Below are 60,948 nucleotides of genomic sequence, written 5' to 3'. Positions count from 1 at the left end.
GCTTCAGCCATTGAAGCGTCCCACCCTGTTATTCATCCTTGCAGGGGAAACTTTAAACTGCGGCACGTCCCGTTGCCAGAAACTCGTCTTTCTGATGAGCGGCTTAACAATCAATGCAGGTTTTTTTTTTATTGCGGGGGGGGGGGCGTCACTGGATGGGACAGGTACATCAAGCAGAGCGAAGGGCGGGGCAGGCTCCTTGCCCAGGCCTGTCTTTATTTTAACTGCCTCCCTCAAATGAGGTCGAGTCAGGTGACCTGAGTAAACGGCACTAAACGAGACATCGTATTTCTGTATTTTAGAAATATTTCATTCGTTTGTACATTTGTTTCCTAGTGACTCATTCAGAGGCGGATCTTCAAGTAAAAGCACATGGATGTATTATACCTTTTGCAATTTTTTGGAAAGAGGCTCCTTAATAAAAAGGTTTTTTTAAAACATACATAAGAAACAGACAATAAAATAAATCTCGACATAAAATCCCTGCTGGCCTTGGTAAGACCCTAACTTCATACATCTCTTTGTTCTCGGTGACTGTGCCCTTGGCACGGATAGCAGCAAGGAGAGAAAATCCAGCGATCTTCTGGAAAACCGTTTCATGAGGTCCTGACTTAATAATAACACTCCTCTTAATCTCACCACATGAATTTCCTAACTTCGACATCTTCCTCAAACGTTTACCACAGGCCCGTTGCTTAAGGCTCTGCGGAAAGGCTCGTGGTTGAGACCCCGTGTGTGATTGTAAGGGTTAACGTTTCGTCGCGGATCTGGAGGCGATGGAGTATTCCTCATTATGCAGGTCCCCTGGCTGTTCCCTGTCCCACCAGCATGACCACATCCTTACCCCGATACCCTGAGGTGGAGGGCTGCATCCAGCATTCCTGCAGTGATTGATATCACTCCAGCCCAGACTGGGACGAGAGTGATGAGTTTTCCACGCAGGGAGTTATACCACAAACAGGCTGAAGCCAGTTTAGTGCAGGATGAAAGCCCATATGCTCTTCACGCAGTGCATGAAATGAAGGCGCTTACTCAAGCAATTTCGTACAAGGTGTGATGATCTGCCTTGACACGCTTAAAGTTAATTTGGTGATAAATGTGTTGGGTAATATGCAGAGCAATTTAATTTATTCAGTTAATACAAAAACAGCATAGTAAGGTTAGTATTGGATCTGAAGAGATGTGAATTTGAATTAAAGAAAATAAAGCAAAAATTATATATATATTACTTTTAATAAAAGGTACTTTTCTATTCTTTTGGCAGTCTATGGTACAGTGAGTGATATGATGACTTAGACAGGTTGACACACATGTGAAATGGACAAATGGTGATTGAGAGGCCTGTCCTGACCTTACATAGACATATGCAACCTCCTACCTTTCTACATAAACTATGAGACAGGGAAGATTTAATGGCATATGACGTGCCAGTGTGATGGAGGTGGGTTAATGGACGCTAAGGCAATCATGTGATCACAGTTGGGGCATTGCGGCCAGTCTTCTCTTGGAGCTGGGAGATCTTCAGAGCAATGTCCACGAGAGGGGCAAGCATAACCTGGCAAAAAAAATCATTACTGATTCAGTGAGGAGTATCAAGGCTGAATTAACATATTGTAATTTATGGATATTTATCACTTAATGTGCTACTGATATTTTGAAACCCCAAAATTCAAACCGAGGCCTCATAAAAGAACAGTTTTACAATAAACAAATCAATCGGAACTACACTATCAATTAAAAGTCTGGACTTTATGGGTCTTGCCTTTTTTACATCAAACATACTTCACTTTCTCCTGCTACAAAAACACTAAATAGGTTTCTTGCTTTGGATTCTTCAAAACCGGCCCATCTTAAGTCTCCATAACCACCACAGAGTAGGTGCGTCCAACAAAGATATGACAGCTACCTTAGCCTTTCCTTTAATTCTATATCTGCGGTATATTACCCTAGTACCAAAAAACAATCGCTATGCTGTACACAGGGCTTTTTGCACAAAGGCCTCAGTCTACCCCAGCACAACTCTATTTTTCTCCTCTATGCTCATTTCCTTTCTTGGCCCTGGTATTGCATGCAAAATCACACAACATTTAGATGGCCCCAAAAACCTAAGTCTAGTGGGTAGATTGGCCCTGTTTCTGAGCATTCTGAAAATCTGGAGGCCTTCTGAGTGTGATTAGGTCAGACCGCATGGCGACACTTCATCCTGTTGAGCGGAACATTTCTACACACACTGAGACATCTGGATCGTCCAGCAGATTGACTTTGGTGTGTGTAACATTGCCCAGTCAAACCTAATCAACACAAGGCCATGGCTGATTCCTCACCTGTGGGTCCTGGTAGATCTTCTGAGGGTCTTTCTCATAACTGTCAATGTAGAGCCTAATGGTTGCCCCGGCACTGCCTGTCCCACTGAGGCGGAAGATGATGCGTGAACCATCAGAGAAGATGATTCTCAGACCCTGAAATTCACAAACAAAAGTGAGGAATCTTTAAAAAAAGAGGCAACATGAAAACTGAGATATCCCTCCAAACAGTGACATATAGGTCAATCCTGATATCTGGGACTGTGTCCCAGAACACAGCAGCTGCAGGAAGTGCATATTTAAAAGCAGCATTGAATGGCGTTTTCTATTTACCTGTATTGGGTTCATTTAATCACAAAGCAAGCTGTGTAAATACTGTATACATATGATTTTCCCCCCTTCAAGCTGAGTTCTTCATGCAGCTCGATTCTAAGTTCTCATGAGGACAGCAAGGCCCTAGGATACAATATTACCTGACCCTTTATAATTACGCTCCATTCCCTGCACTGCATAACTGAATACCCATTTAATGTCATAAAAGGTCATATCTCTCTATATTATACATATATAGTTATGAATTATAATTACTAGGTTTACCCAATACTTCATCTACTGTACTTTCTTGCATTTAGAGGAACAAAAACATTTCCATATATCAGTCCATCTCTAAAAGGTTTTATATATTTCAATCCAGGCTGAAGCTTATATAATTGCAGACACAAGTCAGGACTTTCCCATCAGAGCACTCATCTAATTAGACAGGCATGACTTTTATCTCAATTCATCCGACTAACAGAAAAATTGGCTTGTAAAACACCCCCAGGACTTCAGAAGGGCGCCATTTTTTGGGAAAATGTAGGCAGTATTTTATTATTAATTAACAAAAATTCACGTTTAAGTAAGTTAATCAAAGTGTAGTTGGCACGGTGACTAAAATAAAAAACAATACAAAAGTTCACAGAATGATTATAAATTAATGATAAATGATTATAAGAATATTAAAACCATACGGAATTTATTAAAACATTCTATGTAATATTTGTAGGATTAAAAGTCACTGATTACCAGTATTCACCTGATTTTTTGACACACTGCTGTCCACCGGGTCTGTGTACATGAAGTTATCAGCCTTCTCCACCTGATACGTTTTATCTCCAGAGGTAAATGTCTGCCCGACGAAGTCTTTATCAAACATGCGTGTCTCCAAATCTTTAATCATTTTGTTAGCAGCATCTGCATCAACTTCCTCATAATCATACCTGTAAGGTGATGATATGGTCATTATTATATAATGCCAGTAGAGGGCAGTATTGGCATACAAATGTCAGGAAAAAAGGTCTTAAAACAATTAAAATGGAAAGTGAAGTGATTGTCATTGTGAAACACTGCAGCACACAGTGACAAAATGAAATGTGTCCTCTGCATATTACCATCACCTTTGGTGAGCAGTGGGCCACCATGACAGGCGCCCGGGGAGCAGTGTGTGGGGACGGTGCTTTGGTCAGTGGCACCTCAGTGGCACCTCAGTGGCACCTCGGCGGATCAGGAATTGAACTGGCAACCTTCTGATTACAGGGCCAATTCCTTAACTGCTAGGCCACCACTGCCCCAAGAACACAGGCTCCGTTTCCTGGCTGTTCTTTGATATTTTCCATAATTGCATTACTTAAAGAAAAACATCAAAGAATAATTGCATGAGGTTGTTTACCTCGTGAAGAAATTCCTTCCAAATTTCTGCCAATGGTCTTTCATTATATCCTCCACACTCTGCTTGCGGGCTGCTAAGATTGATAGCCAGGCGAGCACCGCCCAGAGTCCATCCTTCTCACGGATATGATCAGAACCTGCAACCACACCATGCAAGACATTATCTGTTAAGCAACAAACAGTTTTTAATGTACATGGAAGGCGCCCAACTTTTAAATCACATCAATTTGTCTTAAACATGGAGATTCCGCATGAACAATGCACAGCAATGCATGACAAATAAAGCCTTACCTGTGCCAAAGCTCTCTTCTCCACACAGGGAGAGCTTCCCAGCATCCATCAGGTTCCCAAAGAACTTCCAGCCTGTGGGTGTCTCATACAGCTGCATTTTCAAAGCCTTGGCCACACTAAAACACACACACAGATACGTCCACAAAAACAAATAGTCTATACCCTTAAATTTAGTAGCAGTTAACATTAAATAGCGATGAGTGCTGACTGGATTCTTGACTTCTCCACATGTTTCCCACAAAGCTGCTAATAAAAGAGCTCAGTGTTCCCTGCACAACTTGAAGGTCAGTCTCACTTATCCAGAGCTCCACTGGTGGGCATGCTGCGCGCCAGGCCCTTCACACCAGTCTTCTGAAAGTAAGGGATACTGGTGATGTTGGCACCAATCACGGCCACAGAGTCTGAGGGGTTCACAAAGAATCCGTGTTTGCCCAGCACCATGTTCCGATCCTGAATGGAGCCGAGCAAACAGAAGAAAAGAAATAATCAGTTGTCAAAAAAAAAAAAAAATGCATTCACAAATTTTGGATTTAATTTAAATTTTTTTCTTACACCATCACCATCAAAGGCAGCTCCAAAGTCATACTCGCCGCCCTTCATGGCGCTAACCAAGTCAGCTGCATAGGTCAGGTTTGGGTCGGGGTGGTGACCACCGAAATCCTCTTTAGGTTCACAGTTGACAGCAGAGCTGGCAGGAGACCCTAGTTCCTCGCAGACAATTTTCTTAACGTAAGGCCCCACCACTGCACGATGACAAGAAAAAAACAGGAGTCACTCTGGACGAATCCAGGGAAAAGCCCTAATCTTCCCCAATACGAGACAGAACCCCAAAAAGCTATCCATGTAATGAGTTGTGAAATTATTCTGCAATGTCTGGAGATACTAAACTAAAAATGAGCTATTTTCCTGGAGCTTTTTAATGGCAGGAGCACCATAAGAAGACAGACTAAATTAAGTTGAGGACCAAATGAAGGGTTTCTCTGACATGCACGACGTATTTTCGGACTTACCTCCATGCATTGCATCTAATCGGACGTGGATGCAATTAGGACCAGACAGAAGCTCCTTCAATGCAGCAAAGTCAAAGATACCCCTCAGCATTTCAGCATACGAATCCACTGAATCCACAATTTCCACTGTGACAGAGAGCTCAAGGTGAAATCATATTACATACAGCTCAAGCATACGGGTCACAAATTGTATAAGGATATTATTAAAATGTCCTGGCATTATCTGTACCTGTGAAAGGCTTGAAAGTGTCCACATCAAAGGTCTGCGTTCCAAGTTTGGAAAGGTCCACCTTAAGATCGGGGCAAATGTGGTACTCCTCGATAGATTTGCTGATCTGGAAGATTTTGTCTGTGATGCCCTCAGGGGCAGGGCCTAGGGTAAAAGGCCATAAGTAGTTACTACCATATAAAGCTGGTACGCTGCTGCCTAGACCGGTAAATTTCCCACTTGTGTGACTAAGAAGGATCATCTTATCTTATCTTAGACACCAAACCAATAGCTTCTTTGTCACTCAATGCCTGATGGGACATATCTGTCTGATTGTTATGGAATTAGGAATTTAAAAGATAATGGTCATGATAAAATATGCAGCCAATGATCTTTAATTAATGATTAAGTGCATTTCTCACCTCCACTGGAGATGTTGAACTTAATGCCAAAATCTCCATTGGGGCCACCAGGGTTGTGGCTGGCAGTTAGAATGATGCCCCCAATTGCTTTGATCTTGCGGATCACACAGGAGACTGCAGGGGTGGACATAATCCCATTCTGACCAATGACTAGCCTACCAATCTATGGAAAGGACAATTAAGAGCATTTTTTAAAGATCAATTCATGACTTAGTTCAAGTTCGAGTGAGTTTTATTGTCATTTGTTAGCCAGTAAATAGTCAAACGGAACAACGTTCCTCCATTTAAACAATGTTACTGACAAAGTGGGCTACAAAAAGTGCAAACATGGGACAAGGGCAGTGCAAGAATAAAATTAAGGCCATGTAGACAACAAGATTTGCATGTAGACTGAGCAAGGATGTATGTATGGGTGGTAGCCAAGTAGGCCGCCTATGAACCAGAAGACCCAGGTTCAAATCCCAATCTTGTCAGTCTGGTGGATGGAGCATTTTTTTCCAAGGACGAACTATTGCATGAATAAACCCATTTAGTTACGAGGTGTGTGTTTTTTTTTTTTAATGTTTGTCACCATTAATACATTTATAGCATTTACCAGACGCCCTTATCCAGAGCGACTTACAATCAGTAGTTGCAGGGACAGTCCCCCCTGGAGACACTCAGGGTTAAGTGTCTTGCTCAGGGACACAATGGTAGTAAGTGGGATTTGAATCTGGGTCTTATGGTTCGTAGGCGAGTGTGTTACCCACTAGGCTACTACCATCCAAAAATACAATAAATGAAGGTGAAAGTTAAAGGTGGGGGATACACATGATGAAGACTGAGGTTTAAAAAAAAAAAAGTAGCTTCCAACTAACTAATGTTGGCTTCATTATGCTAACCTGTTCTCTGTCTGTTTGTAATATTACGATGAAGACAGAGCAACTAATTATACAGTATTGGTCAATAATCCTCATATTGATATATTTTTTTAATATGCGACAATTAGTTTCTGTGCGACGACATCGTTCCCTTCACGTCCTGTTCAAAACACGCCGGTTCCGTCTCGAGCTGCAAAAGAGGGCGTGTCTGCTTCACCGTGCGCTTCAGCAGCTACGTCATGGCGCTACATTGTTGCCAAGTCCGCTTTATATAAGCGGCTTTGAAAGGTCCAAAACAACAATAATATCGTCTTTGCTAAGTTTCTAAAGTAAAGTGATTGCCATTGTGAAACACTGCAACACAGTGTGCACACAACGAAATGTGTCCTCTGCTTTTAACCATCGCCCTTGGTGAGCAGTGGGCAGCCATGACGGGCGCCCGGGGAGCAGCGTGTGGGGACGGTGCTTTGCTCAGTGGCACCTTGGCGGCTTGGGATTCGAACCGGCAACCTCCTGATTACAGGGCCGCTTCCTTAACCGCTAGGCCACCAGTGCCCCTTGCAATGACATGCTAGACTCCAGCCTCCGCACAGCAACTCAACGTGAGTCGCCCAGAATATTCTATAGCACGACATAACATTTAGTTCAATCAATAACGGCTTAGTCAAGTTGAAAATTTATTTTGCCCTTGTATTGGACAGTCGAGTCAAACATACATCTCCGAGATTTTGGGCGAAGTATCAGAAACCTGCTTGCCTTCTGGCAGGATCTGGCAACACGGACCACACAGACTGGACAGAATCACGCAACGCTTCTGCCGATTCACATCTTCTGCAGCGCAAAGTTCCGTCTTTCCGAAGCACAAGGCGCTCAGAACGGCCACGGAGTCTGAAACTCTGCCGAGCCGTCACGGCCTGCACCCCGCTCCGTCCTGCCTCTGACGCAGAGGTGTCAAAGGTCCCGGGGCGCACGGAACCTCTCCGGTGCGTCGGACCAAAGGAGCGCAGAGGTCACCTGGCAGGGCTGAGGGAATGGCATGAAGCGTCACTAATTTACTAATAAGAGTTTTTTTTTAATTGACATTTAATGTCTCGAGGTAATAAACCCGTTTGCTGCGTTCAATAAGAGGATGAAGGCAATTTTCACGACATTGGCTCGTTCCCCATCGGCCTCCGGAAAGCGGACAAGCGGACACGCCGTACTGACCCCGTTAGCCGCCGCGATTTGCACGATCAGCTGGATCGCGTCCTTCATGAAGAACCTGCCGTCTCCTCCCACCACCAGCGCGCCGTCCTGCCTGGCCGCGGGCTCCACGGCGGAGATAATGCTCTGGATGAAATTCTCGGCGTAGTTCTGGTTCTGCTGGAACACGATCACCCGCTTCCGCAGGCCGCTGGTTCCCGGCTTTTGGTCGGTGTACGCCTTGGTTTTGACCACGTTGATGTTCACCATTTTTTCGCCACGAGTGTTGTCCGGCGAGATGCGTGCACCCGAGAGGAGTCCTGACCGCGAAACTCACCCCACGTACGCCGCCGTGTCCCCGCCCACGTGGACACGCCCCCTCCACATTTAAAGGGAACGTACACTGTTTTCTAGGGCTCCAGCGTAGTAGCAAGCAACACGACCACTCTCGGTTTTCAGGCTAAAATTATTATGTATTTGTTAAATTGGTTGCTCGTAGTACAGAGATGATGTTTCACGCAGAGGGCCAAGTAGACAGGGGTCAGGATCTGTTTGATTATTGCATCATTGCATGGCTTGTTTGAACAGTATGTGAACCAGTGCAAAGGTTACGGGAAGACTATAGGCGAATCTGTATTCCAGTACTTTCATGCATGTAGCAAAAAAACAAATGGAAAAAAGCAATGCATTTGCTATGGAATCGAGCGAAGGAACAGCACCAAACTCGTGATTCAGGGCGGAAGAGTAAGCTTGTCTACTAAATCCCACCTAACTCACCATGTGACCTTTCAGGGCCTGTTCTACAGTTACATTAGAGAAAGTCAGAGGGCAAAATAATGGCCTGAATGGTATAAATAGAAGGTCAGGACTGGATTTGGCACTAAAGGCCACGGCCGAATAAAGTTCAGGCCTGTATGAAGCCACAGGAATGTGTCTTGAGTGCCAGTGGTACTTTACAGTCAACCAAGTTACAGAGTTTAATCAAACTAGTACAGTGGCTGTCTCCATGCATGTCTTTTAATAACAAATAAATGTGCAAGTATTCAATTTTAGAGGGCAACACATGTTCAAGAAATATAATTTACAGAATTTATTCTATCATTATTTTAACTGGATCAGAATACATTGTAGTAATACTCCTATGTGCACTAATGACATTTTTGTACAATGTTACAAATAAAATACATAACCTATTATATCCACAAAGTTCTAATGAAAATCAGATTAGATTAACAGATATATAAAACAGTACAAAAGTACAATAGAAAACAACAAATTGGCACATAATATGATTCCTGATGCAATTTTATGTCATTCATTGCTTAGGCCAAACACTGCTGTGCTTATGAACTGTGATCATGGGAGGACACTTTCAACACAGCTGTAGACCCACTCCTGTTTCTCATTCACAGGCATTACATGCTGGCACACCTGGAACGCAAAGACAGATGTTATATTTGCACTGTAATGGTACCATGCAGGTTTGTACCAATGTCATGGGTACAAATTTACTTACCAGCCTTACAGCACTGACAGGTGTAGTGTATACTGAAAAAACATTTTTTGTATGTGTTTGGAAAGCGAGGGTCTCACCATTTTGGTTCTGGCAGGAACCTCCACTGCAAATACACACATTCCCCTGCTGCTTTTACAGTTCTTACTCTGCTCATTGTTGACATGCACGGTGACCTTCTGGTTAGACTGCAAAGCAAGATACACATTTCAAATGTATGTTCCACTTGAAATAAACACACATAATGAGACAAAAATGCACCTTCAAATGTTTATAATGGCTAGGGACTGATTGATTAGGGTAAATGCTAATTATTCGGAACCAAACGCTCAGAAGAGGAGTGTGGGTGTTGCCATGTGGATGAGAACAACTGCAGAATTACAATTAAGATCAGCTATAGTAACGCAGGTTAACTGAAGACTATTTCTTATCTTTATACCATACTGGTCGAAAGTTGATTTGTGTTATTTTACCCAACTTGCACTAGCCATCCACTGCACAGCAATAGCTGGACTTTTTTTTTCTAAACAAATTTCATGTGAATTTCACTTTCAGACAGACCTTGTTAGCAATCACAGACGATATCCTTGACTCCCCTCTATAAGTGTACACAGTGACGCTGTCGTGGTTCTTCAGGTTTCGGGCCTCTGCTTTGCTGGTGATGGTGCGCAGCAGCGCAGCGTTAAGCATCCTGGGGCCAGATTCCAGATTCACTGCCTGAAGGATGGGCTTCACATCTTCACAGTACACATCAATCACAAAAGGACAGGCCTGTGTGACACGACATGAACCATCAAACTGGGTCTCATATTCACATTCATATTATTCCATTTGCATTTGAATCATAAACTAACAGTGTGTTACTTGAAACTAATTATTATTTTCTGATTAGACATTTTAGATATAAGACATACGACAAGACATTGGATAAAACAAGGAACAATTTTGACTTTCATCTGCTGATAGAATGAGACTGAGGGTTAAAATGACAATATTACACTGCACCTCCACCATCTCCAGAGCACGGTTGAATCCCATGGCCTCCATGGTAATCCACAGGTCCCTAGGGTCTCCCTCTCGGTCATTGGCCTCCATTAGGTTGAGCTCCATGAAACCCTCTCTGGTCAGCTCATTCTTCTTGGTGTCAAAGTTCTCTGCAGAACCAAATATTGGAATAGTGGATAACCTGATAACCCTACGATTTGATCAAGTATGACTTTATATAAATGTCTTTGTATACATTTCATTAAACAAATAATGTCAGATTAAAATATACAATTAATAAATCATTCAAAAAACCCATTTCAGATTAGAGTCCAGGTTACATATATTTTTTTTTTACCCAAGACTCACCTTTGCAGATGGCCCATGCATCCTCATCACACTTCTCCCCACTTGTTCTCTGCTCAAAGAAGTTGTATTCCTCTAGACTCAGCAAGCCATTCCCATCCAGATCAACCACTTCAAAGATGTCAGACAGCGCCACCCTGAGGCATTATGTTTTAGCATTGTTTAGCATAACTGAAATAATGTGCTCCCCAAAAAACTAATTAATTCTATATGTATTATGTGCTTAAACATATTTACAAAATTACACATTTATACTGTGCAGCTGTACAGTAAAATTATATTTTTAGAATTGTCTGAATGTTGCCTAGGACTACTCCTCCCTGGAGCAAGACTCTGTAATATGATTTATGCAGAAAAAGGTCTTTTACAGGGAGTTTAGTGAAAAATGAACTGCAGAGAGTACTACATAATTTACATTAAAAAAATCATTCTTCTAACCTTAAATAATCCATATTACTACTGAAAAAGGACTGCTGGCAGTTATGAAAAAAACATTGGATTCCAGTACTACCCCTAGGCCTCACCTGAATTCCCTGGTGAGCCCAAGCTCTCCAGAGTCCATTCTGTGGACGAGCTGCATGGGCTTAGAAACAACCTTCTGGCTCTTCACCAGCCTGCAGCCAGTGCTGAAGGGCAGAAGGTAGTAGGTGCCAGCGCTCAGCTCCCCCGTCCAACCGAATTTCTATCAATTATTTTCACACGAACACCAGTGTTAACCACTAGAGAGCAGCAGAATCCTTTCTCCATACACAGTATGAGATTATATGCACTGTAATATAAACTGAAGTAAATACCATGACGGTCTAACCTCTTTGTCTCGCAGCTCTGTGAAACACACAAAGTTATCATCTTCTTTTACATGATTTCCTGACACAATAAACAGAGACGTGTCCACTGACATCGAAGAGGAGGGTTTCTCTGAAAGAAAATAACAGAAAATCGGCTTTAAAATCTCTCTCTCTCTCACACACACACACACACACACACACACACACACACACACACACACACAGAGTAAAAAGCATATTTTTAAAAATTGGATCAAAAACAATTTCATAGATCATTTCTGATTCACACTCTACCCTTTCCATGCATACCTTTCGTTTGACTGAGGTTAATAGGTTGAATAGTCAGATACACATTGGTGGTCTGTGGTATATGAAGGCGGTACTGCAGAGACACTATTGCACTGTCATCCTCCAGAAAGAAAGATCCTTTCATCTTTACATGGTGCCATGCCTGCTCAAGAGATCAGAAAATTTGTCAAAAAGAAATATTAAAAATTCTTTTGTGTTTAACTACTTAATGTAACAGAATGAAAAAGACTCAACCTCAACCGTGTTTAGGAAAAGGTTTTCAGGCATAACAGATGCTGCCACAAGAGGGCGCTATGGATAGCCACATTGAAAGTGAAAGTGAAGTGATTGTCATCGTGAAGCACAGCATGCACAGCAAACGGTGGCACAACGAAATGTGTACTGTGCATTTAACCATCACCATTAGTGAGTAGTGGCGCCCGGCGAGCAGTGTGTGAGGATGGTACTTTGCTCAGTGGCACCTCGGTGACTCGGGATTCGAACCCTTTTTTGGGGGCAGTGGTAAATAAAATGGGAATGAAATGGGAAAACGATTTTTGAAATTCATAAATGAATCATATTTTGTAATGTGTTAACAAGAGTGTTGTTCTGTAATTGTCTCAGGCAGCAATCTGGTCTTTAACGCACCCTTTACAGACTCATTCTTTGTTGGGAAAGGCAATGGAGTCCTTGAGTTGCCGTATATATCATCTGAAGAGCGCCCACTAAATCACTCTCTTAAACAAAGACCCCAAACTAAATGTGTAATTCTGCAATGACACTTCTTCAACAAAAAGCCATTTCCTGCCGCTATTTATGTTGGCTTGTGAAATGCGCACGGGATCAAACCATAACACTTCAGCGGTTTGTCCACCCCGAATCAAAATGGAGCGTAGCGCCCCATGGCATGTGTCCACTCTCCCCGCTCTGATGGCGCGTCCCTGGGTGACGGGTCAGTCAGCCGGGGCTAATACACCGTGTCGCCTCTGCTGGCCTTCTCCGTGATTTACAGGGAGGCCGGCCGACCTCCGATCACACCGGCGGCTCGTCCCCGGTTATTAGCCCAAGGCCTGGGCAGTATTGCTAACTGGACTTTCAGGCCGAAATCTCACAGCGCCCATTCTTCATCACAGCGGCACGGCGCGGCAAGGCCTTTTTCCAATCAGGCTGCTTTTGACGAGCACGGCCATTACATTTTTGGCAGTAAAGAACACCACAGGGGGTAAAGTCAAAAGGAGTGCAAACAATGAGATGGAGCTCGATACACACACTCTGCTCTTATCGACCAGGTGTAAATTTGCCACCAGGAAGGGCCGAAACAACAACAAGCACCAACATGGCACTGCGAACACTGCCGCACAGTAAAACAGCCAGCGCTTACTCGTCATTCGTTCAATTAAAAATATGCTGGTCAAAAAAAAAACAAAAAAACGAAAGAGATTTCTGAGCACAACATAACTGCGCAATTTCCTTTGTCGGTTGACGTCGGTACCTGCAGGTTTCTAGGCTCGGCCAGATTGCCACCCTTGCTGTTTGTTCCCATGTTGATGCACGTGGACAGTGAGGAACGGCGACTCCTGGCTGAAGACGGCCGAGAGGCAGAGCGGCTGTCTGTTGGGACACAAGCACGGCCTCTGGTATTCAGGAGAAGGTTTAAATAACTATAGCGGGCTTACAGTTTAAAAGTAGCGTTTCAACTTCACGATGCAGTTTTATCCCAATATGCAGAGAAATTATGCAATTAATTTAGATTAAGTTCAAATAATAAACACAAAAAAATTAACAGGCTTAAATAAAATAAAATCTGTTTAAGTAAATACACTAAGTGTTGTGTGTGTAGCTGTATCGACATGGGGTTTTGGCGAAAGAAGTGCACAACTCGCCTGATGCCACCCAACTGGCTTGTGTGTGTCTAGGTTTACTGTGTGGGTAAAACACCCAGCATGGGGCCAGTCCGGCTTCCCTCACCGCATCTTTTGAGCACTGTGCATTTGGTTTTTGCACCGCTGTGACTAAGAAATCAGCTGCATCCCATTCCACACATTCCCAAGTGCGGCATTTGATTTTCGATGTAAAAAATGTATCCCAGTTTTATCTCAAATGGTTTTAATCTTCATGCATTTATATAAATTTTAGCCGATTCACAGTACATTGTTACATCCCTATTAGTTTGCCATCTGATTAATGTTGGCTGAATCGTATTAATCAGGCCTGAATGGATGGTGTACAGAGATATGGTTGCATGTCCCATATATTCAGTAAAAAAAAAAATATTATAACATATATATAATAATTTTTTTTACTGAATATATGGGACATGCAGCCATATCTCTGTACACCATCCATGAATATAATTGGTTTTTACTTTTCTTTATTTTTTAAAAATATATATATAAATTAAAAAAAAACAGCAACCAAAAAATTGGCATCAAATCGTTATTTATCTCACATCCTAGGTTGGAGGCTCTCTCCCAGAAATGATCTTCAAATCCCTTCATCCCCTCGGGCCAAGGAGGACTCAACCAATCAATATGAACTACACCACTCCGGCCCGCACTACACGGCTGTGGTCTCACATCCAGTCATCCACTCTGCTCCCCACGGCCTCAGTCTAGATCTTTACACAGAATATTATTACACTGGACTATACTGCCCTAATCATGCTACTTTAAGGTGTCTGCAAAACTCATTTCTCAGGGATTATGACATACAGACAGACTGTAAATTAACCGATTTGTCACTTTCTTTGAAAACTGATCAACAGCAAATCCCATGGCTGTTTTGTTACTGTGCACCAGGGTGCATTCAAACCAAATGAACTGTGGAGCTTTGTATGTGTGCAGACAAGAGAATTTGTCAGAAATATCCTCGCACGCAGGGCTGCAGCACAAAACTCCGGGCCAACGCCTGAGCAGTCTCTTTGGGCTCCATTCATCACAATCCAGCCTTCGCTGCTGGCCTCAAAGGCTCTACCCGCCATTCTTATGTAATGCATGTTGTCCCCCTTCTCAAGAATCAGTGGAACGATATAAAAAAAAAATTATAATAATGAAGCTTCACACAGCACCATTTCATAGAACCTGACAGCAGGATTACCTTTCCTCTGCGCGGCACCTGGCTCACTTTTCTGCAGTGGCTCTGGGAGGGTGGAGGCAACGAGAGAATCTGGACTTTTGGGAGAGCCGTCCGTTCGGCTGCCAAAATTCTGCCTCTTCAAGTTAGTGTCCGCCTGAAGCTTCTCCAATGCTCCCGTCTGGCACTGCTCCACAGTAGATGCCATCAGTCCGCAGAACTAAAACGTGGAGATAATTTATCAAGATGCATATTAGGAGCTACAGGAATGACAACAGGCTGTTAGATATATATTTAAAAAAAAAAAAAAAAAGGTTGATTTCTTCTTGATCTGTCCGGTCCAGTTCCAGGGCGAAACTAAACACAGTACAAATCAGTTAAGCACACCCGTACTGAGACATCAGGTCAAATACGGTTAGAATGAATATTACCTTTGTTGAAGTTCAAGTTTAAATGATTATTAGTGAACTACAGAGGCCAGCCATGGTGCGTTTCTGGACGGTCAGGAAGGGCGGCCTTTTGCCGTGCCAACAGTCCAGAGAGCCAGACCGGAGGCAGGAGGAGAATTTTTATTTCATCCGTCACAGTACAGGATGGGTGGTCACCCAGGGCAGGGCACACAGACAAATCTATGGATAAATCCACCAAGCGTACATGCCATCGGAGGACACCCACATTAACACGTGGAGAACATGCAAACTCCTCACACAAGGTCCGAGCTGGGATTCAAACCAACCACCTTGGAGATGTGACCACTGCCAACTAATAATTATGATGACCTAGATCTCAAAGACCGGGCAATGTCTGTGTGTGGATCTGACACTTCCAACATATGGTACGATTAGATTTTCTGATGGGCTCACCGCAACATAGTCCAATCTTCCATCTTTGTTGGTGTCAGCCAATGAAAAGATCTCATTCACTTCCTCAGCAGTCATCTTTTCACCGGTCTAGGGGGGGAGGGAAGGTTAAATATTAATCCTTCGAAGCCTAGATTTGCAACTCGGTTTAATTTCACCCGAGCAGGATGTTCATGATTTATCGCTTACTGAAGTGAGGACTTTGTGCAGTTCACCGTGCGAGATGTATCCGTCCCCACCAGCGTCCATCTTCCTGAAGACCCGCAGCAGCTCACCCTGCTCCGCAGGCTTCTCCTGCTTCAGAATCTCACAGAAGTCGTCGAAGTTCAGTCGTTTGGTGCGTGGGGTCCAGTGTCTGTCCAGGGTCTTTCGAGAAGGATTGCGACCCGCCTGCTGGAGCACTGCGCAAAGTCGCCATTTAATTAGCGCACCTCTTCCACGCAGACGGGCGAGTGCTCGGCTTACCCAGACACAGCTGTTCCTTGGACGTGACGTTCGCCAAGCTGCTTTTGAACACGGCCAGGTAGGCCGCCCGGCAGCCCGTATAAAACGCCTCCTCGTCGGCGCGAACCGCTCGCTGCATCCCGGAGAGTTGTCGTCGTTCCGCGCCGCTGAAACCCTCCTACGGTCCGGCCAGTTGCTGCCACCGACACGCAGCCATCGGATATTATCCGGCTACGTTGTGCGACGAATCGTTTTATTATTATTATTATTACTGATTTAGTTTTTTTTTTTGGCTACACGGTTTAACGAAAGTAAATCTGCGCGGCCGGGATGCTGTTGCCACACAACGGTGTTCACTTGAAAGGGGCCCGGAGAGAAACACGGACCTGAAAGTTCCTACCGTGGTAGGAATAAAATGGGATAATAATCGGTTTGGGATTTACGATTAACTCCTGTTGCGTGAATTCAGTAGTGGCGTATCGAGTTTTTGCTCAGCGCCGCTGGTTTAGTTGCGTTCTGGATTTTCACTCCTTCTCACCCACATTTATCTTCTGAGTTGGTTTTTTTTTTTTGGAGCGTGGCACATGACCTCATGCCTGGTTCAACCTTCCCAAATTCTCCCACACCGCCCCCCTGCTACGGTCCCTCCACTGGCTCCCAGTAGCTGCACGCATCAGATTCAGAATACTGATGCTGGCCTACAAAGCCAAACATGGAGTAGCACCATCCTACCTCACAGCCCTTATTACACCCCGCACTGCACCTCGTATACTCCGAGCCTCCAGTACTGCTCGCCTGGTCCCTCCATCTCTGAAGGTACGAGGAAGACACTCATCTAGACTCTTCTCTGTCTTGGCCCCTCGGTGGTGGAATGAACTTCCCCTCGAGGTCAGAACAGCTCAGTCACTGAGCACCTTCAAACGGCAGCTCAAGGCCTTCCTCTACAGAGAATATTTAGATCAACTTTTAACCTTCTTCTTGTCTGACTTATGTATAGAAATTACCACCGAGTGAATAAAAAGATTGTATTCATAGTTGGGGGTCCTAGTGAACCAGAAATGATCACTTCATCAATGGTAACTTAAAAGCACGTTGTAAGTCGCTCTGGATAAGGGCATCTGCCAAATGCCTTAAATGGAAATGTAGTTGCCAAAACCCCCTGCTTTACACAACCCGGACGTGCTGACAGACACACCGGCACATTTTTACCACAATTTTGGTTTTAATTCATGTGCAATAAGGCTTCTACCTCACCCTTTCATTTAAATATTTTATTACATCATATTTTGTATTATATTAGTACATTTGTATTATTAGCCTTTTTTTTCTTTTTTTTTTTTTTACACACAGTATTTAAGATACCTCTCCGCCTCGGGGACTGCACCTAATTCCGTTGTACTTGTTTCAATGACAATAAAGATATTCTGATTCTGATTCTTGTACCAGGCCATTGGACCTCACACAGATGCTGCGAGATGCTGGGTACCTTCATGCATTTCATTACTTTTTTAATTTGTGATTTGCGTTAAATACATGAAACAACACAAAAACACTCCCTTTAACCTCAAATAGCATCTAATTATATGTCTGTCATAAATCCAGCCCTGTGCTTCATAAAACATTCAGGCTGCGGCCATTTGCTATTTATTTATGCTCAACGTAAATCTTTTGCCATCGTGCATGACTTCGGAGTTGAGGAGAGTCGTTAGAAGACCAAGCTTGTCTAATGGTCATTATGACTGATCAGAATTTAATGACAGGACATTGTTGGAAAGGTATTCATCACCAGGCCAATATTCAGTGATTTACATAGCACCAAAAATAGTTGGATTAGGGTGCTTCCAGAAAAGGTCCATTTCCTCCATAAAGCATATCAGCTTGGTGTTCATATGATCCATCAAGACAAGCATTAGTTTTGAATTTTATAGTGCAGTAGTTGAAGAGGAAGCTCTTTGAAAATATATACACTCCACATTTCAATCTTAAAGCTGCAGTACGTAATTTTAAGGCAATTGTATTCCTGATTATGAGTTAATTACTTTTTAACTAGGTAATCTGGTTTGACCTTTGCATGTCCATGCTACATAACAGAGGGAAGATAATTATTATAACATAGTGAGAAAGTAACATCTTACCACCTGAAATATATGGATCTGCATTGTTTACATGGCATGGTGCATGAATATAAATGGATTGGATATCTAAAAAGATATATATTGTAAATTTTAATTGTAAGAACACTTCTTCATCTACATATGAAACTTCGCGGGGACTGTTTCTGTCCTGTACTCCTAGTTTGGTCCTCTAGGATCCACTGAAGCACGTTTCACGTGTAATGATTTGCTCTCTGATGATTTAAATAAAGACCAGTAAGTAGTAACAGGCAACTCATTCAATGCATTCATTTTGCAGGTCCTTGTTACTACTGTGCATCACTGAACTACGTGCTGTGTCCATTATGGCTTCATGGACTACCAGTAGAGAGCAGCATTGAGCTGAGAATTTCATCAGAGCTCTGCTAGACTCCTTAGGCCAACACGACCTTGCACAGGTCCCGTCTATGACAGATTGCCTCATATGTATGCATACTATTATCCGTACATCCTCCCCGTATTGCACATGTACACCATGTGTAGATTGTTGTTGTCTGTTGTCAGCTGTGAATCATACTTTGTAGTGGTTGGGCTTTCATCCGGAATGGGATCTGGATGCCATTATACCTTTATACCTTTAGGTGAATGGCATTATAATGGCATCTCATAATTTTGATGAATTCTTAATAGATTTAAAAGTGGATTAAGAAAAGGCATTGTTGTTAATATGTTAATGATTAAGATGGGGCAGTGGTGGCCTAGTGGTTAAGGAAGCGACCCTGTAATCAGGAGGTTGCTGGTTCGAATCCCGATCTGTCAAGGTACCACTGAGGTGCCACTGAGCAAAGCACCGTCCCCACACACTGCTCCCCGGGCGCCTGTCATGGCTGCCCACTGCTCACTCAGGGTGATGGGTTAAATGCAGAGGACAAATTTCACTATGTTCACCGTGTGCTGTGCTGCTGTGTATCACATGTGACAATCACTTCACTTTACTTTACTTTACATGAATCATAATGAACCTTTTTCATAATTGTACCAGCAAAATTGAGACTGCTTTTTTCGCAGTGATTACAAAAATGTATTTATTTTTAGACTATTTACTTTTGATTTACAGCTTCTTAAAATCAGCGTTTGCTATTATGCAGATGAAATGTATATTATAGATAATAGTGTTAATGTGTTACATTAAAAACTTTTGTACCTTATTACATTTATTTCCATTTGAATGTGCACAACTAAAAGAAAGTTTAGTATTAAAAGTATTACTTAATAGAAAACATTAATTACGCAGTAGTTTTTATAGAGTTATTTATGGAAGATGTTTGATGTCAACCTCCTGAGGTTGTCTTATGTCATGCAGGCATGAGGAGCACTGACTGAAGATCATCTGTTTGGCCTGATTTCACCATGTCCAGCCCTTCGCAGTCTGAAAGAGACCATTTTCATTTTTCCCTGAGAAAAACAACATTTAGTTTTCCCTATAAAAACAGCTAAGTGCTCTAGGCCTGTAGTACAGAATTAATTTGATTATTTGAGGCGCGCACATTATGCCCTCAACAAGGTTCCACTTGTGATTTGATCACATAATGATGATTTGTGGAAACTGAATGAGCGCATTGTTTATTTCCCCCCACAGTTCTTAAGATAAGGTCATCTCAAATTGTTTTAACTTGTCACACCGAACAACCATACCGTATATGTTGCTTGTAGCTCTGCACAGAAGGAATGTCACATTTTTAATCACATGGTGGAGCATGAAATTTATTGCCTTGGCATGAAACCCCTTACAACAACAGACCACAGAATGTTTTCAAGTCAATTGTGCTGGAGAGAATCGGCCTTTTGTGGCAGACATACATTCAGAGTAAACAAATTGCGATTCGAGTTTACACAGTAGCACAGTTCGGCTAATGTCAGCGTGCAAAATCTGGACAGATTATCTTGTCTGGTTTTGCCCAGATATCTTTTTGGTTCAGTGTTTGTTTATCAGTGCTGGTGTGGCTTCCAGACCATCCCTCGCTGTGTATAAAAGGAAAATGGATGCATTACTGATGCTCATCAAGAAGCCAGCGTGTCCTGCTGTAAATATTTTACTATCAATAACAGTAATAGTGAGCAATATTATGTGTAGATGTGCTGCTTTGACCCGTTTCTTGCTGGATGTAAAATGTGTACGGCGAATCAGTCTGAGGGATGCAGGGTGTCCGTTGATGTGATAACCTGGGGACCGTCAGACGTTACATTTTTTTTTTTTTATGCGAGATATGAGCCAGATGATCACTTGACAGGCTTTTAATATAATGTTGAGTTGTGGAATTTATTAGAAACCCTGAACCATTAAAGAGAAGAACATTATCCTGACTTTGCTAAGCTTTGTAATACTTTTACTCCAACATGACAATTTTCCTTCAATGCCGTTGATGATGAATCGCTATAACATATACATTAAATATGTTATAATATTTATTGATGCAGAGTCTGATTAAATGGCTCTTTGTACAGGGAATGTTTCACCAGTTTGGGGTATGAAATCAAGAAAGTGTCTCAGGGGCAACATTCCCAGGGCGCCCAGAAGCGCTTACATCCCGACAAAAGTTTTTTCTGCAGCAGTCCCTTTTCCTGAGCAGTTGGGAACCTGGTTGGCCATAAATTCCCCAGGTCGTCCAGACATTACAAATCCCCTGGATCCCCTCTATGTGCTGATGAGCACAAAATGGGGGAGAAAGGCCACAATATTTCTGCGGCAAGTTTTCTCCCAGCAGAAGGTATTGATTATTTGTGTGTGGCGAGAGATTTGGAAAATTCAATTAAACGAGTTGAGCAAAGGATTCATAAATCCCGACTCGGCCCACGACCTGTACAGAGACATTGTTATGTTCTAAATCAATGTTGCACTTCACTATATATTTTCTTAGGAGCATGGAAAATAAATAATATTTAAACAGTTCTGCTTACCACAGAAACAAATTTTATCCTCTCACAAGCATTTAGTCCCGGGCAGCACCCATCCCCACAGCTGTCGACCTGGGCTGTTACACACTTTTATGACAGGTTTTCCATAAGAAAATCCCATACAATATGAATTTTGAGGTGACAATGAGAAGCAAGGGGTTGTATCAGCAGTATAAAAATTGATCAGGCCGCGGTCGCTGCGCATGGGGAGAGATTTGTATGGCAGCCTTAATAGACTGTATTAAGGAGAGATTCCTTAAAATGTAATAAAAGCGATGGGATTTTTGGTGCTTGGCCGCACATAGGTCGCAGACCTCCGGCTGCCAACACATCAATCCTCAGCCGGTGAAGGACAAATGGTGGTCGTTTGGGGGAAATTTTATGCTTTTTGATTAAGAACACAGTTGCAATTAAAGAGGTGCTGTATATTTGAGGCTGGTTTTGGCACTCAGGGGCGTGCACAACTTTTCGCTGGTGGTGAGCAACTCAGTGATGATTCCGAAAACGAATGCACCGGAATTCACTTTCAATTTTCTTTTTGCGACAATTCTAATCTTCACACATGCATACTCCAGGTTAGGGCTGGATGGTTGTGGTAACCTTATTACATTTGTCACATTATTTATTACACTGTAACGAATGATACAGATATATGGCACAAGTGCACATTTCTATAAGGTAGATGTTCCATATGTCTGATGTTCCATATGTCGTGTGTTAACAAAGCTTTCCACTGACACATTAATATTTTCACTGTATGTACTGCCTACCTTAGCTTTGCACTACAAACAAATCACACTGGACTGTATTTCCCTCTGAGGGTGTTGCATTAATTTTTATATGATATCAATAGTTTTCTAAAATGGTTAGAAATGGGTCAGGAATCTTAGTCGTTAAGCAAAAAAAAAAAAAAAAAGGAAATATTGCGATAATGGTGACATTTGTGGATACAGCAACCTCTGCGATGGAGTGATGAAATTATCTGGTCGACAAATCTTTTCCAAATAAGTTTCTTTTTATTTGTGTCGTCACACAAGTTCATTCCTTTTTGTTTTAGCATCCACACTGGGTCACTAATAGTCTAGTTTTGTGGACGAAGGTGACGTTTGAAGGCTTAACAGCCATTTAAGCTGCAAGTGTTTGTACTTAAATAGAATTGCGTCTGTTCTCCAGAGACCAGACAGGAAACGGGGAAACGCAAAATACATACTAATGTTTACCTGGTCACTGCGCTGCTTCTGGCATTTCCTTTGTAAAGCTCAGTGTGGCAGGTCATTACAATGTTCCCATTTCTGTTTGGACATCTCAGGTGTGCATGCACACACACACACACGCACACAAGGGGTGTGTAATTCACTCTGTTTTCATATTGAATTCAGCTGAAGTACAAAATCACAGTGATGCAATATTGTAGAGTGTCAAAAGAATTGCTGGAATGCTTTCCCATCTTATTACCTAGTTGTGTGTGTGTGTGTGTGTGTGTGTGTGTGTGGCACAGCCCTCTGTGGCAAATGGAATATTTTTGCCTCTCGATAGCAAGGCCGCATTTAATGAATACAGAATGCAGCTGTCAGTGGCGAGGCAGAGAGATGTCTGGGAGGCTGCCAGTCATTTCTGTCCATGTCAGAACAGGAGCAGGCCGGAGACACGCTCACCCAGCGTTTCCAGACACATTTACATTCGCCGTCTCTCGCCGGAATAGGCCTCCCTCTCGGCTGACAAAATGTTGATTCTACAATAAATGGCATGTTGCACCTCTGCAAAAATAATGTTCTTTGGGCTGGCACCCCGTCCCATCGGGCCTGATGCAGAGTGAAATCCTCGGAGCCTCCGTATCGCTTTGTGTTTCACACTAAAACTGCTGCGCAAACCGATATTTGCGTTGCAAAAGCTGACTTCCTCGGCCATGACCGCCACTGCCGACAGCTGGTGCAAACAGAAACCTTTTCCTATTTCTGCACAGGCTGGATCGGGTGGCTCTCACTTTATCACCCCTGGAGGCCGCATGAAGGACGGAGTGTCCGCTCGCGCATTAACAAAGCTAATGTTTTTTCTCACACGCCACCTCTGGACAGGAAAAGAAGGCAAAGCCTGGCAACCAGCTCTCACGCCTGCTTTACTTGACCCTGGACACCAAAGCCCAAGGAAAGTAGACACATGTGACAGAGGACCTGTATTAGTGTCCCTGGCAGATGTTCTCGAGCACATTTCCTTCCTCCAAGTTTTGGAAAAACGGCCTCCAATACATATTTAAGAACCACTGCTTTCCTCATCTAAACAGAAGATAAAGAAGGCGTTTTATGGGTCTATTATTCCTTAACATCATGTGAGACCATGGGTGTTTATACTCAGATGAACAGGTCCTCTACACGCTCCTTTATTCTGTGTGCGTGTAGCCTGCAGGGTCTGTACAGGCAGAACCACCCTGGCCCCTTTGTGACCTGATAACATTTATAGTTGTAATGGATTTTTTTAATGTCTGTCATTAAGTTCCAAGCGGAGTGGGGAAAGAGATTGCTTGTCCCTTTTTTCCGTGGTATTTCAACTTTATGGAATTTTGTTCTCATATGTCGACTTCCATCATTTTTGTTTTTATGGCTGGTACCTACGTGGGTTTTTGTTTAAATGTGTAGCCTCTGCGTAGAGTCCTTAATACAATGATAACTGCAGTAACCGTTTTATGGTATTAAATTAGGAAATTCAGACTTGAGAAATGTCTTGTTTAATTACCACCATCTTCAAGATTAAACGTAAGAGGTGATTAGCTGATGCACCGACTTACAGATGTGCAGATGAGACATTTACAAGGACTTTACAGGATACATTCCCCATAATCTAAACTAGCATAGAAAATCATAAAGAGGAAAAATGTTTCAGTAAAAAACATATTTTTATTAATTATGTCCATCAATGTTTTAATCGCAACAAAAAATTTTTTTACATTTTAACCCTAAAAAAAATTTGGGAGACACCCCCCCAAAGACCCCCAAGAGCAAAGGCCCCAATTTTCCCCTCATGTCCAGAGACTGGAACAACCTTCTTCATTTTGTTTTCTTATTATTCTTCTTGCCGGCCGCCTCTGTCAGTTGCACCAGGTTGAAATACAGCAGCAGCCCCAGGAACTGCAGGAATGAGAAGACGGAGACCAGCACCGGAAACAAATCAGGCAGCCTCGCCGGCGGCTCCATCACTGCGCTTGCGAAGCTCAGGCCACCCATGGCCACCAGAGAGAAAGCAAACTGTAAATGACAAAAAGAAAGAGAGGACCTTTCTTTCCCATGCAGAATGAGACATCACAAGATCTGCCCTCATAACTCGTAAAATATTTCCACTCCAACATGTCTATTTAAGAGCAGACGAGCACGAGATCTGACAAGAGCCCCTGTGTAAGCTGCGTCTGTAGCGGTGTCAAGCCTGTGAAACCTAATGCCCGCTGCCAGGCCCCCTTATTTATGCCTCTTGAGTAAATAAATATCTAGGCAACCCAGTGTTAATGACACTCACTATATAAAGAACACCTCGTTCCTGTCTCTGAGGACAGCTAGAAGCTCTGTGGCTCTAACGGTGTCCTGCACCGCTTATAAGAACATCGGTGGGCAGTCTTTTTTCTTTTCTTTAAAAAAACAAAGGCTAAAATGTTTCATAACAGATTTAATACACGAGAAATATTTACCACATGCGAATGTCATTATAACACAGATCAGCCACAACATTAAAACCACCTGCCTAATACTGTGATGCCTCCACCCCCCCCCTCGATGCTAAAATAGGCATGGACTCCACAAGACAAGGTATCTGGAAGGTTGTCGCCTCGTTTTCCTGCTTCCAACACATCCCAGCCCTAACTGTTCACTTGCTGTCTAATTGACAGGTAGCAGTGAAACCAGTTAATCGTGCTATACACTGAGTCAGTAATTTAATGTTATGGCTAATCATTGTAAATTTAATGGTTGATTTAATCGGATTTAGTTTGTTAGTGATTTTTGATAAACGCTAATGTCTAATGTCTGTTTTGGTAGAGGAATGTTAAAAATAAATAAATAAAAAAATAAAAATTAACTGTATTAGCTGAATTAACTGTACTGTGGCAATATCATCTTTAAGAAGTATGAAATATGGCACCACAATAAATTCACAACCTTCAGGGCAACCCTGTAAAAGTGATGACAAAGCAAAGGGAAAGCTCGTCGGGGAGGCTAAAGACAGCCCAATGTTGACCTTAAAGGAGCTGTGGAAATTTATGGCCACAGCTGCCCATTCCCTGCACATTACAATTTGTGTCTTCTCCAAAACCCTGAGCAAGGTGCTGATTGCATGACATTACACGCCTGCTCTTGTTAACACAGAGGTGAAGTTTCGAAACCATTTTTTATTAAAATAATAATAATAAATTTCAATGCAAACTAAAACAGCAGACAACTGTTAACCAAAGAAGAGTGACTGCAAGAAATTCTGCAAATTCCAGTTTTGCACGATTTCTAGGAATAAATACCTTACCAAATAAACTCCACTCTTCTGATGGTAATGTAGCTGTCATTAAGAAAGTCAGGGCTGTCAGTTACCTTCCACTTGAGAATGCACGAGAAGCTCAGGGAGGGCAGGCAGGGCGGGATCAGAGTATGCAGGGGCTGCAGGCGGAGCTGCTCGTCCGTGCTGCGCTCCAGAGCTGACAGCAGGTATACGCTGTAGTATACAAAGGCCACTGATGTGACCACGTATGGCAGGAGCAGCCCGTCCTTCAGAAGAAGGGGTAGCATGCTGCAAAACAAATGTTCCTCTGATTTAGGGTACATGGTGAAGACACCAGGAATAACCCCAAGAGAGGTTATTTGTCATTACAACAGTATACACAGTATACAGTGTCTTATACATGCTGTTTCACAAAGACCCCCCATAGTGCGATTACAAAAATGTATATATAGAGTACAGGCCAAAAGTTTGGATGCACCTTCTCATTCAATATGTTTCCTTTATTTTCATGGGCATTTACATTGGCCAACTATGAATGAACACATGTGGAGTTATGTACTTAACAAAAAGTGAAGACCTGGCCTCCACAATCACCGGACCTGAACCCAATCCAGATGGTTTGGGGTGAGCTGGACCGCAGAGTGAAGGCAAAAGGGGCCAACAAGTGCTAAACACCTCTGGGAACTCCTTCAAGACTGTTGGAAACCCATTTCAGGTGACGACCTCTTGAAGCTCATCGAGAGAATGCCAAGAGTGTGTAAAGCAGTAATTGGAGCAAAGGGTGGATATTTTGAAGAAACTAGAATATAAAACATGTTTTCAGTTATTTCACCTTTTTTCGTTAAGTACATAACTCCACATGTGTTCATTCATAGTTTTGATGCCTTCGGTGAGAATCTACCAATGTAAATGGTCATGAAAATAAAGAAAACACTGAATGAGAAGGTGTGTCCAAACTTTTAGACTGTACTGTACATATAAAACGATTACACATAATATGAATTTTAAATACTGCACTGAAATTAAACTGAACTTAAATACCTAGAAAGACTAAAAACTAGAAAGAAATTCTGTACACTAAACAAGGACAGCAACATATAAGTTGCTTCAAAGTGGTTGTGCATTGTGCAATGGACTGGTTCAAATACATAGGACATTTCAAACGAGACACACAAGACAAGACATACAAAAGCAAAATGTCAATGTGCAAAATGGGTAGATTTTGTGTGATTGGTCAAAAAGATGCAATCGGTTGAAAGTGTGGTGTTGTTGAGTTTAATACCTCTGACTGCTTATGGGAAGAAGCAATCATGCAAGTACTGGGATACAATTATCCTGTATATGGATTCACAGTGCTGTCCTAAATATGACAAACCACACCACCGAATGAAGCTTCTCTGATAAATATCTAGGTAAGTTAATGGGTAAACGCTTAATTATTAAAGTTGGGATGGCTCGTCTGTATTCAGTTTCATTTACGGAAGCACCACTAGATAGTGAACATGCCAGTGAGTTCTCACTATACTTTAGAGCAAACACATTACATGTCTAGTTTTTAGCACAGAACACACACCAATGGGGCAGTGTTGCCCTAGCATGTCGGACCCGTAATCAGAAGTTGCCAGTTTGAATCCCTCATTGTGTGCACCGTGTGCTGTGCTTCAAAATGACAATCACTTCACTTTCAATGCCATAACACACCACCTAATATTCTGAGGCCTTTCTATAAGAAAAAATAATGAATATTTTCAGCAATTTAAGCTACAGTAGCTATTCTATCGGATCAAACAAAGTTAGGCAGGTATTTAAGCAGAACATGATGGCATTTACTGGAATAAGGCTTTTAGGGCTTTTCCTGGAAAAAGACCCTGTGAGTTGATTTGGTTAATAAAAAAAAAAAAGTTGCATCCATTGTTTTCACGGCAAGCAAAAGCTTCTGCTGATGCACGACACTTAAGGCTCAATAATGGCTCAACAATAATCTTCATAGTTATACAAATACTGTCATACAAAAACTGTGGCTCATAAAGTAATTTTATTATGGGTCGCAACAGAAGAGTCTCTGTCTAAGAAGGGCACAACTGAAAATAATGTTGCCAGCAATGCAACTAAACTGTAGACAAACTAATGGCAAAAAAATGAATCTGCATAGAGCCCTGTTGTCCCAGAACAAAACGCGCTTAGTGATGGTGGTATGTGCGCTATTTGTCCCAATGTCCATCAGGTTCATTGGCCTATATCCTGTATAGCACAGCAATATTGCTTAGATTGAGTTGGAAAAGCTGTTGGGAAAATCACTGGATGAAGTCAGTACATTTTTTTCATGGTTTTTAAGATATTTTGTCAATCACACAAAGCTGTAATTAACACAAACACAAGCACAAGCCCAAATAAGACTGTCTTGTTTGTGTCTGTGTGTGAAGTTGAAGTAGACTATTGTCATTTCAGCTATATACGTGCTAGACAGTACATAGTGAAACGAAATAACGTTTCTCCGGAACCTGGTGCTACATTTAACATTTGAACGATTAGACAAAGTTCCATACTGACATAAAGTGCACATGTGTGACAAACAAACTGGGCTACATAAAGAATAACATTTGACAAAAACATGTAGACAACAAGACAGACGGTGCTAAACAGGTGAAATGTAAAACAGTGCAAATTCTGCTGTGAGGCTGAGATGACAATCGCATCTTTGTTTCTGCCAGTCTCACTGCCACTAAAACACAGGTTGTGGTCAGCTATAAGTTCTTTAGCAGCCACCAAAGAGCTTACCTGAAGGTAGAAGCTTGCAGAAACCAGATGGCCATCAAGGGCAGGTCATTAAGCAGAAGGCAAACTGGCCTGAAGAAAGCATTACCAACAATAACTATTTCTCACCGTTTGGCTGCATTGCACAATGTTACACACATAAACCAGACTTGTAGCCCCATCTTGCACAATGTTCAGAAGGTCACACTGCTCGGCTGATACTCGCTTCCCCCCGTGAAGGCCATGTTATTCCTCAGAGCCTGGGTGAGAGAGGTGAGCTTCACACAATAATGCTATGCTAATAGGAGGCCCAGGCACTGAGCTGATCATGACAGGGCCTGCCGCGGCGATCCGGTTACTGCCATTCTCCCTCTGCACTCATACCTGATCCTCAGCAAACACCACCCTCTGCCTCCGGCCCCGATCACCTCTAATCCCAGAGCAAGCATTACTGATTGATTCGGGTGGCAGGTGCAAGATAAAACTTAACAGTTAATAAAGCAACAATCTGGATAATCTAGATTAATAGATCAAGGAAATCTGTAACCAAATCCATGCGGTAATAGCCAGGGCCTGTGCAGCTGCCCATGCTTTCGTATATGCTTTGGAATAATATTAAGGACGTCTCTGTAATTGCATGTCAAAATTCTTTTTATTAGGGTGGCAATGTACCTGAAACCATACATACCTTCCAGAGGTCTAAATGAGTATTGTGTTCTTAACTTTGCTGAGAGTAGCATGTACAACACAATAAGAAGAGATGGGCGAATTCTCATTAAAAAATGGGGTTGCACTAACACACACAGACAAAAAAAAAAGAACTCAATATGAATATTTGATATGGTTATGGCAATATGCAACTCCCTTAAAAATTTGGAAGAGTCTAGACCTTCAGTCTCTGTACAGACCTGAAGTGACATTCAGACAAATCTTTTAACACATTCACACCATACCCCTCCCACTGCAGGTTAGAATGAATAATGGATTAACGAATGATGAATAACAGGAGTGGGGAGGACTGAAGTAATGATAAAAACTCACAAAGCTGGCAGCAAGATTGACTTCTCATGAACTTGGAAGGAGAAGAGGAAGAAGGCCAGAGAGGAGTTCACCTGCAGGGTTACCAACAAACAGGCCTAAGCGGTGTTTGTACCGGCAAATTTGTATCAGAAATCCACTCAGATATATATTCAGCGGTGACCTTTTTAATGTGCCATAACCGCCAGTACTCACCAAAGCGAGCTTGAACTGCCACAGCGTTGGCCTGGTGAACAGTTTTATTGATGACGGCAAGACGGCCAGCAGGGTGAGCACAAGACTGAAAATAAGATGAACCTACTTCATAAGTCCATTCATCACCACTGAAGGATTTACTATGCATACAAACAGGTCATAAGAAACATGATCGACAGCCATGTTGCCAAACCCCAGTAATTTAAGCCAGGGTGTGAAACTAGAGCTCACGGCTGCTCATTCTTTTTATACACTGCTGCGCTAGACCAGTAAGACCCCAGCTATGTAGGAAACGCAGCAAATACAAGCCCCTTCCTGACAGACCCTCCAAATTAGTTTAACCCCTGAACTGTCACTCTCTTGGGAAGCCTTAAAGGTGCTGAACAAGGGGAGCAGAATGGGGAGGTGAAGGAACGGCCATATTAGGATCTCGGCAAGAGCAGCACTGCCAACTGGGGACAGGTGTTTAATGCTGCCCTTCACACTTGTGAAATAAGATTCGTTCTTCTCCTTTTCCCCTGTAAAAGGAAGAGGATTACTGTTAAATCCTCACGCTCTTTAATGTTAGCACCCCCCCACATGATCCTGAAAAACTAACATTAGTAATTTTTATTTTAACATGCAGTGGTTAGCAGTGCCGGCCAAATCCGTGGTATTAACGGCTTTAAATAACATTTCTATTGTGATGCCATAAATATACCCCAACTGGCCATTTAAGTGCAGACGTCCAAGATGGAGCCTTTGGACCATGTCAATGCCGCTGAGTGTGGAAGTCATTCAATGACAATATTCGCTGCAGACAAAGATTTCCCCCCTTGGACACACAACACGTTTCATTCTGAAGGTGGGACACACGCATTACGGCTGGTTTAAAAAAGCGCAGCAGCTACTCACAGGAAACATTAGATCATGATCACATTACAGCAACTGTGGGCAATAAAGCAACCCCCCACCCAAAAAAAAAAAAAAAAAAACACAATATCAGGAGTGTTTTACATGAATTTTACATTAAATAACTATAGTAATCTGTAAATAATTTTTAGTAATCAACATGATAATAACAGTAATTTTGTGATTCTCTATAATCATGCAACATATTTCAAATAAGTTACATTTCTAAATGCATTAAATTATACTACTAAGTGAATATATTGCTGCTAAAAGTAATGATTATTGTGTTGCAATACTGTGATCATAGTGTTCATATAAAAAAAAAAAAAAAAGAACGCTGACAGAGATAGGAACCACATCATTTTTAATTTAGAAAGTTGTCAACAATAATAGCAAGAGACTGACACAGACAGGAGGGATTACCTCAGAGAGAGCTGGGTCTCAGTAGACAGCAGGGTCTTGATCTTTATCAGCACGTTCAGGCTGCACCATGCGTTGGCCACTTTATCCTGTCAACACATAGAAGCATACACAGAAGACACACAGTAAGATTAATAATAAGGTAAAACTAAACTAAAAATTGAACTAAACGAACAAAAAAAACACATTTTTTATATTAAATAAAAAAGCAATAAAAAAGTACTCACGGTAATGTTATAAAATATTTATTGAAAATGATCAATAACAACAAAATAACACAATCCATGAGAAAAAAAGTGGATAATCTCATGTTGCAATAATTGAAACATGTGCAACAGGACAACACAGAATGTATTAATATGGCAAGCTGCTTTAAAAAGCTTTGGGGAGAAAGCAAATAGTTGGAATGACTCCAAGTAATCATCTCCCAACCAAAACAGCAATAAAAATTCCTCCGACATTCCCTGCAGCATTTGTACAGGAGGGCATGGGCAGGCATTTCTCGGCCCACAAACCTGCCCTTCATAAATATAAGACGTTGAGATAGAAGGGGAAATGCGAAGCACAAGGTCAGTCATTCAAGTATTAAATGACTGGTAACCTTATAAGACATTAATAGAAAGTGAAAGGAAGAAAAAAAAAAAAAAAAAAAAAAGACTTGAGCCGAATGAGTGGCACCGGTTAGGAAAGAATTATTTTTCGTTGCCCAAGCAGAGATTATGTTGGCTATAAAAATGGCAGCCCTGCTTCCCAACAGACTGTGCTGTGTGACACTGCACACTTCCAACAAACACAGCTGTTCAGCCTCGCAGCTGTGTGTTTGTGGACTTTAGAGCTGAGAGTTCACCCATCAGACGTCCCACTGAGTGTGTGAATCTCGTTTAGTGGCACTTATACACTGTGAATTATATACAGTGCTGTTGTAAAAAAAAAATATATATATATTTATATATATTGTAATTGTATATGGATTTGAGTGGACACACCTCAAACAAGCCACGAGCCACGGGGAACAGGCGGTGCACCACCTGCAGAAGCTGCCCAGGGTCTGACAGGAAGGGCAGCCAGCAGAGGGCAAAGGTCACCAACACTGTCACTGAGATCTTCAGCAACTGCATCAACCTGGTGGGGAAAGTTCAACCAGCAAGAAGTAAGTTGGCTATTTCCAGCAAAGGCCTGGTTAAAATCAAAACATGCTTGACTTCATTGGTTTAGGAATTGTTTTTTAATTACTGTAAGTACTATTAAGTACTATTATTTGTTATATTTCATATATTCATGAAGGCAAGGGATGATCATTTTAATGAAACTCATGCACATACGTTTAATTCTTTTGCACAATACTAAAACCACCAGTCGGTTACGTTGGATTTTAAGTACTTCTAATGTCTTCGTATAATACAGTTTGGAAAGATATCACCCTATCTTTTTTTTCCCTCTTTTTAATCCATGGGTGGGACAAAAAATGTTGACATGTAGTGTACCATTCCCTTAATAATCCCTTAAAAAAATCACAGACAAACAGAACAGAGTCTCCCCCTTTTACACTGTGCCACTGTCACAGAGTGTGACCGAACGGTGCAGCTCTCACTTTACAGTTACTGGGATTAGCGATGAAGTTAAGTTACAGTGCATGTGACAGGCTCACAGGGCATCTGCCCGTGCCCCGGAATCTTCTCAAAATTCTTCCATTGGCTAAAAAGTGTGGTGTTGCCTTTCAGTAGCCGAGTGCAGTGGTAGAAGTGCACACACAGACATAGCAGGGGCCGTTTGGCATCGCAGCGGTGTCATCTGTGCATTGCTGCTCCCTGGCCATCTAATCCAGTGATACATTTGCCACCAAATGCCCTTGGTACATTGTTACTAAATCAACAACAGCAAGAACTCAAGAGAGCTGGGTTCAGTTCTATGGCGCTAAAGTCTCCTTGGTAACGTCACACTCTGCTAAGACGTTACCATTTTTTAAGCATGGAAGAATGAGGGAAGGAACTTTAGTCCAATTATTTAAAGCATCAATGAGAGGCTTTTGTAATTATGCAATGGTTATATGTGGCTGCATATCAAATTCATTGCACATTCATGCTCAAAGAACAAATGCTGTGTTACTTGGCACCAACGTGCTTCACTAATTGACAGAAGAATTTTTCTTATTGGTTATGATCATAACAACCTATATTATACGTTATTTATACATCTATTGCTATTTGCTCGATGAACATCATGTCACACCTCAGAGAATTAGATCTAACGTCGAGCAACAAGGACAGATCCATTTACTCCAGATTTATTTCAGATGGTTCTCACTGCTGAATAATGCCAAACTTCTACTTACCCTCTGCCTGTAAGGCCCTGCTTGGCACACTTGCCCAGGAGGTAGCAGAAGAATGGCAGCGAGTGGTAGAGCTCCATCTGCTTGTAGTTCAGTGCCAGGGTGAAAGCCACAGATCCCAGTAGGTCACGGCCCAGACCCAGGCCCAGGACTCCCAGGAGCGTGAGACCCAAGCTCACGCCGTTGTATCTGAGACTCGGTGAAGGTCTCACAGGCACATCAGCTGCACCCGAACCGAATAACCTGTTCAATATTCCCGGATGGTACTGAGCGCATAAGGCTACATGAGTCACGCACTGAATTCTGAACAGATACTATACAAGTAGCAAATAACTCCATCAGCTATTGGTAACCCTGTGCCGATCTAGAAAAACAATATATTCTGTTAAACTGCAGGATCTTCTATGTTTTAATGTGTGCTCTACATACTCTCCATTGTGTGCAGGTGTATTGACATGCGATGAGCGACAGCTAAGAACATGGCATGGAGGGAGATGTTCCACGGCTATCTGCAGCGCCAAAATTGCAGTAAAAAGTATAATTCACAGAATTTTACATATTATTAAAACATATTATGGTATTATCATTACATTGTAATGTTGTCCTCATTATTAAAGGATACTGAAAGTGGCCATAGTCTATCAAGGTGAGCCCTGGGTAAAGCAGGATACACAGCATTGTGGCAACCTGGTGAAACAAAAAAAAAAAAAAAAAAAAGATTTTGTTCCTCTTGTGTGCTACAAATAATGTCTACATTAGCATCTCTAGAGTCTGTGGGGGGTTCTACAAGAGTCTTGTAGTTATAATAGTATTAATTAAAATGTAGCTACTGAAAAAGAGTGAAAGTGAAGTGATTGTTATTGTGAACCACTGAAGTACAGCATATGGTGAGACAACGAAATGTGTCCTCTGCTTTTAACCATCCCCCTTAGTGAGCAGTGGGCAGCCATGACAGGCTGGAGCAGCGTGTGGGGACGGTGGCACCTTGGCGGTTCAAGAAAAAAATAAATGGTCTCTTGTCTAATATGTGTGATTTCTGATGTCAGTGAAGAACGTACATGAAGAGGAAAAAAAAAAAAAAAAAAAAAAGAAGAGAGATCATAACGTTTCTCACCTTCTTTTTTACCGAGCCGTTGACTAGATATAAGCAGTACGAGACAACTGCTGGAATGTATATGAAAATGTCTGCAATGAGAACTGAGACAAAAAAATAAATAAATTAGACGTTTGCAGCGGGTCAGGTTTCTCAACCTTTATTCATGCACACCTGTTGCCCTCATGTATAGTTTGTGAGCAGTGCTCTCAAATCCTCTCGAGGCATAAAGCTCCACCCAGGCAGGGTTTATGAATTTTGCTCTGTTGGGAAAAAAATAAATAAATTGCCATCATGATCTCCCTTCTTCCTCTTCATATTATACCTCATCGTAGGGAAATATATGGTCACTCACACATGGCCACAGAGGAGACTGTGGTAAGCTGTTAACGGAGGGTAGTCCAGGCCCCAGTAGTCCAGATCGTTGTCCGTGGTGTTGAAATACCTACGTTTGGACGGGAAGACAGACGCGTGCAGGGCAGATAAGACACTTCTGGCGCTTTAAACGACTGACACCGACGCAGAGAAAGCTGCGTGCAGCAGGTCTCCACCTTGGACAGGCAATAAAACAATGACCAACCACTGATGGACAGGTAGGTTGCAGGTCACTTCCTGCCAGTGCCTTTGAGCCTCGTAGTCTCCAAATAAGGGCGCCTTTCCCGCACCTGGAGTGAAGGAAACACATCAACGTTCATGCAGGTGTTTTTTGTAGCGGAAGCGGTCAGAAGCACCTGCTTCTTTTCTCGCGCCGACCTGAGTACGGATTCAGCGACACCGCCCATCTCGCCGTCAGCCCCAGCAGGACGCAAAGGGACACGAGGCTCCAGCCCTCCATGGTCGGCAGCCGACGCGAAAATCCCGCGGCCTCGGGCTCAGGCTGCGGCGACACGCTGGCGTAACTCCGAGACGCGCTCCATCTTCGCGGTCTTTGCACTTCCGGGGGCCGCGCGTCTCCGCTGCGCTGGCGCGGGCTGATGACGTCACGCCCCCCCGTTTGCGCTTCTCGCTTGAAGTCGAGCCTCGAGTGGTTCGCCCATACCAAGGGGAGTAGCAATAATTGACGTAGAATAAATATTATTTCTGTACAAATTTTTTGAGAACAAAAAAAAAAGTATTAAACAAATAATTCCTCGGCTAAACGTTTGACGTTTATGCGCAACCTATAAAGCAGGTATGCACCCACACATTTACATTTAGAGTATTTATCAGACGCCCTTATCCAGAGCGACTTAATACCAGTAGTTACAGGGACAGTTCCCCCCTGGAGCAATTTAGGTTTAAGTGTCCCTCAAGGACACAATGGTAGTACCACCCCTTACATACCCTGCAGGGCACATCATCGCATATAATATTCTGCAACAATCAATTCTTTTCTTAGAATTAACCAAGTCACATGGGGGGGGGGGGGGGGGGGGGGGGCTGGTAAAATAATTGCAGCACCCTGCCTCAGTCTTTCGCAGAAGTAGCGTGGGCCCTAGTCCATTTAATATTCATAAATAATAATAACCTCGGACAACTGCTGATTTGCAGCGACACTTTCATTACAACGGGCGCCCATTAGTTATTAATGCCCCGGCGTGTCAGCTTTACTTTGTCATTTATTGCTTCATCTCTCTGCCTTTGAAATATTCAGCGAGCGCGGTAATCCGCGTTTACTGGGGATGCTCAGCTCCGGGGTGGGGGGGAGATCACCGCCGCCAAGAGCCGTCTCTGCGTTGTTAAACTCGCCACTGACCCTCCCAGATTCTGCCCTTGCTTTGCCAGTAACATTTCTGCAGACGCAGCTTGTCCAAGGCGACCTTGTGCGAGTTGGGGTCCAGAAAGAACCGTCTCACCGTGCACAGACTGTACATATACTTAAATCCTAAATCAAATAATTCAAATTCGATTTGGCTACACGCACTCAGAAAATAAAGTATTGTACCTTTAGGGGCTTGTCTTGTTTGTATGTTGCACGTTCACATTCAGTACTCTACAAAAGTTTAGAATGAAGAAAGTGACAGCGGAACCCCTGTTGATCTAAGATGCACGATTTACCCTGACCACTTAGTGCAGAACGTGAAACAATGTCCTGATGTGTACAGAGAAGAAGACTCTGTTCTCCCCTTGTTCTCCGAGCAGCAATACGATATTGTTCTGCATTTTGCTCGTGTAGGAGATCATTCATCGGTCCACAGGGTTGGGAGACAAGAACCCCCAGTTCTGGTAGCGCATGTTTAGTTATTGACATGAAATTACTGCTTACTTCCGCAGTATTCTGATAAGCTTGTTTAACACATTGAGTCTCTTCACAATTATTGTAGGGGGATAAGGAAGCGGCCCTGTAATCCGCCACTGAGGTGCCTGAGCGAAGCACCATCGCCACACCGCCTGTCATGGCTGCCCACTGCTCACCAAGGGTGATGGTTAAAAGCAGAGGACACGTTTCGTTGTGTCACTGTGTGCTGGGCTCAATCACTTCACTTTCACTTTTTGACTTCACTTTAAACCACATAATTTTTTTTTTTTATTTAGAGTCACTGCTGCCTACAGCTTGTGGAAACTACTGCATATGAATAATTTCCAAAAGTAATAATTTCCTGGCAGGCTACATCCTTGTGGTTTGTTGTCTTGGAACAGCAACTGGCTCCTACTGAACCCAGGAAGTCAGTCAGTCTACGCATGATCATACATCCCGAATTTGCAGGGTTTATGGATATTGTAAATAGTTTATGGATAAAGGGGCAGTGGTGACGGCGCGGACCCGTAATCGGATGGGTTCCCGAGCCACCGGATGGGAATCCCGAGCCACCAAGGTGCCACTGAGCAAAGCACCGTCCCCACACACTGCTCCCCGGGGCCCCTGTCATGGCTGCCCACTGCTCACTAAGGGTGATGGTTAAAAGCAGAGGACACATTTCACTGTGATACCGTGTGCTGTGCTGCAGTGTTTCACAATGACAATCACTTCACTTTCACTTCACCTTACTTTCACTGTAAAGCAGACTGCTGGGTGGGGTCTGCTCGGGGTCTCACTGGTGGTCCGGGAAGAAGCTGACACTGTAATAAGGAGGTTGTGGGAAAGGGAACTCCCGAGGCGCCCGCGACCCACCTGTGCTGCGCGCACGAGCAGGTGCGGAAAGGTCAAAGGTCAGGGGCCTGCGCGAGGACACGCCCCTTCTTAAAGGATCAAAGCGTTTCAAACGTCGGGTTGGAGGAAGCGCAGTGCGGTGTGCAGATGCAGGCGTCATTTCAGGTTTCAAAATTTCCTGTTAAATTACGGGGTGCGTTGAATTAAACAACTGAGCGTTTTTTTTAAAGTCGGTTTTCCTCAGTTCATCTCATATTACGAGGTGGAATTTTCACATATTTTAAGGATGAATGAAGATCATTCCCTTGTATGCGACTTTCTTTGATTAACTGATTACGTATTGATTGCGCATTAGTTAATTGTATATTGGATAAATAATCGAACAGGCCGAGCCTAGATGATTAGGGCTGGTGAGTAGAAGACATTCCCTTCCCTGTCGCCCCACTTGGATGAAGAGTTATTTCATGACGTCAGCGGGGATCCGTATCTGTTGTAACCTTGGACTCGTTAAGGAGTCGAGTCTTTCCCACCGACCGAACTTAAAATAGACCGTTCATTAAAACCCGCCGAATCCGAAGCATTTCGCAGTGTTCTTACTCCAAGATAAATAAGAGCTTACGCCCCCCCCCCCCCCCCCCCCCCCCCCCCCCCCCCACCGCCCCGCTGTCAAATAATATCTCCAGATATTTTTAATTGCCCTGCGCGAGCGTGAATAAACGCCACCTAGCGTGGTGGTTTTGCAATTGAAGCGACGCAAGGTGGCCCACGGGATTTCACGTCTCCAATAAGTGTGTATACGCGGGAAATAAGGATCTTGAAATTTCACAGCTCATGCTTATCTTGTATTAAAAAAAAAAACAATAAAACATATTATGGTATTATCATTTTTTTAACATTGCAAACACGTGTAAGTATTTGAGCGTTGCGAGGGTAACGATTCTTCTCGTCTGAACATTATCGTCGCTTCTTTAACCCGCGCGGAATGCGACTCTTCCCGGGCCTGAAAGCGAGTTCGGGGAAGGGCCGCGCTTTCTCTTCTCCCCACGGCTGCCGGTTAAATATAACCCGATCCTGTCTCTCAGCCGCACAGAAAATACTTCATTAAAACGGTAATAGTTCGTTCGCGACATCGACTTTATGGTGGAGTTGACTTAGAAGACGTCGTTAATTAAAAGGCAAAGCAACGAAGCCTTTAAAGTATTTGTTTACACGACTTTCCCCAGATTGGAATGAAACAAATACTTCACAGCACGTTTAAAATATATATATATATATTTAGTGCGATAATGCAAGTGGCGATATTGCCTCCGATGTATGTCAAAATTGATAAATAATAAATGATAATAGTGCAGTAAATTTTTTTAAGAAATGCCATTTAATCTGCTGGGTTTCACTTTTATATTCTCTAATTACTTAATAAGTAAATTATAACAATGAAATTATTGCTTAAATTGTTTTAACACCGAATAGCAAATTCGTTTTCCCCCGTGTTTGTGTGATTTATTTTTTGCCAATATTTACACCAATATATTATTTTAGAAAAACTAAAATTAATACAAATCTAAACGTCTTTTTAATTATTTGATTTTTTCTAATAGTGTGCTATTAAATCTTTCATTTCATTTAAACTATTAAAGTAAATATTAATAAAATAGATTCTTTCTCAATAGAATTTCGTTTTCATATTTATTAACAAAAAAAATAACAGTTTACAACACAATAGAGCTACATAGATGCATATATTTTAATTTTATAAACAGACGGTCTGTTCAGCCTTTGAATAAGAACATTTGTGGGCTTTTTATTAAAACAAAACGAAAATTTTTTAATTAAACGAACTCCAAAAGGATCTTGAGAGTTAAAAAAATAAAAACAAAGAACATAAAATGAGACAGCCTATCCAACTTACAAACGGTCATACAGTTTTCGTGAATAAAATAAAAATATGAAATTCGAAACAAATTAAAGTTATTTTCTTTCTACAAATATTTACAAATATTACCTGTACATAATGCATTCCTTTTATCTTTTTTTTTTTTTTTACATTTTAGGCGGACAGTGGCCAGTTCTTCCCGCTCTGTGCTGTACAGTCTTACAGTCCCCGGAAAAATAAAATAAAAATAGTTCTATAAGAAAAAAAAAAAAAAAAAAGTTTCACTGAGAAGGCCACTTGGCCGCGGCCGCCGCCGCCGCCGCCGCCGCGGCGGACGCGGCGGGCAGGAACTGTCCGGAGATGATGTTGGACGGGACGCTGAGGATCGGCGTCCGGCTCAGGGACAGCGACTGCGCGCTCAGCAGGGCCGACTGGACGGTGACCGGGGGCCGCAGGAAAGTCTGCGCGCTGGACGAAGTGCTGGCCACCCCGATAATGTTCTCGATGCTGAACGACGGCCGGCTGGACGGCTCCGACTTGATGATGGACGCCGTGCTCAGGCTGCTGAGCTGCAGCTGCAGGCTGGGGCTGAGCTGCGAGCCGAAGCCCTTCCTGTTCAGCTCCGCCGACGGGAGCAGCGGGACGGTGGGGGGCAGCATGGGACCCACGGGGGGGATGTAGGGGTACTGCAGGGCGGCGGGGTGCGAGTAGGCGGCCGGGTGGATCCCGTAGTGGCGGCCGTAGGGGCCGCCGATGCCGTACGCGCCGAAGCTCTGCATCATGAGGGCGGTCTGGTCGCGCAGGATGTCGGGCTGGTGGCGCTTGAAGCGCTTCCTGCGGCGGAGGAAGCTGCCGTTGTCGAACATGTCCTCCGACTGGGGGTCCAGGGTCCAGTAGTTGCCCTTGCCGGGGTTCCCGGGCTCCCGCGGGATCTTGACGAAGCAGTCGTTGAGGGACAGGTTGTGGCGGATGGAGTTCTGCCAGGCGGGGAACTTCTCGCGGTAGTAGGGGAAGCGGTTGCTGATGAACTCGCAGATGCCGCTGAGGGTGAGCTTCTTCTGGGGGCTCTGCAGGATGGCCATGGTGATGAGCGCGATGTAGGAGTAGGGGGGCTTGACCAGGCTGTTCTTGGGCTTGCCCTGGACGCCGGCGCCGGACGCGCCGTCCTGCTGCGCGTCGCCGGCGCCGTCGCAGGGGCTGCCGCCGCGCTCCTTGGCGTCGAGCTCGTCGCCGTCGTCGCCGCGCTCCGGGAGCGCCGGGCTGTCGCAGTCGCTGTCGCGCTCGGCGCCGTCGTCCTCGCCCTCGCCGACCACGTCGATGTCCACGTCGTCCGCCGCGAGCACCGTGTGGCCCGACATGGCGCTGGCGCTGGCGCCTCCGGACAGGGTCATCACCGCGACCGGGTGGGGGGGTGACGGGATAACTTCTCGGACCGGGTGCGCCCGCGGAGGCTCGCGCTGGCTGATGGGGGTGACTTTTTTGCACTTTAAGATATACTAATCGCGCGCGTCACGTGACGGCGTGACGTCGGCGCCGCCCCCGGTTAAACCGAAGTTGTCGCGCGGATTTGTCAACAAAAGGTGGCGAGCGCGCGCGCCGATCCGTCCGTCCGTCCGTGGAGAGGGTGGGTGGGCGGGCGGGCGGGTGGGGGTCCCCGCGTTTTTTTTTTTTGTTTTTTTTTTGTTTTTTTCCTCTCTTCACCTTCACCCCCCCCCCATCACGCTCGAAATTTTTAGCAAGTCGTTTTTCGAAAAAAAAAAAAAAAAAAAAAAAAGCCGCTGAGCGAAAACGTCGACAGCTAAGTTGACCGAGTCTCCGCCGGTGTGCTGCATGAGATCCAGCTGACGTATTACTATTATTATTATATTTTATTATATTTATTACTCTTTTTTTTTGCTGTAGATGGTAAAATATCTGCATCCGCTGCATGCGCGGTGGACGACGGGAAGCGCGGATAAAAAACGCGGAGGTGCTAACGACCTCATCATGGCGCGTTAGCATATGAACGGGTCGGAAATGAGGGGACGGGGGACACTATTCAGCGGTCCCCAAGCGCGAAGGTGCGCGTCGCATGTGGGGCGGCCGCGGTTAAACGGAACTAATGACCTTTGACATGTATTAGCGGCTTTAATGGGGTAAAAAACGAAGAAGAAGGAAAAAAGAACTAAACAAACAAGCGAGAGAAACGTTTCCCGGTTCCATCGGTGCGCTCGCCGTGAACCAGCCTCCGACTTTCTATCGATCGGGCGCGGCCCCTTCGCCGACACCGATGGAAATGTCTTTAATTGACAACGGAATCAAATATTCAATTGTCGCCGCGACAGCGGTTCACAGCGCGCGTTTGATTATGAAGTTATTATTTTTTCCAAAAAAAAACAAAAAAAACAAGGGCGCTACCCTTCTTATCATCGTTATTAATTACGATAAATCGATTCACGTAGCCATGGCATGATTGAAAAGTTATTCAGAGTTGCGGTCTGCGCGCGCGTTTTTATTTCTATTCGATTCGCACCGATATGAATTGTCGGTGCGACGGGCGAAGAGGCAGAAGCCCTGACGCCGAAACTCGCGACGACCGAGGCGCGCGCCCGCGACCTGTGTGATCTTCGGGCCGTCAATACGGGCCACTTAACTGATGAGGTCGGGCCACTTCGGCTCGATCCAGACACCGACCCGCAATTCGACACGACGGTGTACAAACCGGTGTTCGTTTTTTATTAGCATTATTATTGCCGGATTCTATTTTATTACCAAAAAAGCTCAATGAACATCAATACTACTTGTACTACTAATTACAGTAATAATTATTATCACACTAATAGAAGTCTCTTGTGAATGGTGTTAATACAATTTATGTAAATAGATAGTATATAATAATTATAATAATTATATTCTGCACACGTAATAGTGTCCATGTGAGTTTGGTGTGTGTGTGAGAACGTTGAATCGCATCCAGTTGAGCTGAAAGGCAGCTCCGGTGGGATGAACCGAAAAAAAAAGATCAGATTCCCCCCCTCTGATCTTTTGAAGCTCCATCAATCCGGTTTTCGCTCCTCCGCAGTTTGTTAATGAAAATGCACGTTTAAGCGCCCGCGCGCGGCTTAGAACCCCCTTTTAGAATAATCAGGCACCTTCCGTCCGAACGGAAACCGATTACCGGCCGCGCGTGGCAGGTGGCGGCGCGGAGACCGTCGAGTACCTGCATAATTACATCATTCAAATTATATACGTATATAAAAATCATTTTAGGCAGATATTCGACTACCGCATATGTATGTATATTTTCGCACGTACACACACACACACACACACACACACACATACGCTCACACAATATGTATTCATACATACATATATGTGTGTCTGTTTATATATATGTGTGTGTATATACACACACACACACACACATATATATTCCATATATTAAAATCCAATTTTTTTGAAAGCAGGACTAGAAAGGTGTGAGCGAGACATTGAAAATCATCCGCATTTTTAATTAGACGTTTTATACACAAACAAAACAAATCAATGTATAAAATAATTCAGATAATACAGCGTCCGGTTTTAGGCTCGCGAGTTATGAAACGCCCACGTCCAAGTCGTGCGTGCGAGTTGATATTTTAATTCCCAATGGGAAAATCGATGTATTCTGTGCACTGGTAAAAACAAGAACAAGAGCGGCGTGGGCCGTCGTGCTCGTTATTTCCCGCCAGCGCGTCAGATTCGGAGAAACGTGCTGCAAACTGTCCGCATCAGACCTCGCTTTGCACCCCCCCCCCTCCTCTCTCTCTCTCTCTCTCTATATATATATATATATAAATTACCTTTTTATTTAAATTTCACCATTAATTGGATTTTTTTTACCCCCCCCCCCTCTCCGGTTCCAGCGACTTCGCCCCCTCGAAGAATCTACTATGTCAACCTGCAACTTCCTGTCAAACAATATGATGCGGCTCGTTTTTCCGCGTCTCTCCTGGCGAACCGCGATCCAGGTTACAGCTCCAAACAGCAGAACCGAACAGAACCAGGAGCGGCAATACGAATAAATACACTAATGATTCGTCGAATTACGTCGTTTTTACGGCGTGCAGGTATGAGGAGAGCGGCGGAGGATTAATCCTCTTTCCCGAGGGGAACAACACAAAAAAACAATTTCTTCGAATTTCAATAAAAAATAAATAGATTAATTAAAATAATTCAACACTGACGGATTTGATGAGGTTGTGAGCGACCTTGGGATTCCGACCAAGAATTGAACCTCGTAAAATGTCCCCCTCCGGACAAAAAAAGTGCTGCAGGGAGCTGACAGTGCGGTGTGCGGGGTACAGGGTGCAGGGTGGTGGGTGCTGTGTGCGGGGTACGAGGTACAAGGTGGGGGGTGCAGGGTGCAAGGTGGAGGGTGCGGGGTACGGGGTGCAGGGTTCGGGGTACAGGGTGCGGGGTGCAGGGTGGAGACTGCACGGTGAAGGGTGCGGGATGCAGAGTGCAAGGTGGACGGTGCGGGGTGCAGGGTGCAAGGTGGAGGGTGCAAGGGGGAGGGTGCGGGGTGCAGGGTGCAAGGTGGAGGGTGCGGGGTACAAGGGGGGGGGTGCGGGGTGCAGGATGCGGGGTGCAGGGTGCAAGGTGGACGGTGCGGGGTGCAGGGTGCGGGGTACAAGGGGGGGGGGGGGGGGTGCGGGGTGCAGGGTGCAAGGTGGAGGGTGGGTAAATGACACCTGAGGATTAGCGTGAGCGCATGTGACGTTAACCGGTTGTAAAACTGTACACCTGACTGACGAACTAAAGCTGTAAATTTGGATGCAATTATTTTTCTGCCACCCTATTGCAGAATTATCCCGCTATAATTTTTTTGGGACTCAGGGGTGAAAACGGGCAGAATTTCGCGTACAGGTGCGTTTCACGTTACTGATTATCAATCTGACTGAAAATCACGCATTTTTGCCCAAGTACGTTACAAGATGGAGGGAAATATTGTTGTTCTGGTCGGTTCCACGTAAAATGTAAAAAATGGACGTGAATCTTATTTACAGACCATCTTTACAGAAGAATGTAATGGACAGTCAGACATGAATACATCAAGTGCAACAAACAACAACAAGGCGAGCAGAATGATCGCTGCAGGGTGGATAAACGAAGTCCAACGCATTTCACAATTAATAAACGAGACGAAAAATGTATTACATCTATTACATATATTTTAATTTCCCAAAACTGTGAGCGTGGTCATGATCACGACAACAGCAGCAGACGCACACGTTTACTCTGATCATCACGTTTTTCGTTATTATTATTATTACTATTATTATGAGGTCAAAAAAATCTCAAGGCCTCGTTCAATCCAGGTCGGAATTGAAACTTGCATTCCATTCAATTGGAGAAATTGCCGGATATTGTTACACGATACACGTTTTTTCAAACTAGATGTAAATTGTAAATATATGTATATAACTATTAAGGTGCAGAAAACTATTAACATGAAGGAAATGACACAACCGAAATAAATTGTTTTATGGCTGCATCACGTTCGTGTTCATTTACATTTTTTTGATACCTTAAACACTAATGAATTCGAACCGACAGAAAGTCCAAAGTCACGTACAACAGTGTTGACCCCCCCCCCTCTCCTTCACAAACGCGATCAATGGCCGCTATTCATGCCCCCCCGCTTCTGGGTTACACCCCCACTTTGTCGCTCGGCGAATAATTCCGTCGTCCTGAGGCGTCTGTACTTTTTTACCGCTGCCTGCCGGCTACGAATACGAACCACATTTCTCCCCTTAATTTGATTTTGCTGCTACACTTGCAGTTATGGCTGAACTTTCCCACGAGGGAGACTGACTGAAGGGAAGGAGAATAAAAAAAAAAAAAAAAAAAGGGGGGGGGGGGTGCAAGCATTCCGAGGAGCCCGGCGCATCATTTCCATAATTACCCGACCTTCTGCGGCCATAAAACGAGGAGAAGATCTCCGTGATCGCGTGTTAATTCCGACCCACCCATCACACACGCCGCCATCCTTCTCCAGAAAGGAAATAAAAGAACCAATTTCCGACTGACGTGTGTTCGACGTGGCTCCTGCTTTAAAACGAGCAGGACCCTGACGGATCGTTCTCAAATCAACAGAACAGGGAATAAATATTCGGCATACGGCTTTTCTTTCTTTTCTTTTTTGTTGTTGTACAGAAATCGTTTGATTGTCGCAGGGTCACGACGTAATGACGTAACGACGCCTGACGGCGGCGGGTCCCGCGGGGGTTAACGAGGCTGCGCCGATTTCGCTCTGGACGTTGACGGTTCAGCGCGCCTTTTCATTTTCAGCGGGTCACATGATCAGAATGAACGATTATCTTTTAAAAATGGAAGAAGGTGGAGGGGTCCATACGTAATATATTTTATAAAACCAAAGCTCTGTAAACTGAGAAATCTATTTCCTTAAATTATTTTTCTAAACATGTGCGTATGTCACTTTGGATATTTTTACATAATGTGAATTGTTGTAATTCCAGATATGGTTAATCATGAATGTTGAAAAAAATTCAACCACTCACTCAATAATCACAACTGCCGAAGCCCAGACCAGGACACCTGGTGCAGGGTGCAGGGTGTGGACTCAGACAGACACACACACACACACACACACACACACACACACACACACACACACACACACACACTCACACACTCACACCTATGGACATAGTATACATGCCTTTGAACAGTGAGGAGGAAACTGGGGAGCCCAGGGGAAACCCACGCCAACACGGGGAGAGCATGTAAACTCCACCCACACAAACTAAGAACCCTGGAGGCATGAGGCCACATTGCTGGCTGCTGCGCCAAACGCCCATACGTGAATGAGCATTTTTGAACATTGAATTACGTCATTTAATCCACGTTTAATGTGTGCACGAATATTTCTGTGTATTATGGGTGGGGGTGGGGGCGAGGGAAAGCCAGGACAGTCACCAGAACTGAAAATGGCGCCTCAGTTCACATTAAGAGTGTTTGCCACCAAACGTCATTGGACCACAGCAGCATTTGGCAACAGATATGGCTCGTGCCATCTGCTGGAGAAAGCAGGTTGCAGAAGACGACATGGCTGGTGTTCACCAGGCAGCACGAGGGCGTCCAATCAGGACGCGCACTTGGGGAAAAAAAGGTTGACGAATCAGCACCACGGACAGTTCCTCTTCATTGTTCAACAGTGGGACAGGGGCTCGGGAGCCACGTGACACCACTGCGTTCTGCCCGTGTCGGCCGAGACTTGTTGAATGGCTGCTACAGCCGGGCGTGGCCTGGCCCGCCATTAGCTGCAGACACTTGTGCTCGGCCTTGGCCTATTTGTGATATTTAGACCCGTAATGAGATCACCAAAGCGTGGTGGCAATTTGGCACCCAGGAACTCCAGACTCCACCGAAGGGCTCACCAAAGGACTCATGGGACCATGTGATTTGACTTGAGAGGCGTTCAGGACAGCAAATTCAATTATCATGTTAGAATTCTGCACGAAAACAATCTATACTAGAAATTAGATCTATTCCTGTCAGATGACTTGCATCTGCGCGTAATTCCATTTGGAACAACCGGGGCCCTTCTTAGAATGTTATCAAATGTTTACAAAGTGCCTAATGTGCTAAAATGCGATCAGCCAATCCTGCATCAATAGTGCGCCGGCGTCAGCACAGCCAAGATTCCACACCGGGACGCCTTTGTCCTGTGAGCGGTGAAGGCCAAATGGGACCTCTCCCCACGGTGACATGTGAACTTCGGTGGGCGCGTTTGCACCCGGGCTCCTTCTGAAAAGTCCCTTCGGCCCGCCAAGACGGAAACAACTCAGTAATAATAATAACGAAAGACGGAAAAAAAAAAAAGACGGCGCAGGTGCACGATGAAGAGAACGACGTGCGGCTTCCCACGAGATGCCGCGGAACGCTGACGACTCTTTAAAGCGGCCTCCTGTCCACAAAGGCGCCCTTCTTCCCCACATCAGCGCTCTTTATCAGCTAGCCCCGGGGCCAGGGCGCGGTCCCCGCGGTCCCCCACACGGGTCCTCCATCCACGTACAAGGTCCGGACGCACATCGGAGACGGAGAAGATAGCACCGAGCCAGCTAGACACACTTCAGGCCTTGCGGCCTGTTCCATGAGCATGGCCGCGTTATTATCAATTTGGTGTTTCGTTTGACTCGTGAACGGCAAAATCTGTATTGTGCCTCACCATTTTTTCATCCTACGGCGAGGAGCCGGCTATTTCTGTGTTCGTTTTTTGTGCTTTCGTTTTCTTTTGCTTAGCATTTGCACTCTCGTCCGGTTAATTTGCTTATATCGTTAACCTATTATTAGGTTCTTTGCAAACATTTGAACAGTTTCAAAGCCACCTCAAATGAAATTTTCCGAACTGACGTCAACTGACCAGAACAACGTTAATACTGTAGACTTTTTTTTTTTTTTTTGTGGATTCTCACAGATTCCAATGACTTTTCATCTCCAGAAACAAGAAGCATTTTCAGAAAGTATTCAGTACGGAGGACATGGGGATATACTTTTCAGTATATCTGAATGGCAACGTGGGTGTTTTATGGTCAGTGAAGGAGTCCTAACGAGATTTCCCCGACAGTGGAACGTTACTTGCTACTCGTCCACCGTCTTCGCGGTAAAGAACCTGGTCCATGGCCAGTGTTCTCCCAAATTACAACCTACACTTTCAGGTCTGTGAATGGACGCGATTGTCCGCGTGACTTCAGAGTGGGGTTTGCTGTTCGTTCTGTTCGCAGAGTTGAGAAAGCATCCTGGGTGTCCATGCCCCCCCCCACTAGAGTATTTCTAGCCCCTTGCTCACTCCTCGCATGAGGGTGATACCACCAGCTCTGGTTTCATATTAAAATTAGGACGAGTTGCAAAGGTCACACAGACGGCAACGCACCCCGGGGTGCCACAACCTCGCCCAGTCCGGGAGACAAGCCTGGAGTCGGACAAAAAATTCATTCCGATGCAGCAGCGCCAAATGCCAAGCCGCAGTGCACAAAGCCCTGAAACGGTTCGAAACACAGAAAATGTTAGAAGCCAAGCCTCAGAATATTATTAGTAATTCACACTACTAAATCGATTGTGTCCTTCAAATATCTCATTTCACAGAAAAACAAATCGATATATTTGAAAATGCAGTTGATCTATGTTAATCCGGATGTTTTGCTTGCTGAAAGAGCGACTGATAAATAACCTACTAGCCCAGAACACAGCACCCGCTGGATGTAGCTCAGTTGATTTATTGGGAGGACGAGAAGGGCCGTGGCAGGGAGTTCTGGGCGTGTCTCTCAGGGCAACTGTGGGCCGCAGTTTTTTTTCTTCTTGCATCTCGCCAGTTCATTTCAAACGACAATAAAAGTCTTGAAGTCTTGAAAGGTGAGATTGTCAGGGCAGCGGTCGAGGGGTCCGCGCATGCTTTGCAGCAGCGCTGTGTAATATTACGTCGCCGCCCTTCTTCCTGTGGGGCTGCTGATGGAGTTTCGCTCAGGACGGGGAAGGCGGGGAAAAGAGAGGGCTGGTTCTGCGACCAACATTGTGACAACTGTCCGACAACTTCCAGGCTTTTGTTTACCGCTGTCTGAGCGCCGCGCCCCGGAGACTGACAGGGCAATGTCTCGGACAGGTCAAAGGGCAGGTGGATGTCAGATGAAATACTTCATACGCCTTTGGACTGTCGGCTTTGACGTACGCGCCGGCGCACGCTGGGGTTCGGTGGCCAAATAGATATTGATCCATGTGTCCGTGTCTCAAGCGGCTCTTCTCAACCATGGATCGGAAATGAATGATGGAGTTGGACTGCACTCATCTTTCAGAATAGTTCAGATCCCACAAAGCAGAAAAGACAGAAAATGTGGCAAAGTTCTTCAAGTGCACTTTCCTGCACACAAAAATCATTCAAAAGTTTTGGTGCTTTTCTGAATCCAAAATAAAAAGGAGGTCCAAATTAATGGTCATTTTTTTGTGATTAGTCATTGTGTGACATTGTCTTTTGTTCTCTGAGGGACAAGAGAGAGAGTGTGTGTGTGTTACACGTCACCCTGATGTGTCACAAATGCCACTGAGCCACATCATTATGTTCATGTGACAAGTTCACACACACACACACACACACACAATTCTATTTTTCTGGTTTGTGTTGCAGCTTCACAACAGCTTGGGCGTGTGCATGTTGAACGTTTGAAGCAAGTGGGGGTAAATATGAGGAGAAGGGTGAGCAGTAGGGCCCGGGACGCCGTGCAAAACAGAAAAGGCAGTGCCAGTTAATTAGCTGTCATTTGTTTGATGAGAAGGGTGACACGGTCAAGTAGCCAATTGACTTAATTTTTGCGTGCCTCATTTTCAACACCCACTCACAGACCCGCCGTCACCCCAAAAGCTTTATTGAGCGTTCTTCAGGTAATAGATAACGACATAATAGTTTTCGGGCTAATATGCCACCAAAAATCCTGACCATTCAAGTTATTTATATTTCACTTGGTAGTTCCTTAGCATTTAGTGGCATTTAGGATCTCAATCATGTGTTAAGTATGGGCCATTTGTATGTTAATGATTTGAATTGCATGTAGTTAATGTAAGTGTGTGGTCGAACACCTCGGACGAAACCAGCTGCTGGAAAAAAGGAAGCTGTAGGGTGGCGGTCCATTCAGCCCCGCTGATGCATTATTTAATTAATGCAGCCTTTCAAACAACATGACTTGTTTCTTCTTTGTTGTTTGGGAAGTTCCCTTTCCGGATCTCTGTGACAGTGACAACACCTGAAAGCCTGTTGAGAAGTCCTAACTCGCTTGAGGAAATGCTTTTGCCCAACTGTGGAGAACGATCATGAAACATGTTGTGTATTCAAGACAACATTGAACAGAATAAAACAGAAATTTAAGAGGGCAAAAGGCATTAAATGCAATGTAGTATATACAGGTATTAGTACAAGGCCAAGGCTACAAGGGTTCACAAGCATTAAAGGGATAACATTGATTTTGTTTGTTGCAGTCAGATTTAAAACGATGCTGTCACTGATGCGTCAATGTGGGATTTCTTTTGTGATTTTAAAGGCATGAGAAATTCAACATTTCTCAATATAAAGACTAGTAAACCTGATTACATTAGTATTCTGTTCTGAAAAAGCAGTTTTCGTATACACAAATTGATTGCAGTTTGACGGAATTAACACCTATGCTCAGGGCATTTGGGATTTTAGAAGAAATAAAATAAGCACATTCAAAAAACACATTCACAGACCTGAAGGAAAAGCAAGTAACATTTTTATTTCTCCTGAAGCCAGGCTGAGCACAGAAGCATGTCAACGTTCGTCCCAGCACCTTCAGACGAGAGTGGAGAGGAAGCTGTGTAGTCTGCATGCAAATCTTTTGCATATTAGCATACACAACTGTAATTAAAGCATAATTACTGGGACAAATGGTTGTGGGACGCAGTGAGCCCGGGAAGTTCTATTCTGTTTGTCAGCGCGTCCTTGTTTAGCCGCCGAGCAGCTTTATGAAACCAGCGTTTCCGAGTGGAGCATTAATTGTTATCATTGCCTTGGAAAGCAAATAGATGATGTGCGTTTGCAGGGAGCCGAGAGCCGGTGAGGGACCCTGGACAAATTAGTGCGGGAAATGAGTGTCGAAATTGGAGAGGGATTAGCGCGGACGGTAATGAAGCAATTAAAGAGCCGGAGCGCTCCACTCAGGCGCCTTGTACCGCGTGTCCTCTCTCCAGCTGCTTACGCGCGCCACTCCGCAAATATAGCTTCAATAGTGAAAGATCCCACGATTCCGTCCACGGGCAAAGTAGGTGAGCAGCTGGGTTTTTTAGGAGGCACGAATGGGGCGAGAGGGAGGGCACAGAGAGTGTCGTCGGTGACGAGTCGTCTGCGGTGGGGTAATGAAGACCCTCTCAAAGTCAACAGTTCAGAAACTCCTTTGTCCTCCTAAAAGAGTCTTTAATTTTTAACACAAACTTGCACTTAGGTATGCATGAACTTTGGTAAAACCCTCAGACATGTGTATAATAAGGGCGTAATGGATGGCAGCCACGCTCTCAGTCTAACGATGTCAGGTTTTTCCGCAGGGCTCCTGATTGAGGAGGACCTAATGTAAATTTAATTTGGACTGATGTATGGGGAGACTGGGGGTGTTTGAGGTGGCCCTGTCGGTGCACGTCCAGAGGGGTTCGGCCCAACTCGACAGTGCCCTGCTGGGGAGCAGCTGGAGGAGGCCTCCTCTCTTCGCGCTGTCGACGGAACCTCCTTAACCAGGATTGATCGCGCCGTCGGCCTGGTAACCCGCGCCGGGCCGGGCTACGCCACATTTATCCTCGACAATGTGGAGGGGAGGCACCCGTTGCTTTTGGTCGCCAATGGGAGGACAACATTTTCAGTGCTAAAGAGGTCCCCCTTTCACAGGCGCGCCCACCCTTTCTCCCTCCTCCTTTTCACATCCACGAAAGTGAGCCAATGCTAAATCAATGTTTTTAGTCCTACTGCTCATCATCATATTCATCATCCACGTCACTGTTTGCCTTTGGAGGGAATTTTTATTGCCTCCCACAATCTTCACATGTGCCTTGTATATATCTTTCATGAATAAAATTTGAAAATAATGTGAATGATGTAAGCAAAATATGTTTTCCCCTTGCCTCTTATTTCCTCTGGTTCCCGTCCAGGCCACCATTAATAAAAAAAAAAACCTTGAATGCCGTCCCGGGCCTTGGCCTGGAGTTTCAAATTTTATTATCCTTTGTGTTTAACTAAGCATTGAATGAACACTGAGCTAATTCCAAATTCCCTTTGTCATCATCATTTCCAGCTAAAAGTGGCTAATGGATGCCTGCTAGATGAGAGGAAGCTGAATGAATAGTGAGTGGTATTCATCAGGCAAAGGGAAGCGTCCGAGATCCAATTATATATATTCATTAAGTGATAATGATATCATGGTCTTTTAACTGGGAAGAAAAGAGCGTAATTGAATAATAACAGTTGTACAATCCCAGAGGAGCACGCTCCCCATTGCCGGCAGAGTGACCCCCGGGGGCCCTGCGGCAGGATTGATGGAATTCTATTACTCTCTGATAGATTTATTATGAAAGGCTGAGTGGACTCACCGCTCCACTTTGTCACTCACACTAATCAGCGGGCTAAGGCTCCGGAGCAAGGGGGCCCTCCGCCGCCGACGTCCCCGTCCCCCACTCCGCCCCTGACAAAGACAAGGTTAGGGAGGGATGACAGACACGCTGCGACCAGCCCTTCCCCTGCCTCCTCCTCCTCTCCCCTACTTCATACACCTCCTCGTCCAGACACAAATGGGCCAGCTGAGCACCCCGACCTCTCGGGCGAGCCCTCATTTGTTTATTAATGGCTGACATGTGAAACACCATAAGGACGCGTGTCATAGGGATCAACAGCCGGCCTGGCTCGCCATTGTCCGGAAAAAAACAATTTGTAAACGCTCAGGAGAACGGGACAGAGAACGAGAGAGGGAGAAAGAGAGAGAGAGAGAGAGAGAGAGAGAGAGAGACATGCTCGCTTTTGGGCACAGTCGGCAGTCGGCATTATGCGTGACATGGAGAGAGGGGGGCAGTGCCTGCGCACACACCGTCGTGAACATAATCACACCAACATACAAACACAGACGAATACCACGTGAGCCTGCTTCTGAGCAACACCTGCACACAGGAATAAAATATGAGTGCAATGTCTTTAATATTAGCACTTCTTTTAAGTCATAGCTTTTTTTTTAATGATTCATAGAATTACAGAAAACAAATATACCCGATGCACATTACTACAGGAATCCCTACATATTTGCATGAAACATAACATGCATTTAAAAAAACAAGTGCCACAAATGCCACAAATCAGTTGCTGCTGGATTTTTAATTATTCCAGACAAATGACGCGACTCCTCTGGGAAAATGCATTACCTCTAATCACACTTTTGCAGCACTGCCATAAATCAACTCCAACTTGACATTCTCAAACAAAACCGTAATACTGAACCCCCAAAACGGGTACAGGTATTTATATAGGCGTGGTGTTAAACGCATATACACTTCATTTATGTGCGTTGTGCTTTATTGGATAATAGCTTTCTGTTTCAGCGGACTGTCATTATTTGTGCTTGGAGGACTGTTTGATCCCTGCCGTCTCTGGTGGTTTAGATTGAAGTACCTCATTATCATGACGACCACCAGCGAGCTCGGCAGCGCCCGCCTACTTATCTCTGCGCTGTCATGTTCGGGTGAAAGGTACACAACGAAGGGGCAGCTCTCCGGCGCTTCCAGATAAAGAGCTGGTGAAGCGGGGTCCTTAAAGATCCCGAAGATGCTGGATTGATCTTGTACAAGGGGTCCTTCCTTTCCCCCCCCTTGCTGCTTCAGGACCAGTAAACACTCATCACACACACACTCAAAGTGTTTAAAGGGGGAGGAAAGAGATAAGGCGCTTCAGAAATCATTGCTGTCAGGCGGACGTTGGGATGTACACTTCATCAGTGCCTGAAACGGACACTTGTGATTATAGGAAACACGGCCCTGCAGGTCAGTCCTTACACCACACAAAGTCTCGCGGAGACCACGCATTTGGCGCGAAGATTTTGAAGGGTGCCCTCTGCATGCCCTCGCTGAAATATCTGTAACACATCAGTGCGTGAATTTCCCTGTTTGATGGGTTTGTTGCTGTAATCAGGGTCAGACCTACTCCATCAACACCTCTCATGGTGATGAGACACCGTATTTCCAAACCTCAGCCTCAACGTGGTTGCATGGCGTAAAAAAAACAAAAAAACATCCGTGTTCTTCCAGCCTTTCGTTCGTGGCGCTATGAGAGTGCAAGATAAATATTTTGAAGCCTGATGGGCATAAATAATTGATTTATGGCAAACAAGAAAGGCGGGACGAGTGATTCACATGGGGCTTGTGAGGCCCGTTTGTTTTGAAGCGGTGTATAACCCGGAGATGTAAAGGGGAGAATAATGTTTACACCGGCGGGGTCGTGATTAGCGGACGGAACGCATAGCGTATGTGCGTGCCGCACAAGCGCGGCTGGTTCCGCTTAAAGCGCCATTGCAACGGCGCGCGAGTCGCCCCGGTGTTTACATGCGCCGGGGCAGAACTGTAAACAGCCTCATCAGATGGTACACGGGCGGCGTTTTTCGTATGACAACGCGAGTCAATCACATCTGCCACCCTGACGGGCCGCCGGCTTTGCACAGGGGGCGAAAACTGTTCAGAAGACAAAAAAATGTTTAAATTCCCTTTTAACTCGATACAAGGCTCAATGAATTTATGAGCAGATTAGCAATTTTCTGTGTTTACGTGTGTGGGAAGATCTTTTTTGGAAAATGTGTACGGGAGAAAATGACATTGGGTTGGGGGTGGTAACACATCTGTGTCATCTGCAGTGGTGATGTAGCATCAGGTTCACTGGCTGAAGTGGATCAATAGTGAAGAAAGGCTGCGCCTCGTTGGCATGTAATCATCTTGTTGGCTGCCTTGACACCGATCCTCCATTCTGACCCAATGAAGTGTGCGAGACAGACATCAGGGGCACCACACTGGATCCTTGGCTTTCAGCTCTGTCTGTTCGGAGGATGCACGGTGCGTAACCACACACACACACACACACACACCTCAGCCTCTGTGTCTCTTGTCACGACACCTAAAGACGCGGTGTGATAAATAGAGGTTCCATAAGCTGTCTGGACCAGGGAAGATGGATCTGTGTGGGTGAGAGGCAGGCATGACTGTCCGTGCACTGCCTCTAACCTCACCTGAGGGAAGTGGTGTGGGGTGAACAGTGCCCACACTGTTGGGATATTTGTGATGAGTGTCTGATCTCAGGCCCCTCCCTGAGTCCCAATCCCAGTGTGTCAGCCTGACCTCAGAGACACTCATTAAAGCATCCTAAGCTTCCCACAATGCAGAGTCCAGTCTGCTGCTGCTTCATCAAGGACCCATGCTGAATCTGCCGTGGGTCTGTGAACGAGGCCTTGTGGGACACCGTCTGGAACAACCTGAGAGCCGTCACGGGTGTTTTGCGGGCCCTCTGTGGACAGCTGGAGACAAGGTTGGGACAGGGATGGATGGGGTAATGAGATTAAAGCCTTCTAATGGTAGATCATTGGTGTGGGAGGGCTAGGACAGCACAGAGAGCCTGATATCCAGTTAATGATGGTGTTACTGCGGTAGCTGAGACTTTTCTTTACCATTTTAATAACGTCAAAGATCAAAGATAAAAATAAGACGTAAGATAAATGAGATATAAATAAATATGATCCTCTGTGTCAGAATTTGAATCATGTAGTCTCCAAACAAAATAGAAAACATAATACACAATACATTTCACATCATTTAACAATAAAATATAAAAATAAAAATATATATGACATTCACCTTATTACCATTACCTTTGTTAGAGTAAAGGCATGTTCACAAGATTTAAGAATTAGGCCATACTGAGTCTATACTCACAGTTTGCTTTGCTCCATTATCATGCTACTCCCTTCCCACGCGCTTGCTTTTTGGTGTGGACATTTTTTTATGCACTTTAGACAGAATTCTGTAACTTTCATAATTCTGGAGCTTTCAGCTCATATTCTGGGTCCACCCCACCCCCCGCTCTTTTCTTTTGCCCTTTTGACTATTCCATAGACCTTCCACAGAGGTACATTTCATAGTCTGGGTGAATGACACCAGAGTGGTCGGCGATCAGGGCAAAGTAATGTATTCCCCAGATTACAGCCAGCCCCAGGGAGGTACCCAGCCCTCACCTCCTGTGACTAGTGGGTTTGCTCCCTTCAGGTCTCCACCAGTAAAGGGCTTTAATGCCATTTAGCCGTGGGGCGGCCGTCTCCTTACTGCTCCGTGAATCCATTTCCAAATGCCATAACATTTCCTGAAAAGCCGCCACTTTTTAAATCCAATAATTAGAAACGTCTATTTAAAGTTCACCGCTCCCTTGCCGGTATCAATTAAAAGCCATTTCGAGGGTGATCAGAGTGAATTGTCAACAAATTAAATTCAGTGCGCTCAAAGTGCACAAATGTGAAGGAGCACATTCATCCACAAAGAGGGTGACTACTGTCATTAGGACCATCCTTTAACTCAACGTCATTTACTGGGCAATTTATATTTCCATCCCATTTACTTTTTTTAGCCTAAGCACAGGGATGAGCATAAAGCCTGCAATTCTGCCATTTGCTAAAGCTAGAGCACTGCAATTCACTGTTCTGGGAAATCGGGAAGAAAGAAATGCAAATACAGTTATGTTTGGGACAGATATTAGGTGAGACGGACCAATCTTTGAGGAAAGGAAATCTAAAAATGATTGCATAAGGGGACTTTTCAAGTATGATCCATCAGTGTCACACAGGAAGTTGATCATTTTCAAAGGGAAGCAAAAACCTTATTGTTAGGAACCCAGCCATCTGTTTTAAAAGGGTCCCTAATGTCATCAGTCTTACAGGAACAACGCAAAGGCCCGTCTAAGAGCTGATTAAAAGATTCATTGGCAATCAATTATGTATTGCAGTTGTAAATCACCATATTTGGGAAGAGCATTACATACAGCATCTCAGAGACCAGGAATCATGATTAATAGCTTTTCTCAATAATGAATTAAGATTTCCACCTTTTTAAGGGACAAAGCTATATTCTGGAGGTCCTAAACATTCTGCATGTCTATTCATATGCATGCACAGTATGTGTGTATAGTAGGGCTGAAAGGTCAGATTGCAATAAAAAGAACGCTTTTATTTTGCCATTCCTTTTAAAATACATGTTGCCTTGTTTTTTGCTTTAAATTAAAAGCTGGGAGTATGTTCCCATGACTTATGTTGTGAAATCTGACATTCTGAACCAATATTAACATGAATTAATGAATATGATCCTATAATCTATATAATTGTTTTTTTAAACTGAATGTGCATGATTTCTATAAATGAGTGTCCAACTCTTTGAAACTCAGAACTGTCCCTCTATGGTCACCAGAGCTGTTACAGCGAAACAGAAGCCCGAGGTGTCACCTCTAATAAAACATTTATATCTGCTGGGAAAAGCATGTCCAGCGCCGACGACCAGGGCCAGGCGCTCTTTTGAAGTGAGCGTAGGTGGAGAAGGGGGGCAATGAGAACCATTGTGTGAAAGATTCCCCCTCACCTCCCAGCCCACCGCATGGGGCCTAGCGTTAAACTCTCACAGTGTTAGCAGCCACTTCAAAAGCAGGCCCATGAAAAGGGCTGTTTGACCCTTGCCCACTACCAGCAGCTAAATTGGTAGATAAAGATTCAGGGTAATTTGTATCAACTCAATAAGTTACTATGTGACCGAACAGGAAGGTCATGACTTAATGTGGCTGCTCCGGCCCCATGGTAACCGGGCATCAATGTGACATCAGTTCCCAAAAAAACACCAGTTCCCCTCCGTTTAAAAAAAAAAAAATGAAGAGAAACGACAATCGGTAAACAAGGAACGATTGTGCTGAGACAACAGGGCAAATTATATCAGCCCTTTATTGTCCATGGAAGTGGAGGATAACAGAGGAATGGAGGAAGTGGCTGTTTTTTTTTCTCCCTGGTACGGAAAAATCTGCATACATCAACCAAAGAGATGCCCCTCTGTAATGACTGAGGGAGAGGATGAGATCAGAGCCGGATGAGGCCAGATTGGAAGCCAAGGGAGGCAGAGGAGGAGGGCTGGTGAGCACTCTGGGTGTCGGGGTCAGTGGTGAGCCTCTGCCCCCATGGGAATGCCCTGAAAATGGAATTCCCCATCTTTCTCTGTTCAAGTTTGCACAGCTCAACCAAAATTCTCTGCGCGCTAAAATCAATGTTGCCATTGTTGAACCAAACAGTGCGTCCAGACCATGGCCAATGCAAAGAATTCCAGAAGCCCTGTCCCGATGGTCCGCTGGGACATACAGATTTGATTATGAGAATCGCCAAGGTTGTTTTTCACCCGTGCGGAAGAAAGGGGCTCCTTGTTTGCCGCCAGGACAATGCCGTGTCTAAGTGCCATGTGAAACTTGCTGAACTCCGCACAATAATTCAAGCCTTTGATTTGACAAATGTTTTTGCGCCTCGCTCCACATCTGCAAATACCTTAGACATTTTTTTCGTCCACTGTGGCCAGAGACCAGTCTGGAGGAAAAAAAAAAAACTTCTGGTGTTTTGCACGTGATCTAAAAGGTGGCAAAATAAAAATACAAGAAACCAAAAAAAAAAAAAAACAGCTTTGGAGGAAAAGGAAAAAGTTGAGCACGTACGTACATAAGTTTTGCTATTTGGCTTTTGTTGTTTGAATTAAAATAAAGGTTTCCTTCTCCCCTGTCACAATCCATTAGTGGCCGACGGAGGCTGCTATCAGAGAGCCGGGCGAAACGGCCGGCTCTCGGAGTGAAGCTGACGGCGTGTAGAAACTAACACAGGCACTGTGCTGTGACCGTGTCACCTGCAATCAGCGCTGCCGGCGGCCCAGATTAATCATGACAGTAGGCAATATTTCCAACATTATTAGAAGAGAAACCTAATATTTTGGGACATCGGGGATACGGGTTCTGGTGTCCATCAAAGTGAGAGCCTTCATTTTATGCTCCTTGGATGGGTAACCCCAGCACTTAACCCCTTTTAGATATTCCATCTCTCTCTGGCTCGGGAAGCCGGGCCTCGGTGTGAGGTATGTGTCAGGGAGGGCGTAATGCATTCATCTGCCGCACAATCCTGCACCCATTTGCCCCGCTTTTCACTAAGCAAAACAAGTGCCTGTACCCCGATGCCTCTAAATAACGGTTGTAGGCTCGGACAGATTTTTTTTTTATTCACCGCATAATGGAGGTAGGTGAAAACAATTTTGCAACAAAGCCAATGTTTGCTTGTAAAGGATCTCCTGGGGAAGGCGTTTTCTGCAGGTTGGTGCAGCCTGGTAGAAAACACGCTGAATGTTTAAAAAGGCACTAATTGAATATTTATTTGGGTTGCTCAATACATCATCTGACGTTTCACTCGCGTCGCGCCCAGGCCGCGCGCTACAGTTTATTTAATTGTCAGCGCCTTCGATTCACCCGTGGATCCATAAGGATGGAGTCTGTTCATTGACCCCGGCGCCTCCTCCGGCAGGGACGCTGCCGGTGCCTTCCTGCGAGGGTGTGTTGTGTTGCCTGTGCACACAATGGGTTTGTGCAGCAAGGTGTGACTGTTCATTAGGGGGATTTAGGGTGTTTAATACACCATGGCGGTGGCCCATTTATTTAATTTGTAAGGCTCTGACATCAATTGTTGAGCTTCATTTGGCCAGACAGAGCATCAGATGTCAGCGCCGGTGTTGGGCAGAGGGGATTGCTGGTAATGTGTGCGTGTGAGTATTTCTGGGGGAGCAGTTGCTGGAGAAACGCTCGGCCCTGAGCAGGAAGAACGGGAAGACAGGGCCAAAGGGAAAGATGTGCGCATTGCAAATGCGTCGTGAGTTTAGAAACAGACTGGTGTCTGTGTTCAAAACGTCCGTTAGACCCCCAGCACATATTTCTGTTTGAGATGCACAATTCATTTATTATGGGATGCCACATAGTGCATCCTTTAATAATTTATTGCCCTTCCATATAAAAGTGTCCCACTCTCACCAGACATTGAACTGACCCCCATTTCAATAAAAGATGGACAAAAAGGCAGAGACAGCAAACCCCTCTATGTATGGAAATATGACTTCACTGCATGTCCTGCTCTGGAACCAGTGTCCATTCATGCCCCCTAACCATAAGGCCGTCCTGTGGATTTGATTAAAATGGACAAACACAATGACAAAGGGTCTGCCGGCCACAGCGAGGGTCCTGTGTCATGATCTAAGGCCTCAACATGCACAGTCACAATTAACTGACTCTTTGTCATTGGGCAGAAAAACATCACCGCGGTGTTGAATATGACCGTGTCTGCTCGCAGGTCCAAAGCATAATTCATGGTGTCAATGGTGTCCATTCATCTTTTGTTATGGCAATTCAGGCCCGGATGTGATCCAAACATGGTCACAGACTCTATCGAAGTTTTTTTCCAATATGGACTGGGATAATTCTGTTGTGGAGGGCTAATATATTCACACCCACTCAGTTTGAGTCACCTCACAAAAGATCCACTGTTGTCTATTCTCAGCACATGTGCTGAACGACCAAAACTTGGAATCCTTTGTAGGCCGGAGGAGAAGTGCACCATTGTGAAGATTTATATTGAGTATATTTTACCATACGCCTTTGCACAAGCTTGAGGACCTTCGGAGCTTCAGTGGGCTAAGGAAAGTTTGAATAGATTAGTGGAGTTATTGCAAATGAGCATCTGCAGCGCTGAAATTTGTCTTTATATCAATTCTTTAAGTCTATTAAAAGCCCCCATAACAAAAAATGTGTAAGGTTCTTTATACATACATTTATATTGTATACTGTGTTTGCTGTATGTATGTATGTATGTATATT

The 60,948-nt window shown here is 44.3% G+C and overlaps 4 protein-coding genes across 6 annotated transcripts; all 4 read right to left on the bottom strand.

Annotated features, from left to right (window-relative positions):
• Positions 1–1,214: 1,214 nt before the first annotated feature.
• pgm1 (phosphoglucomutase 1) lies at positions 1,215–8,341 on the bottom strand. The gene is made up of 11 exons (XM_029000529.1): positions 8,008–8,341; positions 5,942–6,104; positions 5,541–5,684; positions 5,312–5,437; positions 4,854–5,044; positions 4,597–4,751; positions 4,302–4,417; positions 4,012–4,147; positions 3,379–3,562; positions 2,325–2,459; positions 1,215–1,555 (listed from the first exon to the last, which is right to left on the bottom strand). The coding sequence occupies exons 1-11, from the start codon at positions 8,251–8,253 to the stop codon at positions 1,466–1,468; spliced, it is 1,686 nt and encodes a 561-aa protein (XP_028856362.1). The 5' UTR covers positions 8,254–8,341; the 3' UTR covers positions 1,215–1,465.
• A 637-nt stretch (positions 8,342–8,978) lies between these two features.
• On the bottom strand, positions 8,979–16,650 carry efcab7 (EF-hand calcium binding domain 7). The gene is made up of 13 exons (XM_029000846.1): positions 16,320–16,650; positions 16,044–16,255; positions 15,858–15,944; positions 15,019–15,214; positions 13,415–13,533; positions 11,944–12,085; positions 11,655–11,764; positions 11,371–11,528; positions 10,850–10,983; positions 10,502–10,650; positions 10,058–10,267; positions 9,577–9,684; positions 8,979–9,414 (listed from the first exon to the last, which is right to left on the bottom strand). The coding sequence occupies exons 1-13, from the start codon at positions 16,435–16,437 to the stop codon at positions 9,340–9,342; spliced, it is 1,818 nt and encodes a 605-aa protein (XP_028856679.1). The 5' UTR covers positions 16,438–16,650; the 3' UTR covers positions 8,979–9,339.
• Positions 16,651–24,217: 7,567 nt separating this feature from the next.
• On the bottom strand, positions 24,218–35,499 carry alg6 (ALG6 alpha-1,3-glucosyltransferase). 3 transcript variants are annotated; one of them, XM_029001884.1, is made up of 14 exons: positions 35,290–35,499; positions 35,117–35,201; positions 34,892–34,981; positions 34,711–34,799; positions 34,558–34,640; positions 34,066–34,130; positions 33,447–33,632; positions 32,101–32,236; positions 31,118–31,203; positions 29,804–29,888; positions 29,612–29,682; positions 28,595–28,663; positions 25,909–26,104; positions 24,218–24,585 (listed from the first exon to the last, which is right to left on the bottom strand). In XM_029001884.1, the coding sequence occupies exons 1-14, from the start codon at positions 35,369–35,371 to the stop codon at positions 24,388–24,390; spliced, it is 1,521 nt and encodes a 506-aa protein (XP_028857717.1). In that variant the 5' UTR covers positions 35,372–35,499; the 3' UTR covers positions 24,218–24,387. The 3 variants fall into 3 exon arrangements, with proteins under 3 accessions (XP_028857717.1, XP_028857718.1, XP_028857719.1); XM_029001885.1 differs by having other exon boundaries at positions 35,088–35,201; positions 35,290–35,462; XM_029001886.1 differs by lacking the exons at positions 34,558–34,640; positions 34,711–34,799 and having other exon boundaries at positions 35,290–35,462.
• Positions 35,500–39,278: 3,779 nt separating this feature from the next.
• foxd3 (forkhead box D3) lies at positions 39,279–40,928 on the bottom strand. Its single transcript, XM_029001135.1, has one exon. The coding sequence runs from the start codon at positions 40,868–40,870 to the stop codon at positions 39,761–39,763; it is 1,110 nt and encodes a 369-aa protein (XP_028856968.1). The 5' UTR covers positions 40,871–40,928; the 3' UTR covers positions 39,279–39,760.
• Positions 40,929–60,948: the final 20,020 nt, after the last annotated feature.

The sequence above is a fragment of the Denticeps clupeoides genome, chromosome 13 (assembly GCF_900700375.1).
Source record: "Denticeps clupeoides chromosome 13, fDenClu1.1, whole genome shotgun sequence".
Lineage (NCBI taxonomy): Eukaryota > Metazoa > Chordata > Actinopteri > Clupeiformes > Denticipitidae > Denticeps > Denticeps clupeoides.
The sequence above is the reverse complement of the archived record's forward strand: the minus strand, read 5'-3'. Positions and strand labels throughout refer to the sequence as shown.

Coding starts and splice junctions, on each gene's coding strand:
- pgm1 (XM_029000529.1), bottom strand. CDS start 8,253: ATGGTGAACATCAACGTGGTCAAAACCAAGGCGTACACCGACCAAAAG. Junction 5,045..5,311: donor ATTAGATGCAATGCATGGAG/GTAAGTCCGAAA, acceptor GTCATCGTGCAG/TGGTGGGGCCTTACGTTAAG. Junction 4,752..4,853: donor CTGCCTTTGATGGTGATGGT/GTAAGAAAAAAA, acceptor GGCTCCATTCAG/GATCGGAACATGGTGCTGGG.
- efcab7 (XM_029000846.1), bottom strand. CDS start 16,437: ATGCAGCGAGCGGTTCGCGCCGACGAGGAGGCGTTTTATACGGGCTGC. Junction 13,534..15,018: donor AGGTGCCGCGCAGAGGAAAG/GTAATCCTGCTG, acceptor GTGTCCCAACAG/ACAGCCGCTCTGCCTCTCGG. Junction 10,268..10,501: donor GTGCTCTGGAGATGGTGGAG/GTGCAGTGTAAT, acceptor CGTGTCACACAG/GCCTGTCCTTTTGTGATTGA.
- alg6 (XM_029001884.1), bottom strand. CDS start 35,371: ATGGAGGGCTGGAGCCTCGTGTCCCTTTGCGTCCTGCTGGGGCTGACG. Junction 34,800..34,891: donor AGTCTCCTCTGTGGCCATGT/GTGAGTGACCAT, acceptor TTTTCCCAACAG/AGCAAAATTCATAAACCCTG. Junction 34,131..34,557: donor ACGGCTCGGTAAAAAAGAAG/GTGAGAAACGTT, acceptor TTGTTTCACCAG/GTTGCCACAATGCTGTGTAT.
- foxd3 (XM_029001135.1), bottom strand. CDS start 40,870: ATGACCCTGTCCGGAGGCGCCAGCGCCAGCGCCATGTCGGGCCACACG.